Below are 54,686 nucleotides of genomic sequence, written 5' to 3'. Positions count from 1 at the left end.
AATCCCCCTTTTGCAGCCCCTTCCAGTCGCCCTCTGCCCTGCCGCCCCAAACGTGGGAGGTGTGTCGGTGCAGACACCTCCCCCGCGGCTGCGTGTGGAACTGCAGCAGCTCTGCGGGACGGACAGAGGCTGGGAGGCTGCCCAGGACAGGCAGAGGCAGCTGCTTTGGCAGGGCTTGGTGGACTGAGGGCACAGCACACTCACTTGGGCTCTAATACAGTTGGAATAGGTGTGTGTGTGTGTGGGAACGCACTTAGAGGGACCCACTTTCAAATCAAACTTACAGATAGGAGCTCCAGCTTAGATGGTTTGGTTGAGCCTCACAAAAATAGTTGGTAATTTTTCTGAGATAGCCAGGCCTAAACAGCAACAGATGCAGCTGATTGTAGCTGGGGTGTAACACCAGAACAAGACAGGGACATCTGGCACCATACCTCGTGCAGTAGTCAAGGACATGCTTTGCGTTTCCTTTCCCTACCCCTGAGCAGCATGTTTTCCAAGGTAAAGCTGTGTAAGGTGGGTTTTGATGAGGCAGAAGCTGCCTTCCCCAGCTGTTGGATGTCATCTCTGATTTTCAATCCCATCCAGTCAGAATGCAGGTCTTAAATGCTGTGGTAGTCACAACTTGTTTGTCTTTATCAACTCTGTAGGGTAAAATCATCCATTATAAGTTGCAGCAGAACCTTTCTTTTTAATTATTAACAAGCAGCCCGGGGTAAGTGCATTAAGTAGATGTGATGCTGGAGGGGAGAGAAGCTATCCTTTCTCTTGGTTAAAAACAAAATCCTTCCTCCTCAAGCAATAAAGGCTTGAGCTTTAGTTGAAATGAGCACAGTTCATGGTGGGAAACTTGCTGTAGTGCCAAGGAGTGAGAAGCCTCAAACCCTATTCTGGAAGTGGCCAAAACAGAGAAAGGGGAAAAGCTGAGTGTCTGTTACCTGAACACCTGGGAATAAACAGCACCTTTAGTGGCCTTGTCCAAGCCTGCTGCCCTCCCAGCTCTGACTCACAGAGCTGAGCTGTGCAGTTGTGTGCCACACAGCGAAATCAAACACTCAGCTGCAGGGTTTTATCATCCTCCTTCTAAGGGCAGGGCCTCTTGTCATGTACAAACAGGAGCACCCATGGTGCCTTCTGCCAGCGTAGCCACAAGGCTGCCTGGGTCATGCCAAACCCCACAGGGCTGAGGAGGCCCAGCCCTGAGGGCACCTGGGTCACCCCAAACCCCACAGGGCTGAGGAGGCCCAGCCCTGAGGTCACCCCACAGGGCTGAGGAGGCCCAGCCCTGAGGGCACCTGGGTCACCCCAAACCCCACAGGGCTGAGGAGGCCCAGCCCAGAGGGCACCTGGGTCACCCCAAACCCCACAGGACTGAGGAGGCCCAGCCCAGAGGGCACCTAGGTCACCCCAAACCCCACAGAGCTAAGGAGGCCGAGCCCTGAGGTCATCCCACATGGCTGAGGAGGTCCAGTGTTGAGGTTGCCTGGGTCACCCCAAACCCCACATGGCTGAGGAGGCCCAATCTGGAGGGCACCTGGGTCATCCCAAACCCCACAGAACTTAGGAGGCCCAGCCTGGAGGGCACCTGGGTCACCCCAAACCCCACATGGCTGAGGAGGCCCAGCCCTGAGGGCACCTGGGTCACCCCAAACCCCACAGGACTGAGGAGGCCCAGCCTGGAGGGCACCTGGGTCACCCCAAACCCCACAGGGCTGAGGAGGCCCAGCCTGGAGGGCACCTGGGTCACCCCAAACCCCACAGGACTGAGGAGGCCCAGCCTGGAGGGCACCTGGGTCACCCCAAACCCCACATGGCTGAGGAGGCCCAGCCCTGAGGGCACCTGGGTCACCCCAAACCCCACAGGGCTGAGGAGGCCCAGTGTCGAGGCTGCCTGGGTCACCCTGAATCCCATAGGGCTGAGGAGGCGCAGTGCTGAGGCTGCCTCAGTCATCCCAAACCCCACATGGCTGAGGAGGCCCAGCCTGGAGGGCACCTGGGTCACCCCCAACCCCACAGGGCCCAGTGCTGAGGCTGTCTGGGTCACCCCAAGCCCCACATGGCCCAGGGCACCTGGGTTACCCAGCACAGGGCTGAGGAGGCCCAGCACTCCTCCTGCCTTCTGACCCCAGGTTGAAGTGAGAGGTTCCCTCCAGCTTGGGACCCTTCCTGGAGCTGAGCTGCATCTGTTCTGGGGCATCTGGAGACAAAGCAGAGGCTGATGTTGGCAGCACCTTCAGCTCCCACACAGGCAGCCAGGACAGAGCCTGCTGCCCACAAATGCCCCCGAGAACTCTGGGCTGTCAAATAAATGAACAGGTTGGATTTGGGAGCAGCTCTGGGTGCAGCTTGCAGCAATCTCCCCGCTTGTTTACTTTGCCCTTGGTGCTCCCTGGGTGCACAGAGCACGCCATGCACCTGCTGGGAGAACACAGAGCTGCAATTCACAGGCAGAGACAGGATTTGTATTGTATTTTTTAATAAATACACTTTACATTAAAGAAAAAGGCCTTCAATTTGCAGTTTCCACACAGAGGGCAAGAGGGAGAAAGAAAGAAAAAAACAACAGAAAAATAAAGGTTTAAAAACTGGAACCACCAAGGGCAGAGGGGAGAAAGGGGGCTCAAACATCCATCCCACAGCCCCTGCCTTCAGGAACAGCAGGCTCTGAGCAGGCCAAGCCAGGATTTCAGCCTCCCACCATAGCTGTGGAGTGAGAATTCTCTGCTTCAACAGCCAGTACTCAGGCAGCAAAGCGCCTGGGGCTCCTGTCCGGAGGCCGGCAGCCTGTGACAGCCCCTGGCACGCTGGCAGCTGCTCACACCTGGGGCTGCTTGGCTTTTAAAAAATAAAATCATATTTAACATAAAAAATATTCTCACTCGCCCATCTCAGCAGCCATGATCCTCTGCCTGAGCACACGCAGCCACACACCTCTTCATCTGAAACGAGTGTTTTCTCCCCTGACCCTACCCCCTGGTAACAAGGTACTACAGGAATACAGAGTTCATCCCCTCTGGGCTACACCACCTGCCTCTCTCTTCTTCTGGGTGTGGGGGTTTTTTTTTTTGTTGGCTTTTTAAAAAATTTTTATATAAAACTATTTCTGTTCTTTAGGAAAGAACTTTATACAAAGAAAATATATTGTGAAATATCTGCAGGAGTTTCCTGGGAGAGGAGAGGCATCTCAGCCTAACAGAAAACATTAAAAAAAACCAAAACCAGAACCAAAGCAAAGGCAGAGAGAGGAGAGGCCGAAGCCCAGGGCTCTTCGCTGCAGAGCCTCAGACGCAGCCCCGAGCCTCCAGCTCACACAGGGCAGCGGATGGGCTGCGGTTCCTCCCGGCTTCCCGGCAGGAGAAGGGCTGGGGCGCTCAGAAGCGGTTTCCAATTTGGTCTCCGGCCTTCTGCTGGGAAGGGAGCGCCTCCTCCTGCCCACAGCCCGCCCGGCAGCCACTCCTCACTCGTTCAGAGACAGGATGATGTCGTCCTCCAAGTCCGAGTTATCCGAGCTGTCGGCTGGAAAGGAGAGGCGGGTTAAGGCGGGGCTGCGGGAGGCACAGCCGTCAGGGCAGCGCTCAGAGATGCACAGATGCTCCCCAGCACGGACAGAGGCAGCTGGAACCATTAGTGCAGCTCAAAACAAATCACAAGCGGTGAGCAAACCCACACCAGAGCCTGCTTTCCCCGTTGAAAACAGAGAATCAGGAGGTGGGCAGCTTTAGCAAGTGTAGTATGTTTTAGCCAGTGGGTTTTTTTCCCCCATTACGTGATGAAGAGAAGGGCATCAGCTGTAAGTTAGCTGTGCCCAGGTAAGGGCATCAGCTCTCCATGCTGGAGGCTGGACAGACCTGGCAGTCATTCCTCACAGTTGCTATCTGAAAGCAAAGCTCCATGTGCCTCTGGACCAGGGGCAGTGAGCAGCCCCAGACTCGCTCAGCTGTCACTGCCCTCTGCACTGAGGGGAAGCAATCACAGAATCATTAGGGTTGGAAAAGACCTTTAAGATCCAGTCCAACCACTAACCTCACACTGCCAGGCCCATCACTACACCAAACTATGTCCCTCAGAACCTCATCTCTGCCTCTTGAGTTATCTCCAGGCATGGTGACTCCACCATCACCCTGGGCAGCCCCTTCCAAAGCTTAACAACCCTCTTGGTGACAATTTAAACCTCCTCTGGTGCAGCTTGAGCCCATTTCTTTGTGTCCTGTCATTCACTACTAGGGAGAAGAGACTGACTTTCACCTCGCTTACAACCCCGCTTCAGGCAGTTGCAGAGTGCTCATGTCTACTCTCAGTCTCCTCCAGACTACAACATCCCCATTCCCTCAGCACTTCCCCATCACACTTGTGCTCCAGCCCCTTCCCCAGCTCCACTGGCTGGCTCTGATCATGCTCCAGCCCCTCAGTGTCCCTCTAGCAGTCCCACACATTCTCCACTACAACCTTCCTTCAGCAACCCAAAGGTTTCTGTAATGAGTTTAACCACATGGTGCTCGTTAAAGGTGACCTAAAACTGGAGCTCTTCCTGGTGTTCTTCATTGTGGTACAGAATGAAGCCATGAAGGAACTTACCAGAAGCAGTCTCACAAACACACACACACACGCTTGGCTTTTTATCTGAAAACATAAGATCTCCCTCAGTTGTGCAAGAGGGAAGAGATAGCAGCTCTGGCAGTGAGGAGTCTCCTGCCTTACCTTAGAGGTGATGATGGTTCTTTTCCTTACAGGAATTCATTGGATGCTGCAGTTAACTAGATGTTAAAAAGTTTGTGGTTTTTTTTTAACAAGAAAAAGATACCAGGACTTCCTCTCAGCCATCTCAGTTACCCAGGGTCTCTAAAATGCCTGTCAAGGTGAAAAAGGCCTTCTGGAAGGTTCACCCCTTCTCAGATGCTTTCCTTAGGGAAAAAAACAAAATCACAAGAGGCAGAGGGCACAAATCCTTTCCCCCAGCCTTCCTCCCTGAAGATCAGCCAGCTGCCCTGTGCCTGTGGGCAGCCAGGGATGCTCCAGGCTCTCCATTCACCACACTGTGCCTTAGCTGAGGCATCATCAGTGCTCCCAAACAGCTACAGGAACACAGGGGCAGTTGGGAAACACCAGCAGCAGTGACATATGGGCAGCAAGAGGGAAAGAGGCACAAGCCAAATAACAATCCAGAAACTCTGGAGAAGAAGAGAGGCTGAAAGAGTTTATGGTTTGGTTTTGTTCTTTTTTAAAACACCAGAAAGGAGCTTTGAAATCTCCTAACTCGTTATTCTCCAGTCTACCAGACAACCTTCCAGTTTTGGGCTCCATAACTGCAGTCAGGCTGACTTACAGGCAACTGCTTGGCAGCAGCTTGTAGACCTGCCTGGAAACTGCCATTATTGATTACAGAAGAGGAAACAAGAGTCAGCCACGCTGCTGCTGAGAGTTCTGTCTGTTTCTTCCATCCTATGTCACGTGTGCATTTCATAAAGGACATCTCACTGGCCCAGGAACAAGCTCTAGAAAGATCTGCAAGAGGCATAAGCTGTTTTGGACAAGATACACAGATCTACACTCCCCAAGGTGGTGACAAAGGAGGGGAAAGACAAATTTATACTTAAAAGGTCCTCTGTAAGTTAATTCCTGAACAAGAAATAAAACCTCTTCTAAAGCACAAGGACCCAAAGCCACTCACTCCCCCATTTCAACTATTGCTTGTTTTGTTTTGAAGCACACCCACTGCACATTATGTAGGTTCATCCAGTACTCAGCAAGTCTCTACAGGAGGAAGCACTCCAAATACATCACCACAGCTCACACATGTACTTTGCAGCAGCATGAGTGACTTTACAACTTTTAGCTCTGGAAAACAGCATAAGCCAAGGAGAGGGAAATTTAATTGCACTCACTGAGTGAGAAACCAAAGCAAGTCAGATGAAGCTGAAGTCACAGAGCAGCCGTCACACAGCCCTCACCACTCTGAGCCTGTGCAAGGACCAGGCACACAGCAGCTCAGCAGAGCGGATCTCCTGCCTTGAAGCTCTCAAAGATGCTGCCAAGCAACCCAACAGCTACAGGACAGGCTGGCTGCAGCTCCACAGCCTCACCAAGGCTGCGATGAAGTGGCTCTGTCCACAAACAGTGTGGAGATGTGGCCATCTCCTAGCACAGTGCCTGCAGAGCACACTTGAAATAGCCAAGTGTCAGGAAGCACCTGGTTTTGTTACAGGTACAGTTACTGAAATGGCCTGAACTTCCCCTCCATTCTGCTCTTGGACAATTCAAGAGCACTCTGGGTCAACTCAGTAGCTTCTGGCCTTGCACTCTCTGAGGAAGAGAAGTAGAGTTGTGTCAAGAAGATCCTGCCAGGCACTGGGACAGGCAGAAGTTACCCACAGCCCCAAAATGTTGAGCTGCAGTGTGCTACTGATGAATCTGAGCTATGCAAATGACCTGCATGGCCCTGCATTGTGTACCTGCTACCTTCAAGAGAACAGCAGACTGACCCACAGAATGGCAACCTGATGTGATCCTTAAAAAGGACTGAGCTCCATTCTAACAGAAAAAAGGGGCTTGAATGAATCTGCAAGCCACATTGGTACCAAACACAGGCCTGGCACCCCTAATCCTCCAGTGCATTGGCAGACAAGATTGAATCCCTCCTTCAGCTCTGACATTGATCTCTTATCACTCTAGGACTTCAAACATCTTGCACACTGGAATTACTCATCCTTAACAACCTTTCACCTTAAGGTAACTACATTATCTGCATTTTATGGCTTGGAAATTAAGAAGAACTAGGTGGCTTGGCCACATACACTCCAGAGTTGTACTGCAAAAAAGGGGACAGAATCTGTGGCCATAAATCCCAAGTCTGATGCTATCCCTACTCACTTTCTTGTGAGGCCTTTTCCCATATTGAATTGCTACATAAGAAATTCAGATCTTTCTTTCTTGTACACACACAGAGTAAACTTTTCAAATCTCTGTATCTGTGGAATGCCTGAAAAAGAGAACAACTTAAAATTTATCCCAAATGTTCTGTTAGCTTCAGAACAGTCTAAAAAAAGGCAGTGAAGTCAGAAATGCTGTGTTGGTTTGGCACTTTAAGCAATCACAAGAGAGAAAGAATAGCACCAAGGACCAAAAATGCTTGTCTGTCCTTAAAATGAAAGCAGAGAAGGCAAGTGAGGTAACAGCTGAACCAGCATCCCCTTGAAGGACAGGACAGGCAAGCAACCAGCCAAGGCTTCTCCCCAAGTTCTCACACACACACACCTGGGAGCACTTGAAGGAAGGAGATACCTTCCTTTCCAGAACTGTCAGTTCTCTCAGATGAGTGCTGCTTTTACCAACAGATTACTTTCAGAGGCTGCAGCTGAACAAGCCATGAAGATTTGTGCTTTTCACACCAGCAAGGGGGGAAAGTCAGCTCAGTCATTCCAAGGAAGACTTAGGTGCTGCGTATTTGTCAGGACATTAAACAGAGGACAAGATCACCTGTGGTTACCAAGCTGGGCACACACTTACTGTCTCCAAGAATCAGTTCGACTTCTTCATCAGCATCAGAATCTTCATCTTCACCCTCATCTCCCTCTTCCAGGAGGTTGGCAAGCTCCTCATCATCAGAGGGAGAAAAGTCATTTTCTCCATCCTCACCAGCATTCTCATTGTTCTCATCTTCCTCCAGCTCAGCCTCCAGAAGCTGGTCTGTATCGAGCTCATCAAGGTCATCTGTATCATCGTCATCTTCATCATCATCTTCTTCCTCTTGCTCTTCTTCCTCCTAGAAACACAGCAAAACCAGTTCATTGCAGACATTAAAAAGAATATAAAATAGAGTAAGACTAGATGAAGAAACCAAACCTATAGCTTTCACTTCTCCTCATATCCACACATCACACGTTACAAACACTTTCTCATCACCCATATAAACACTTTCTCTTCACAACTTCAGACCATGACACATGCCAGATCATTTGCAGGCCTGTCCAGTCTTGTCTGCAAAAGGCTGGTGCAACACAGGTACCTCAGCTCAAGCTCCTCTGTGCCATGGCTGTCACCACGTGTCCTCACAATGCACCCCAGAAGGATGTTCAACAAGTCCCATTAATCCAGAGCTTTGTTGCTAGTCTTGTACAAAGTGCTTTAGTTTCAGCTGGGCCACCAAACAGCATGTATGTTCAGTCTCCCAGTCAGCCTCCCTTCAGCGGAGATGTAAAATGCAGGGAAGGATCCTCTCAACCCAATCCCTGAATCATGCAGGCTCAGATCATAGAACTGTCTAAAGCAGTTCAGAGCCTCACCTTTGGCATCTACCTGGGGATCAAGATCTTCCTTTACCAAACCATAAGAATTTGCATTCAATAAAGCAACAGAATTCCACATTGTACAGCTCAAATCCAGCAATCTGTGTCTAGTGGATAAAACTGAGTGGGAATAATCTGTGACAGCCCTGTTGTCCTTCCAGGCAAGTGAGTGGGGCAAGAAGTGCCACAGTGAGTCAAGCTGCAGGAGGCTTTCCACACTCACAGAGGGAGTTACACTGCACCTGCACGTGTCCTTTTTCTCTAAGAGAAGGCTCTCCTGTGGCAGGAAGGCAGCTCTCAGGTTTAATTCAGTTTTAATTGCCCCTTTGTTTCAAGAGGGAACACATTTTGCAAAATTACAAAGCAGTTTAGATGGATATTTAACAACCCACTGCAAGCACTTGCTTGCTCCACACACTCCCATTGTGCTGTTCAGACTGCTGCCCTTTCACATCTAAAAGGACTGAGGAAAAAGATCTTGCTGTCCTCTCTCCAACCTACTTTTTCCTCAGTCAGTGCTATAAAGAAAATCCACCACACTGACACAAATCCAACATGTGTCATAGGCAAAAGAAACAAGGAAAGCCAAAAAGCTTGGCAAATTTTGATTTCACTTGTAAAAGGCAGCCAAGTCTCCTCTGCTGACCAGAAGTGCTGTGTTCTCTAAATGGAGATCACAAAATAAAAGCATTGGGTTGCTGCATACGGTTTTCTTTCTGGAAGAGCTTACACCAAGTATAAAATGAAACCAGCCTGTAACTAAAGGCTATGCTCTTTTGAGGCAATTACAAACCTTTGAATCAATGAGTCCTCAAATAAATGGACAATGTTTTGTGAATGACATGAACACTGGGAGGGGTGTTCTCACTTGCAGTTCGGTTTTAAACTTCAGTGCCACATTGCATATCATTTTCCAGAAAATATATTGAGTAGAAAGCCTTTTGCCTTAGTGCATGGAACAGGAGCAAAAGTTAACTGCAGAGACCAATGTCTTAAAGTTTATTTTCTACTCAGAATTGAGAAAAAAAAATATTAAAACCTGAAAAAGCAGGAGGGTTTATTGTCCCTTTCAGTCTCTAATCAGTCTCTGAAGCTGGAAAGGAGGAGACCAATTTATTTAAAGAGCTTGGTAAACAATAAGCCAAGTTTTTCAGTGTCTAGAGAGAGAGAGACCAAACCACAGACATTAGGAAAAAAAATGTGTTGTTCACAACATTCTTTTAGAGTCTCTGCAGTTGAAACCCCAAGGATTCTGAAATGAGTCAGGTACCCTCTTTGCTTCCACATCTGTGGAATCTCTGAAAGCATTGTTTTCCTAAATATCTACAATGACTTAATCAAATTCAGTAGTTTTGACATTTCCTTTACATTTATTTAATGGACTTGTTGGAAATTGCCTTATCGGCATTTTCATTCAAGCTTAAGGTAAGGCATATATAGCAACATCACCCTTCAAACATAGGATGAAACGAAATATAGCTGTATAAAGCTAAACCCATCTTCTGGGTGACAAGAATAAGAGCTAAATGACACTGAAAAGGGTACAGATTTAGCTGCAAATTAACTTCAAGTAATTATACCAACCTGTGAGGAAAAAGAAAATCCTTTGTGAAAACACAAACAGCAACAGAAGAATAGAGAACTGAAGGACACACTCACTTAAAACCCACCTAAGAACAGTAAGATGAGATCTAGATGAAACCTCTCCTTGGTGAGCCAGAAAACAATGTGAAAACCACACTACAAGAAGTCACATGTGCATGTGACAGAGAGCATGATGTGCACAGTGCACGTCGTTAGCCAGCTGAATGAGTGACACAGAACACAGCTCAGAGTGATCTTAATTAGTGAGAAACCTTTACCTCATCATGTTTTAAAGAACACAAACTCAGAAATCGTGATGCTTCTGCTAAGTAACAGGCAAATCAGTTCTGCATTAGCTTCTGAAGCAGCTCCAAGCTGCTTCAGAAAAACCTCAGTAGGAGCATGGCAATGCCCCAGGCTGGAAGCACGAGGCTTGCACATTGGTGAGATCCCTCTCAAGAAAGCACACAGAGCTTCTGCACCCAAACCCCATCTCTGGGCCATACAGCTGAGAGACTCCACCTGCTATTACCTAACACCATCCTATGTGAGTGAAATCCAGTCTGTTAATGGATATCTAGGTTGTATCCTCATCACCTAACACTGTCCTCATGTAAGGGATCCATATACAGACAGAAAGTGGTGTGCCTTCCCCCATGACTTGTACAAACACCCTGAGTAAGAGCAGTGAAAAAAATCCCTGTGCAATGTAATAAGGGAAGACAGACAGAACAGTTATCCAAACCATATCTGGGTTGTAAAGGAAAAACCAGCAAAAGCAAGCTCCTACTTACTCCTCCCAAGAGCTTTGGGCAACGACACAGCTGCTGCTAGAAAACAGAACCAGCATGCAAACCTATGCAAAACAGTACACACCTGTGCTTATCTTCCTCAGTGGAGCAAACTGATCCACAGAACTCACACCTCAGCATGCTCTATGGGACTTAAACAGCATCAAAGAATTGTTTTAGACATCACCAACTCCTTTAGATATCTAAAATATTCTTCTATTTGGTTTGTCCTCTGCAAAAGCTGCTTAGATCACAAGTTGAAATGTTCTTGGAGTCCTCACATTCCTTCTTTTCTTCCCTCTCCAACAAGAAGCCACTTCACAGCTGCCAGTTATCTTTGCAGAAGGCACAAGGGTGGTATTATAGAATCACAAACTGACCATCTCAAACCCTTCCCTCTGCAAAACGTTTCGCCTGCCAGTCAGCACCTTGACTCACTGCCTGCTATTGCCATGTGCCTGCTCTGCAGCCAGCTGCACCAGCAGTACAATACAGCCAGACCAAAACCCTGTCTTCTCACCTAATTCACGTAAGATTACAAACAGAACAATCTCAACCTCAGGCTATGATGGAGGCAAAGAGAAAAAGACATAAATAGAGGAGGCAACACGGAGGGACACAGAGTCATAGATGTAAGCATTGTAGTTGTACTGTGATTCAGGTACACTAATTGCTTGTAGATCCCCAAATTTAGGATTATCTTAAGGGATATTTGCCTTGGCAGATGCCAAGAGTGGAACAATTCAGAGTACCCATTGGTGACTAATGAGACTCAAATTAGCAATAATACATAAATAAATTATTTTTATTGTGTAAATTGCCATGGATACAAACAGGAGCTGGCTTCCATGTTCTCTTCACAGAGCTGCACCACTGTTACTCTTCATCTTCAGCAGTGTAACTACTTGGCAGCTGCAATGCAGAGGCCATTATAGCATCAACACACCTGGATACCAACTCTCTCTGCACTTCAAAAAAAAAAAAAAATCCACAGTATTGCAACTATAACCAAGGAATTTCAACCCAGGAAACACCCACCCTGTTTCATACACAGAATGGCTTCCTGGCCACACTTCTCTGCATAAATACTTGTAGTGCTGATACACCCCAGTTAAAGCAAAAAGGATGCAAAAATAACGCAGGGAATAGCAACTTTCATGTGGAATGGCTATCCACAGACCTGAGTGGGATGGCCACAGAGGGACAGGCCCCATTTTAACTCAGAAATTGTTTGACTCCATTAAAAGAGTTAATTTGAGTCCACCAATAAAGACTGGAAAAGACCATCTAAACATAGGGTTTGTATCAATTTAACTCAAAAGTCTTAAGAAGGTAAGTCAGTAATGTAGAGTATCCTCAGTCACACATTTTAGACAGCTATAAAGGACCTTCTAGAGTAAGACTGCAAAATGGCAGCATTATTTTAAGAGAAATCTCTCCACAGTCACTAACTCACCAAAACTCACTAATTCACTTACATTGTAAGACATAAATAGCTCCAACACCCTGGAACTACTTTGATTAAGAGGGGAAAAGCAATTCATGTCAGCTTTTTAATGTGCCTGCATACAGGCAGATTTAGAAAGATATGGCAGTACAAAAGAAGTTGGGACATGAGCTTACAGAATTAGAGAAGTTGATTACACAGCAAAGGATTATCTCATGATCACCTCAAAGCAAATCACTGGTCACTTCACCCTACCGCCAATTAGTGATCTTGTGTAAAGATTCAGAAAGCTGAGTATCTAGCAACAGGACAGGGGTGATGGGGTGAAGCTGGAACACAAAAAGTTCCACTTAAATATAAGGAAAAACTGTTTCAGTGTTTCAGTGAGGGAGCCCTGGCACAGGCTGCCCAGGGAGGGTGTGGAGGCTCCTTCCTTGGAGGTCTTCAAGACCCACCTGGACACGTTCCTGTGTGACCTGATCTAGGTGGGACCTGCTTTTGCAGGGGGGTTGGACTGGATGATCTCTAAAGGTCCCTTCCAACTCCTCCTGTTCTGTGATTCTATGATTTGGTTTAATTAATCATGTATAGCTACAGAGGAGAAAACTAAACCCCATCCCTTAAAGGAATGGCATATATAGGAGTGGCAGCACTGCAGCAAAGAAAACCGCTTGACCTAATTCTTCCTGCTGCCAGTATTTACAGCCCGTTCCGAGGCACTTAACGACCTTTTGCTCTTGCTCAAGCATTACGTGTTTTCTCTCATACTGCTCTTTGACACACATTTGTACACACTTCATAGGCCATGATCATCATCCCAGACTTTCTCACTGTTCCCCTTCACCCATGGATTTTGTACACACAGATTTCACCAAGTGTGTGTTTTTGGGTAGTCCAGGTTATCAGTCCTTAACACCAACCTGTGTTCATCAAACATTCCCAGGCTCAGGAAAACCTCAGTCTTTCACTTGTTCAAACTCTGATGCAAAACATCTGTTAGCTAGGCAGAACTTTGATTTTGTGAACATATTTATGCACTGTGTTTCGACACTAGATCAGTCTATGTACCAAGTGCTTACAGGAGGTACATCTGACAGCACTGCAGATCTGCAGCATATAAAAGTACCAGCTTGCTTAATAAGCACTCTGAAGACTTTTTGTAGAGTTCTCTTACATTTCTCCAATCCAAGTTTTTTTTTTTTATGACCAGATGAAGAGAATTTGAGACTCCTCAACTGCAGATTACATAATCTCTCAAACTTACACTAGGCTGGCTGATCCTCACCAAGAGAGGATCCTACAGGTCCTTTTAGATTGTCCATATTAGGTTTGGAAACCTTAACTCAGTTGTAAGGTTTACAGGTCACTGTTTTTTTTGCTTATTTGACATGGTTTCTTCTGCTACAGAAAGCTTCACCTTTTCATCTAACACCTCATTCAGTTTGTCTTCCTCTTCTAGGAATCAAGCCACAGTCCAAACCAAGTATTTACATCAATAGTCTCTGCACAACTTCCCCTGTTACTGCTTTGTGAACTGTTCAGCTGTCATCATCTCACAGCTGCTCCTTCCCCAGCCCCATGCTCACCTCCTGTCATTACTCCCAAGTCAACACCTCTCACCTTGCAGACTCTTTCCAGCAACAGTCCCTTCCTCTGAAAACAATCTCTGTTGCACTTCTCGCTTTTGGATCATGATGTATGGTATTACTGTAGTCTAACTATTCTTAATTTCACCTATGAGACTGCCTTTTCTCTACCTGCAAAACAGTTAATGAAATGTCAGTGAATCTTTTCCTACTTCTTCAAATCTTTCAGCTCATATTCACCTCTGCCTATTTGTAGCCAAGTTTAACCATCTGCTGGTAAGCATCTGTTTCTATAAGCTGTTTATTTTCTCCAGTGTTTTGGTTTCTTTTTTGGCTCCCAGAATCTCATTATTTTGGTCAGTTTATTTGTTACCCAGTAACATGTAAAGGAATCTGAATGTTTGGCAGGTAAATGAACTCTCCCTCTATGGATAAGAATTTGTTCCTTTATTTTCTCAAGCTTCTGACTGACATTTCTCAGCTGAGGCAGCTCTTATTTTCTTGGATCCCAACTATTCTGGGAATTCTGAAAAGATGTGTTAGGTGAGAGGAAGTCAACCTTTGATTTCTGTCACTGAACAGGCAGGATATGCTCTTCTCTCTGTTGAAGCTGTTTTACTCCACAACACTATGTCTAGCCTCCTGAAAACTCCAATTCCTTGTCCCTTTCTAAGAATTTCCTCTGTTTGCACTAAATGTCAGACAGGGAAGCTAGATTCTGAAGAGATGTGTCTGTTACATGAGCAAGCCTTGAAACCACTCTTTATTCAGCCTCCCTGGCTGCAAGTTCAAAGAATCCTATTAAGGTGTACAATAAACACTTGTATACTGTTATCAGCTGAGACATCTGTCTGAAAATTCTTGTTCCCACCTGCTATCCTGTAAACAATTTTCTCTCAAGCATGATTTCAAGGCAAAACATATCTTCAAATGTTACAGGAACAGCTCCTGAAAAACTAAGGGTCCTTGATGACATAAATCACTCCAGGCAGCTTGTAGTGACAAAGCATCATCACAGGCTGACATTCCCAAATACATGTGCCAACATGCATTAAGGTTTGTGGGGTTTTTCTCTCAGCAAATAAGCATCCACATGAAAACAAACCTATATCTAACCAACAGCAATCCATGTAGAGTGGAATTGCTGTTGCATGCATGGGAGGAGAGTCCTAAAACAAAAGCAGAGATTGGGAATTACATAACACACCTAGAAAGCTGAGGGGAAAAACATTCTCCATCACGACAAAACCACACATCATAATAGTCATTGTCTTTCAAAGTCTTATGGCCTTATCTCCAAAGCTTGTGTTTCACAACACCTAGAATTTTCTAAACCAATGCAAAAGGACAAACCACACACCTACAATCCCCACTCGATAGCCCAGAAGCACTGCAGGATAATTAACAATTCTTCAGTTCTGGCAAAAAAAGTGGAAGAGGCTTTATAAGACAGGGACAGCCAGGTGAAGCAACCTGCTGCTGGAGCCATAAATCTCTCAGGACATGATAGTAACTGAGAATACTACCTGAGCCTCACAGATGCCACATCATCCACATGTACCACAAAGACAAAAAGAGGCTTTAAAGAACCAATAAGGAAAGAAAAACTAAAATAAAGAGGTAAAAAGGCACAGACTGAAAACCCTGTAACCTACTCAGGAGATCACATCATCCAGACTTAAGTTTCACAGTTTTGAGTCTATTCTGTGGTCAGGCTATTCCCTTTGTTTAGCTTTTCTGATCACTTCCTATTTCTGAAGTCTCCTTTTGTAGCCTGTACCAACTGCCATGCACCACTTCTAGGCCAGATCAGTACATTCACTTCTCTTTGCACTCTTTCCTCTGAAATTCCTGGTCTGCCCCACTACAAAAGGCAGTGACTTATGAGTTAAATAGTGCATAATAATCATCCAAGAAAGGGAAATAAGTATGAATTAAACAAGCTACCAACCAAAAAATGGTCCAGTACCTGTACCAGTAGCTCAGAGATCCATCTCATTTTTGTTACTCTGAAGGAGTGTACCAAAACAGTGGCCAATACAGGAGAAAGAGGAGGATCCTGCTGCAGGACTGAAGTATAGGAAACTGCCTTTTCCCCCACAGACTGAACATAGTTTTGCAAATACTTGGGAGTGAGAATGTCAGTCAATGATGGACCTGTTTAGATACTCACCCAGAAGTGAAATAACACACCAAAGTCATGAGAGTTCAAGGCAGAAAGACTAGTATCTTTGGAGTAAAGCATTCAACAAAAAAAGCTCACAGTCTGTCTCTTGCTAAGCGTGTTACATCTTCACTTCCCTCAGTTGTTGTCATAAGTACAGACCAACAAACATCAACATCAATTTAGCATTTGTTCTGTTTAACAGAGCTTGACAACTCTGGACTGTTGGGAAAAGGCATCTTTGCAGACATCTCATGGGAAAGGTTAGTGTTAACAGCCAAGGAAGAACCCAGCTACAGTGGTGCTGTTCTTGAGTACTTCAAACAAAACCACAACATTTACTGCAGCAGCACCACACACAAGCCAGCAAGTCAGCCCCAGCACTTACTGTGAGGGTAATGTATGTGGCAAATCATCTGATTTTACAATGTCTGGTTTGAGAAAGGGGCAGTAACACAGTTGGGTTTGTTTCTTTGCTTAAATGAGGGAAGGAATTGAAAGAAATACCCCTGGCTAGGTTCATTTTATGGACTCTCAGTCTGTGGCTTTTCAAAAATCTGTTCCAGAGCTACCAGTCAGCACTGATCAAGAACGACAAGATGAGGCATCAAAACTCAAAGTAAGAAACATCTGGCAGATATTTTTCTCCAAAGTTCTTATCTCAAGCTCAATTTTCCAAGCAGTTTTATTCTGCATCACATGATTTCCAAGCAAAGCTTTCCCATCACACATGCTTCTATTTCAGTACTTACTGCTTTCTGTACAGGCCAAAAACTGTACTCATGGACTCATGTGGATCATATACATATATATGTGCATAAAGTCAAGATGTGAAGATACAAGAGCCAAAGAGACTAATACCTGCTCTAAAAATCTTGACCAATGACACACCAGATTGATGTTGATTCACATGGATTCCCCCTCTACATCACTTTAATGAAAAAGGTCAGAAACTAACTAGGCAAGCAGTGAACACTTACATATGTGTAAACATCTACACACACAGAAAACACTTGTTCATCAGGAAACAAATGACTCTTGGTGTAACTGACAAGTGTGCCAGAGAGATTCTGTCTTTATTCTGGAAAATCTCTTATTGATTCTAGCTCAGTGCTGGATGCCTCTATGGACACAAAAGCTCTGTTTCATAAGCCTAAGACTAGAACAAACCTGGAGGAACAACAGTGAAAAACTACAGGACAGAAAGCAAGGGGCTTAGTTTGTTTTGCTAAATATGTACAGATTAAATTTGAGTTCATAAGTGCTGCTTATATTAAAGCCATGTCTCTCACTAAAGAAACTTGATTGCAACCATGCCTAAAAGTTGCTGTCTTGGAAACATCTATGCACCCTAAAAAACAGCCATCATGCAGTATCAATTAGTCAACCTCAGCTACAAACCCATCTTGAAGCAGCTTTGTTTGAACACTCCATAAGCTTCACAGAAAAGCTTTCAGCGTATTTCAACTCTGCCTGAGGCCACCTCCACTTGGGAGACAGGAAGCCTCCCCAGTCACATTTGACAGATGACAGATACCTTATCTGTGCTTGGTACTTAGTGTTACAGCCTGGAACCCACAGCATTCTGACTGCGTGCTCTTATACAAATACACATCTCCACTTAAGTCAACACTGCCCAGCAATATTGCAGAACAGTGGCTTGATAGCAGCTGGTTAATCATTGTACAATGCATAAATCTATTTCTGCTACAATCTGTTTTTCAACTTCATAAAGAAAATGTGAATAAGCTTAGTAAAATATCCTGAGTGTGAACAAAACCAGAGCAGACACAAACCCACAAACTATTGTTCAAGGCAAGCACTGGATACCTAGAAAGCAGAAACACTTTGGAAGCACCAGTAATTTCCCCCTCCCTTCATTGCTTCCCAAGGAATTGTATTATTCACCTATCCTAAGTTTCTAAACAGAATCCATCCATAGACAGAGTGAGCAATGATTCCATAAGAATGCCAAGACTGCAACCCTGCAGCATATTGAGAAGACAGGTCACCAAACTGTACACCAACCAGAACTACTGCTTTATCCTCAGAATCACAGTGAAATTGAAGTAACAACAACTAGCTGCAAAGAAAACAACTCTTTCTTGGGATCTACTATCCAGTTTCCTAAATTTAGTAAAAGTTCTAACCTAGCAACAGGAAGATTCAGAGACAGAGTATCAGAAATCCAGCTTTCCACACAGTCTGGAAAAAAAACCACCAAAATATTACCTTCTGGCATTCTTTGGAAAAAGGTGAAGTCAGCTTTTCTCACAGCAGATACAAATATATGATTTACTAGAATGCAGACACCAAAGAGTAGAGAATAATGTATTTAAATCTTTAGGGAATTGAAGCATAAGGTCTTTGCCTGTTTAAAAAAAAACAAAAAGAAAAACAAAACCCCACAAAAACCACACCTGACACCCAAAACAAGCTACAAATTTGTCTTGAATTCACATTGTACTGTAGTAAGTATACTGTGCTAATGTGTACTCTACCAACTGCACCCTGAGGAGCACTTATTGCAGTTCTTAGCTCTTCTGTTAAGCTGACAAAGATCAAGTGGTTGATTTGAGAAGGAAAAAACACATCCTAATGCAAAGCTACACCTTTCTTTAAAATTCTTAAACCATTTTTCTATGTAGAAGTAACTGGGCAGTTTCACTGCATCAGTCACAAGCTGTGCTTCATTCAGAAGCTGCTGACAAGCTATGCCTAAATAGAAGACTTGGAACTGAAAAGAGGGAAACCTTAAACACTACTGTCTCTACTGGGTGTCAAAGTAGTTTAAAAAACCCAAACAGAACAAACAGCAAACTTTCTAATCAAAATGGAAGCATTTAGAAAAATTAAGAAATCAACTAGAAATCAGCTTGTCTGTTTACAGTGCACAAAGCCACTGCTAGTCAGGTTCTGCACAGATAGTCTTAGTTTACACTGACAGTAAAGTCATCTACCTCACATCAGGTTAGACCAAAGGAGATATCTGTACTTTATGGGTAACAAATGAAGACTTGTGGCCTCTGACATGTAGACAGCTAACAGCTACTCTTGAGCAAACAGGTTAATGCTATACTACTCACCTGATCTTCTTCTTCATCCTCTTCATCTTCTGCCAAACGCTGCCTGCCCACTTCGTAGAGCCTGCAAACTGTATCCATGTTCATGGCATCCATGCTCCCTTGATTCTGAAAAGGAGATGCCCACACAGCAGTTAGCCTCAGCAATAAAGCTCAGCATTCATATTCAATGCTGTATCTAATATCCATCAGAGAAACATTACCAAAATCCATCCCTCCCATTTACCAACAGCAGAACAATTAGCACTAAACCCAAGGCTTTTTTTGGTTTCAAGGGCTAGCCCAGGAGTGATGTAAACAGCTACTTTCTGCTTCTGTCATCTACAAGTTACACTCTTTCTAACAGACTTAAAAAAACCTTTACTGGATCCTTAGTGTGCTCTGGGTTAGTTCTCACCCAGTCACACACCATTTCTGTTCCAGTTTGCCTCCCTATCATATCACTGAACCACCTGCCTTGAGAGAATGCTAAAAGCTGACATATGGCAAAAGTTCCAGAAGACAGCAGCCTGACACCTCAGCAACCACTGTTGCCACATACCCTGAAGTAACATTTCCAATGACTCTTAGAAAAGAAAATGTTCATATCTTGGCCTCACAACCCTGACAACTTTACTTTCAGTAGCTAAACATGAAGCCTGCCCTGCTACAGATTCTTGACTTGTTTTAATTCTATGTAAGGATCAGGGGTTCACACAGTATTAAGCCAATGGGATTTTAAATTAGATTCAAGAAATGGGGTACTGACACCATATTATTGGGCAGAGAACTGGAGCCATTACTGTAATTTTACTTCCCCTGTAATGAACCAGAATTTTCACTCAGTAATATTTGCTCCAAATTTTCAGGTTCTGGGATTTTGCTAGGAAGTGAAAAAGGAACAAGAGTGAAGAGTGCTTTCACAGAAAGCTCCACAGGAAGCCCCACGAAGATGGCATTTCCCAGTTATTCATTACAGTGCAAATTCTAATAGGAAATTATTGTTATAAATGGGAAAAAATGAATTTCTCTCTATGGGTATGAGAAGGAAAATCTTTGCACATTTTAAAGTAGGAAATGTTTGAAGAAGAAGCAAATGTATTTAGAAGTTTAAGGAACTGGAAGCAGAAAAACAATACTGCTGTGGGTGGACAGCAAAAATCTAACAGCACCTTTACCACCAACAAAACACCACCACTGCTTAGGACAAGATTTTAATAGGAGGAACTCCAGAATCATCGCTTCTGAAAGTTTCCAAATGAAACAAAAAGCATTGCACTCAAACCACAGCTACAGAGACCAGAGTTTATTCTAGCTCCTTTACCTCAATGACAGCCAGATAGCAGTCCTTGCTGTCCGTGCACAAGTCAAAGATATTCCTCTTTACATCTATGGTAGCTGGAAAACATCACAAAAACCCTGTGGTTAACAGCATGTTACTAAATGCTCACCAAAAGAAAAGACCTAACAATATATGTTTAAAAGCAGATAACACAAGAAACAACAGTTGAAATAAAATCACAATGAACATTTTTAACTAATTCAACCCACAATATGGAAATGTTGGAGACTGACAGAAAAAAATAGATAATTTATTAACCTGTTCTGCACAGTGCCTCCTCCCTTGATCATACATTTATTGGCTTCTCTAAACTAGTAAACAACACTTCTTCCAGGACAGGTGACAACCAAGGGACTGAGTTGTGACCATGTCTCCTACTAATAGCAAAAGCCATATTTGTTTATGTCCATAGCAGCAATTAGCTCCAGGAGCTCAGGTCAAAGTGACAGCACTTTCAAATATCAGCATGGGGAAATGATATTGGGAAGAGAAGAAAGAAGAAAAGAGAAAAACAAAGAATAAAAAAGGACCCTCCTGAAATGAGACCAATGACATTTTGGCCAAATGACCTAGTATGTCAGATTATACCCTACTTGGAAAGAGGAAAGGAAAATAAAGCCAGAACTGCTGAATGGTAACAAGTAAGGCAATTGCACACTGAACAGGATATGATACTTGGACCTATTTCAGTCTTGAAACTCAACTCTTGTACTTCAATGAGAATAGGTTGTAGCAGAATTTGGTCATACATAGAAAGGAGAGGGGGAAGTGACTATTACAAAGCAGAACTTTCAATAAACCTTCAAACCTTCAAAATAGATCAAGCTATTTGCTCTTTTCTTATTCTTACCTATAGGTTTATAATCAGTTGCATTAAATGTTCTGAAAGAAGAGCCAAAGGGACTTCTCATTCTCTCCTCCAGAAGATCATCTTCATCATCTGCCTGCAACATAGCTGATACAGGGAAAGATTATTCCATAAATGCACTGTCCATTTGTCACTATCATTAATCAAATTGAGATCAAAACAAGACTCTGAAATGAATTTTCCTTCTATTTAATATCTACTCATCCAGAGCTGCCTTTATTAATACAGCAGACCACCAAAACTTAATACAGAGAACAAAATTATTTTCTCAAGTATCACCAGATCTGCCATTATACACATTTTCTTGATAGGTTGATTTTTAATCCCCAAATGGGTTGTGATATTGCTGATGTTAGAGAAAACCGTTGTTGTCAGCAATACACATAGTATAAACATCCTGAAAAACTTATAGTTCACACATGCCAGCATGGCCTGGAGGCAGACAGACTCTCTCAAGCATCTAGTTTCACTGAACAAGCATCTATTTATCTCAAACCAGAGATAACCAGGAAGAGTAATATAAGACTGAGAAGTCTTACCTCCATACATAACTGTGCCGGTGTAGTTGAAGACCACACGACACTGATCCAGTGCAGGTACTGTGTGTAACAAATGGAAAGTTCGGAGGTCCCACTGAAAACATACAGGCTAAGGAGCAACAAACAACTGAAAGTTTCAATTTCCTTTCCAACTCAATGGCAAAAGCTGATTAATTGCATTCAAAAGAGCTTATTGCCACCCTCTTGCAAACATGACAGAACCAGAGTGGGATTTCAGCACCACAATCCCTCCATGTGTTGAAAGTGAAAGAGCACTTACTGGCAATGACCTCTCAGGTCATGAGAGGTTACTGCAGGAGCTTCAAGGTTGATGTTGGTAAGGGAGCAGAGGTACCACAGACTACAGTAGAAAAGAAAATCTCTCTTGCTTTCTCTATGTGTGAAGTATTTCCTCTAGGCCATATCAGAGCAGAGTCTAGATTTAAATTGTCTGTCTGACAGTCTCTGCTTACTGGATTCACAGATGGAAACTTGTTACCATACATAACCTGTAACACAGTTGACCATTGATACAACCTCTACAAAACCAATACAAACTCTTTAGATCCCAGCACATCAGTTACCACAGTGGCCAAAGGATACAATTTCTGTGTTGACTATGACTTCTAGCCCATTGGGATGGAAAACACCACTGATGGTCATATTGAATTTGTCAAACTTGTGGATGGCTTGTGCCGATCTAACATCCCAGAGGACACCATCATTTAGAACAAGGTCATCAGTGGGGTTAAAGGTGGCACAGTTCTTCTTGTAGTTGTTGGCAAGATCTGGGTTAAACAGAGTCAACAGCTTGTTGCCAGTCTGAATATCGTAGATCTTTCAGATTAAAAAGAAAAAGAAAGATTAGCCACAATTTGTAAGACACCTGTGCCTGAGATCACCCCATGTTCCCCCTTCTAGATTGTTTCCCATTTCCCATTTTGCTTTTCCATTTCAAGTGAGAGCATTCCAATGATAACCCTTCCTACCAGTCCCTTCATAGTTTTTCACAGCTGGAACAGGTCTCACAACATGTTTTGGCCAGCCCTTAGCTTCCTGCAGGTTCTACCAATGCATTTCAATAAGAGCAGGATTAGCTCCAAAGAAACTAACCCCGTTATGGAAAGTGGGCTGTCAAACTGCAGGCACAAGGTACCACTCAGTCAGAAACTGTTTCAGAAATGGAGCTGCTTTCAGAGCAGATGATATTTATAAAGACAAGAAAAACCCAAGGCACACAGTGAGGGGGGGAAAAAAATCCTAGAAACTAGAGAAAACGAGTTACAAGTCCTGGCATTTACACAGAAAGGCAACTTTCTGAGCTTTGCCCTAACAGACTGTTGGACAATAAAAAGATTAAAAGTGCTTTAACTAGTCTGAAGGGTTTATTGACCATCTTCTGAGATAAATGTGTAACATCCCTCAGATTCTAGCTCTTGTTCCAACTTAAGAGAGGAAAAAAGTCTCTAGAACTGGAAAACAAATGTGTTTACCAGATAAACGCAGTCCAAATTCATCTGATTTCCATATAAATCCAAACAAAAAACTGGGCAGAAACAGATAGTTTGCTTAAACAAATCAGAGCAATAATTCAAACTATTTATGATTTTACCAAGTTGTGTTTCATGACCATTTTTTATGCAAATACTCTTTCAGTACCTATAATGAATGCAAATTAGCACTGAAAAGGAGCAGCACTCTGAAGGCTGTGTCTGTCAGATCTGCAGGGGCTCATCCAAAACACCGCAACAGCCTTCTCAGAAAATATTCTGGTACAATTAAATTACCCAGAAAACAAGCTGCAAATTTAGGAGATCAAAATAAGGACACTTTCAATAGGCCACTTCCCACAACTGTTGGCTGAGATACAGTGACACAAAAGGCAAAGGAAGCAACTCAAGGTGAGAGAAAAAGTCCTGGACAATCTCTCTCAAATGAGCCAAATACAGCAGATTCTATGATTGCCCAGTATACTAACCAGAGAGGCAACACCTTGCACCTTGAATGTGCTACAGTTGGTTTGGAATGGTCAAGTTTATATCCTTAGACACAGAGAGAAATTAATTGAAACTTTAAAAGCTTTCCTCTAAAGTCTCTTAGCTCATGAGTTACACAGAGCATCACAGCAACCAGATTTGTTAATACATGTCATGGCCCCACAGCCATGATCTTCACTGGTACTTACATGGGCAATGTCTCCTTTTGTGCCAATGACCCTATCCTGAGAGTGCTTGCTGAACTCCACATAGTGGTCATCAGGGAAGGAATGCCTGTAGACAGAGTCAGTAAAGAAGTCAAGGAACTGCAGATTCAAATGTTCTGTGTGAAGCAAACACCACCCCAACACTGCAGAGCAGGCTTCAACAATGCAGCAAACTAAAAATGTACAGAAGACTTGCCATTGACCATGGCACACTACAATGCTAAAATGCTCCTCTAGTATTTGCAAGAAAATACCTACTGAAGACCCAGCCATTAGACCAGTGGAAAGCAAACACACATCACAAACTCACAAGCTTATCATCAACAGGGTCTGCTGTAAACATGACACTATTTAGAGGAGTGAGCAACAAATGGCCTCGTGGATCTTCACACACACATGCAGGCCTGAGGCATGTTAAGACAGGTTATCAAGATCATTTACAAACATCAGAATAAAAATATAAACCTATTTCTTTGTCTTAAGGGACAACTAGGAAATTACTGATTTATCCTGCATTAAACAGGATCGTAAGTAGTTAGAATTTAGCAAAGCTATCTGCACCAAATAAAATAGGGAAGATACTAAACATAAGAAAAGGAGCATATTTTATTTGTTCACAAGAGGCACTGTGGGAGCTGTGCTGTACTGTTCTCTTATAGAGTTTGTTCCTAGGGTTTCTGCCTATACTGAAAGCTTCTTCTGACTGCAAGCTACCCCCAACTGGATCAGAGTATACCTACTTCATATCAAAGACAGACTTCATTCCCCACAACGCAGACAGAGGCTGGCTCCACGTAGCAGATGTCAACAATAAAGATCCATCCTAAATTTCAAGATGGGAGTGGAGGGGGGAGGAAGGGAAAAGAGCACCAGGAAAAACAGAGGTTATCATTTTACCTGCACAATTTGCATTACAATTACAAGATGAATTTAACAACTATAGCTGATTTTGTGTTTACTAAACTACTCCTATGGGGATAAAGTCTAGGTATCTAGTGCTATGTATAATATCAAGAGCTCTTGCAGAGAAAGAAGGTTCCAAATAACAATGAGAATGATCTATGATGTTAACTGCAGATACAACCAGTATAATCCATGCTTGAATTTGATGTCCCGTGAGTGAAGTTTATTCTCCATATAAACCTTTTATTTATTCCTAGAACCATTCCCTGAAATATTTCTTTCTCCAATAAAGGGAGGTTACATAAACTCTGGTATCTTATCTCACTTTTATTTTACACGTTCAGTTTAAGCATTTTTCCACTTCCAGACGTATATATTCATTGCTTATGAAGACACATGGCCACTGTGCATCTTCTCTGTTATCATGGGAAGCAAAAAATAACTGGAGAACTCACAGAGGGAGTGTGTAACTATTACAAGTACTTTAATGGCAGCCATTGTACACCAGCTGCATTTTAGATCTACAGACCCAGATGGGCCCAAAACATACCAGGGCTTAGGCTGTAAGAACTACTAAAACTCAAAACAGGTCTTTGATTACTTACCCTGGATGGCTCAAGGTGCGTGATGGCAGAGTTATGACAGTTGTAACTGGCCTCTTCTTGTCCACTGAACACGTTATAGAGTTTCAACTGCCCCGTGCAAGTACCCAGCATTAAGAATCGTTCTCTTGCAGAAAATGCACAGCAGGTGAAGCCACTCTCATCCTCATTTGCTTCCCTGAACACAGAAATGGGACGGAACCTAGAGAAGGCAGAAATACAAGGATCACGCAAAAGAGGGAAAAGCAAAACTGAAACACTGTGATTATATTAAATCCAGTCCTTAAAAATCATGTAGGTTCAAGTTATAGCTCTCTACAGGACAAGCTCAGTGTCAATTTTAAGACAGGTGCTCAAGTGTGTAAGTTCAACAGCGTTTGCTATGTTTCAGCATTTGTTTTGTGCTATTAAGTACTTCTGCTAAAGTACATTATTAAGTTGAAGCACTTGGAGTCTGTCTCCAAAGCTGGATTGATGGGAAACCTGTAATGTCAACACCTGGATAAGTACAGAGAGGTAGCAAAACATTTTCTAACAGTTCTGAAACACTCAACACAAGAAGGCATGGCACATCAGCCAAATAACCTCTTGTCATCAAAATTCCCCAAGGTGACAGCGCTCTCACTGCGAAGATGCTTTAATCTGTGTCATCTTTATTTTTATAAACTTTGCATCATATTCCAACTTAACCTCAACAAAGAGAGGCCACGTAAAAAGGCTGACAACTTGCAGTGCTGTGGATTCAGCTGCAAGAGCAACAGAGATTCTTCTGTCCTGCCTCAGTCAGCCCTCTATCCTCAAGGCTATGCTATGCTTTCTTGTAAAGCTGGTGTTACATACTTAACCTTCCAAAGGACAACAATGGGCTATGAGCTTCATTAGTCAATGCTGCTAATGAATTAACACAATGTTGAAAATCAAGGGTGGTTTATGTACTAAGGGTCAGTACTAAGGAAAAGAGAAACAGAACAACTTAGAAAAATGCCTTTTGAGCCTTTCCCACTTGTCACTGTTGAATTAAAACTGTTTTAATTCTTCAAGGATACTCCACTGTGGGGCCGTGCAGCCTGAATGCAGGTAAGGCTTTTTGGCACAGGGTACATCCTGAGAGGGATCAAGAAACCTTTTTCTTCCTTACCTGCTAAATATAAGGTGTCTATCAAAGCAGCCACCATCCACACCTCCGTACTTGGGGAAGGCCGCCCTGCGGGTCAGCCGTGAGGTAAAGTTAGTTGGCGCTTGGCGCCTCTGTTTTGGCTCAGGACACTGGTGGGGAGTAAAGAGAGAGAAAGGGGGACAGGTGGCAACAGGGTTCTTGCAGCGGGCATGCTGCTCCCTAAGGTACTCTGTGATTATACTGTCCAGCGTGGGTGGGGAAGGAAGATGTCTGTCCAACTGCTTTTTGATAGCTGGGCTCTGGCTGTAGGCGCCATGGTCCGATTTTTGTCGCAACACTCTGATTTTTCTGCCGTTGCAGGGAGATGGCCTCTCCCTGACAAAGCTAATCCTGCCAATCAGAGGAGAGTTGCTGGCGTAAGAAGGGCCCGGAAGGGCAAGCGGACCTTGGGACGCCGATGGCCTTGCCTGAGCGTGGACAGAAGCGGCAGTGGAACCTACAGAGGTGTGGCTACTCAAACGGGCCGAGATGCCGTTAGCTATGCGAGGAGTGCGAGGCAGGGTCACGGGAGAGGCCGCGGCTGCAACGGGGGTGAAGGCAGATGAATGAGACGCTGCAGTCATGGGTAGGTCGGCCTCTTTAGTAAGGACAGATGCAGTTTCTCCTAGGCCCTTAGAGATGAGATGGTTCCGAATCAGGAGCAGGAGCTCCTTCTCGGGAAACGTGATCCTTGACTGGGCCACCACATCTGCCTTCTGCAGCCGAGCCAGGGACACATCGGTGCCGATCAGCAACGGCTTCCCCGAGACGCGCTCGATCAGCTCGGCAGCGTATTTGCAGAACTTGACGTGCTCGCTGCGCTTGTCCTGCAGCACAGGCTCCTTCATCAGCTGCTGGATCTGGCAGCTGCTGAAGAGGGGCAGCTTGCTGATGATCTGCCGGACAGTGCTGCTGCGTGACAGCCCCACCAAGGCCTTGCAGGCCAACGCTCGGATCTGATCCGCATCTGTGATCGGCATCTTTATGGACAGCAGGGACAGCAGCACTTTGATGCCGTTGTTGGACTGTACCACGTTCCACATCTTAGCTAAGGTGTGCTCACTGCTCTTGAGGGCCTGAGGGAGTTTTCGCCGAGGAGTTCCAGAGATGAATTTACCAATACTGGAGATCCGATTATCTGGGCCACAGACACAGTTGATGATGATCTGAAGGGCTGATTTCTGAATCTCGGCATCGTGAATGAAAAACTCACCCTCAGCAACTCCAAGGATGATACTAATACCTAGTGAGGGAAAGAAATACTTTATTACTCTAAGATGTATTTTACACAGTTCATGAGACAAATACGTGAGTCTGTGACAAATCTGAGGAAAACAGGCAGTTCTTTTCATTCTGGGAATTTCTGAGGTACTGCCAACTAGTCTGAGATGGATTCTTCTACCTCCCTGGGAAAACGTTTTCCTATGCTTATGCTCCTCCAGTTCATCATCAGTAGGTAAGGAGTCAAACAATCCTTCAGAGGTAGTGATCAGGCATGGCTTGGGAATGCAAAATCTGAGATACCTGGCACAGAGCAAGATGCACAGGTATGTCTCTGATTTTTACTGCAGAAAGCAACTGTCTTGTATAAATAGTAACAAGTTAGAAAGGAGAGGAAGGAACAGAACTGTGTTATGGAGGGAAAAAAAAACCCAAGCCCTATCTCAGCTTCCAAAAGAAGTCAGGTGGAAATGATACTTCAGGTTTGGGTTTTTCCTCCCCTAGACAGAATTCCTGCGAGTCCATTTCAGAAGATCAAAGCCCTCACTTTCTGATCAAGAAGGAACTACCATTCCATCTAGACAAAGGTTTTGTGCAAAAGAAATTGTCTTTTGCCTATATCTAGTACTCTGTCCACCTTTATTTTCCTTTTCTTAAAAGAGTCAGGCCCCAGTTAATGCATGTGCCTGGATCAGACCTAAGGCTTACCTCATTCACATGCAGGTAGCCAGTTAGAGCACAAGTCCAACAGCAATAATTGTTCTTCTCTCATTCTCAAATGCCATATCCTCAGGAGACCCAAATTTCTGGGAAATTGAGGGAACCTAATAGTCCCACTACAAAATTAGTTTTGCCTCTATCTGTATTTAATGAGCTCTTAAAAACAAGTGTAAGCCAAAGACCACAACTTCAACTTTGTAATTCAACACAGTGCTAATCATGACACAATTTTAACCAGAGTCTACTCTCACATTTATTTGCATCCTGGACAGTAATTATTTTAACCCTTGTCTCACTGTAGGTGAGAAACAGTCAGCTAAAAACCACCTAGCTGAAGACAGTTGCAAGTGTTTAAGTCATCAGGACAATATTCAGCTTACCCACAGTGGAAACAGTAGATCCAGCTTCATCTAACACATCCACAGGTTCTGCCAGCTGCAATTGGATTTTAGGAACCACAGTCAGGATGGCTAGTACATCCAAAGCATATCGTACTGTGTCATTCCTAGAAGACAACAACAGAAGAACTGCTCAGAGATGTACATGCAGAGTTGTTTCAACTACATAAATCAGTATTCAGTCTATTTTACTCCAACAAGTCAGAGTACATCAGTCCCATCTGATGTATTTGATGATGCCTTTTGATTTTAGAAAGTTCCACTATTAAAGGGCAGGTCTCCACAGAAGGCAGTGCTCTCGTGCAGTCTGTCATTTGTCTCACACTGCCCACAGGCTCCTAAAAGCACTGTGATTTTTTATTTATACAAATAAGAATGTCAAGACATCCAGAAGAGCATTCTAAATCACCCTTCTTTATCTAACCTAACTCTACATCTTAGTTGGGAAACACTGCTGTCTGAAAAAAACTCTTGTCACCAGTCAACTAAGAAGGAAGTTTTTCAGAAGTGAAGGGAAACTGTTCAGCAATACAACAGACAACTTTGACAGGGAAAATGGCATCAACTTAGGCACCAGATTAAGAGAGACACTGATGGGTGGAAGATGAAAGGGGCTGGTAAGCAAGAGGTGGAATACTAGAACAATACAAGAGAAGGGGGGAAGGTTTGTAAGCCTGTATGGAGAAGTAGGAGTTAACCCAGGTAGACTGCAGAGAGTAAGAAACAGGAGAAGCTGCCCAGGAGAGTGTAACCTGAGAGAGAGAGAGAGAGAGAAAGACGGGGGACTGCAAATGCAAAACAGATTTCAAAGGCTTTCAAGTTAAGTTAGGCAAGGAGCTCCTGCAGGGAGCAGAAATAAGGAGGAGGGAGTCCTGGTGACAAGAATAGCATCGATGACAACTAGTTATAGCAGACAGTGAGCATGTCTCTGCAGAGGACTGGGGACAAGAGACTTCACTCTGGGGAGAAGATGGCCATCAGGATCAACAGATGCTGGAAATTTGCACCCATCCTCCTTTTAAGCCAGGGACAGGATCCTAATGGCATTCTATCAGACCCTGGTGGTAGTTACCCTTTTTTTGCAACAGTAAGGATACTGCAGATTTTTGGGGGTTTGGGAGGTGGAGGGAAGAGGTACCAGAGAAAAATAAGAGAATATCATGGTGGCCTCACAGCTGGTAGTGGATCATTGAGGTACATGAACCTGAGCCATGAACAGTAACAATCATCAACTTCCCCCTCCCCCCTCCCCAAATGCTGCCTTGCTGCATATTGACAGAACTCCTTTGAAAAGTTGTATCTGTTCAATGAACTTCAAATACCAACAAATCAAAGTGGTACCGTGTCCTCTTTTGAGTCAGCTAAACTTACTACACTCAAACAGACACTTCACCTCTTTCTTGGATTAAGATATGTCTTGAATTCATCCTCTACTCAGAGGAAGGCTAGAAAACCTTCAAACAAAAAGATAAACAGGTTTTGAGACACAAAAAGTAGCACAGAATTCTGACTGAGCTCTACTATGAAGCTGATTTCTCAGAAATCAAAGGCCCAAGGCATTTTGGCTCTTCAGAAATCTCATGGCAACTCTCTCTCTACCTTAAAATTTCAGTCCTGCTTTCCATGTTGTTAACTTTCATAAGCAGTGTATGGCCACACCCTAGACCCTAACAGTACTAACCAGTATGTGCCTGGTTTTAAATGCTAACAGAGATAGAAAATCTAGAAATACAATGTCCTGTCCATGAGTTACAGCTTACTGCACTAAGACATGGCACCAGAGCAAACAGCTCACCTTGCGTAGTATGTCTTCCAGTTGCAGGCTATTGAAATGAGCTGGAGCATGAGTTGGACACAAGACAATTTGAGAAAAACCTCTGCTGGCTCCCAGTAGAGCTGAGCTGGACCATACTCAATCAGGAACTCCATCATCTCTACAATCTGCTCATGAGTGTACGAACAGGCCTGCAGGGAAGCCAGTTGGAAGCATTAGAAAGATATCACAAGGGTTATCAACTTGAACATCAAGTCCCTCACTGCTAAGATTTAACTGGAAACTGCACCCTCAAAGAGCAGACTACCACTGCCTCTTGCAGATTCAGTATTTGCTTTCTGGTTTATTCCCCAGTTATATAAAACACAGCAACTGTCACTATAATATACATTAATAAGCTTGTGATTTATATCCTGTAAGTTTCTTTGAAGTCCTAGAAGGTTTAAGGCAATTTAGGGAGAAGAAAGGTTACATCAAGTTAAAATGCTTCTCTGCCTTTAAGCTACCAGTCTAGTAGTCACTGGATCATCATTTTTTATTAAAATATCAAAATAGTGCAACAAACATTTAGTTACAGTTTCTGACTACAAACCATACTAAAGAAAACCAAGAAATCCCTAATAAGCTTGCCTTCCAATGTCTTTTAAAAGTTACACAAGAAGGCAACAGCTTACATACATTTCTTTAGTTACTGAAAATAAAGTGATTTTTGCAGAAGAAAAAACCCTACATTCTCTTATTTCAGCCCTACTAGAAAAACATTATGAATGAAAGCAGAAACCACAGGTGAATGTGCACCCCTGAAACAAGCAGAGGTAAAATTCAGTTTAAAAAAAAAAAGAATTTAAAAACTACTTTGCAGGGAGAAAGTAGGGAAAAAAATCATGGCCAACACAGGAATCTCCCAGGTCATTCCTAAAAATTCTTGTCTAGAAGATACATTTCAGTTGTCATTATCACATCAAACCTATTTCCAATTTCTTTGGCACTATGCATTTTTCTGTACATGCAGATTATGTACTTTCAGAGATTAAAAGCATGGAAAAAACTATGAGCATCAAAAACAACCTGCCTTTAATTTTTTGAGAGATGGAAAAGGAAACACAGTAGATGAGCAGAAACCTTAATCAAATGTACTTCAGATGAACCTCACAGGGTCTGCTGTATTTTTCCAATGAGGTATCACAGAGCCACAGAATTTTAAGGGTTAGAAGGGATCTTGAAAGCTCATTCAGTGCAACCCCCCTGCCAGAGCAGGACCACCTGGAGTAGGTCACACAGGAACTTGTCCAGGTGAGTTTGAATGTCTCCAGAGAAGGAGGCTCCACATCCCATCTGGGCAGCCCCTGCCAGTGTTCCCTTACCCTCACACTGAAGAAGTTTTCCCTTGTGTTTCTTTGGAACCTCCTCTGTTTCAGCTTGTACCCGTTGCCCCTTGTCCTATCACTGGCCATCACTGAGAACAGCCTGGCTCCAGCCTCCTGACACCCTCCCTTTATGTATTTGTAAACATGAATGAGGTCACCCCTCAGTCTCCTCTTCTCCAAGCTAAAGAGCCCCAGCTCCCTCAGCCTTTCATCACAAGGGAGATGCTCCACTCCATCATCTTTGTGGCCCTGCTCTGAACTCTCTCCAGCAGCAATCTGTCCTCCTGGAACCAAGGTACCCAGAAATGGACACAATATTCCAGATGCAGTCTCAGGACAGCAGAGTAGAGGGGGAGCAGAACCTCTCTGCACCTACTGCCCACAGTCCTTCTAGAAAAAGAGTACAAGTTAAAAAATCCCCATCCCTACCCCTACAACTTGCACACTGCCTAGTTATCCCACAGCTTAGTTTCTCCTGAAAGATGGATCAACCATGTTAACAACTTGCAACGTGCCACTCACCTTGTAGGGAGGCTGTGGATGGACCAGAATGCCGCCTTCGGTGCGCTGCAGTGACTGCTTCACCTGCTCAAGTTTGATAGCAAGGTGAGCCTCAAAGTATCTGCGCAAGGCCATGCAGGTGTGCTTCCCAGTCTGGCGACTGGCAAAGATCTCATCGTCACTCAAGAGGGCTCCTTGGTCTTCCAGGTTTAAGATCTCTAGAGTGCTTATCTTCAGGAAGAGGTTGAGGGATGGGGGTAATGAAAAAAGGTTCATCAGTTGACTTTTTTGGCAAAAAAGCACCTACAATTCTCAGCTGCATTTGTACCAAAGCCAAACTCACTCACTTTGCTACACAAGACATGCAAGCATGCTCTCTGAGAGCTCTCTGAACAGTAAAAGCCAACTGCACGGATGAATAATAACCCCAAAAAGAACAATTTCCCCCCCCCCCACCATCTACAACAAAATCCAGAAGTGACATCAGTGTAGGTCTGGAGGCAGTGTTGTACCTAATGCTATTAGGCATTATATTACACAACACAAAGTGTGCTTACATCCTGCATTGCTCATGACCCCGAGTTAGACACAACCCAAGCTATCAGGAGTACACACCATGTAGATATCCATTTTTTTTTACAGATAGAGTATAATTTATGCCTATAAGGTACTGTGGATACTACAGAACAAACACAGTTGTACCTCTTCTGGAACAAGGCTGGATTTATCTGTGTCCAAAAGGATGCATTACAATACTTCACATGTCTTTGGAATGGTGAGACACATTTGAACTACCACTAAGCCACCACTGTTTGAGTAAGTACTGCTTAACCCTGAAGCTGCACTAAAAAGCTCTCAAAAGACAACAAGTCTCTGGACAATCATCATCATCAAAATAATAACAATAAAGGGATTCATGTGTATGTTGCCTAGAAACCTCACCCCATCTCTCCATCTCTCGGGAACTGAGGAGGAAAAGAAATGAAGCAAAACCAAAAAGAAGAACAGAACTCTCCACATTTACACTGTAAAGGGTACAAAACCTGACACTAAAAACCCTGTTCACCACCTGAAACTACAAGCCTTACCAGGTTAACCAGACGTCGAAGGCCATCGTGCCTGTCAAACAGCTCCAGGACAGCACGGAATGAGAAGCAAATGGAGAAGAACATGGTAGCATGGCAGCAGCCTGAGGCATGGGAGCACTCCATTAGCCATAAGGTGTAGTTTACTACGTCTGAAAGCACATTATGAGGGTGCATGCACACCTAGAAAGCAAAAGAACATTCTTAAGAAGGAAAGAAGAGAGTTTGTCTCAGGTGAATGAGGGTTCTTTGAGGGGCAAACAGAAAAAACCAGTTACTCCCAGCTTGACTTGGGACATCCAAGACATGAAATGAAAAGTCCCATTTCCAGACCAATAAAAGAAAGCCCCTGTGACACTACTAGAGGTTATGATGTGGCAATGTAGGACTAGCAATTGGTCTATTCCCACATCTAAACAAATCCAGCAGTCTTAGTGAAACACAACTCCAGGCAGCCTTTCTCTATAGCACTTCAAACTATCCAAAGAATGTTTCATTAGAGACAGAGAAGTTTCTACTGAAGAAAGATAAATCCTTCTCAGTGGAACAGTATCACACACTATGTTGAAGTTCTAGCAAACTCTGCTAGCATTGAAGTCTAGGAGAACTGCAAGGATCATCAAATGCAAACCTAAAGCCTCACTTTCGCTGGAAACAGACAACTGAGCTGGTCTTTGTTTTCGCAGACCCTGATTCTGAGACATGCAGTCCACATGCTCAAAACTGCACTTCTACACAGTTGTTAGCTTCTACCAACTCAATCCTTGCCAGAGTCAGCATCAAGAGAAACAGCAGAGAGCTGAAGCACTGGCACCAGCTGCTATATGCCAAGTTAGCAGAATTTTTGGTCTCTGATGGTGTTGGACATACTCAGAGAATACAGTGCTAACAGCTCCAGCCTTGCTTCCCCCCCAAGACCTGAGGCTTGGCATGGACTCAGTGACAAGAGACTGCTCCTTGAAACTGGCTTCCTCTGAAAGACAGGAGAGACAAATGAGAGGAGTTTTTCCTTTCTTTTTTTGAGGGAAAGAGAATAATAGGATAAAAAAAGATGATGAAAGTATTGAGACAATGCCAACAAGACAGAGATCTTCAGTTAATTCCCTAGAAACTCACATCCACAGTATTGAGACAAAATACTCAAACACACCATTATTTACACACTTCCTATTGCCTCTGCACATACCTAAGTCTTCTATATAAATTTGCTTTTTAGTTTAGGAATGTTTATTCACTGTTCGAACACAGGTAGAAACTCTCGGAAATGATGGGAAACACTGCAGTTACAGTGAAGGAATACTTCTTACCCTCTCCATGGCATCTTGATTGTAAGACAAATAATATAAGCACATGGAGACCCCTGTTGCTGCCATGGAAGGACGAGGAATCTCCAGCAACTTTTGCACTCCTCCATGAGCAACAAACTCCGTTGCAAACTTGTTGTGCAGCAGCAACGATGCCAAATGCTGAGGAAGGATAAAAGCAGATTAGTCTGGAATTCTTCAGATTGTCATCAATTAATTCCATCCCCTGCCCCAAAGAAAAAGAGACAGCAGGAAAAAAAAGCATGCTGTGCTTTGTCCACCTTATTTCCTCCTCCCATTATGTCTAACTGCACAATGGAGTGTTTATCCCAATGACAAAAACAAGAGGCCCTATCATTTTGTTTCAAACATCTCACAGAAGAAATACAAAAAAATTACAACAGCTCAGAAATTATCCAACAGGCCACTTTGTGTTCCTCTTCTTTTCATATTAACTCACCATTATAAGTAAGAAGTATCTAAATTTGCATGCACACTTTGTATACGCCATATTGCCAGCAAGAAGAATTTTACAACATGAAGTTTAAAGGCTTTTGTCAAAACAGAAGTCTGCAGCTGTGCTGAAGTTTGTTACAGATTACTTTTCTATATTACAAGCACCTTAAGAGGAAACAGTAAGAACCACTGTAAACCCCACATCACTCCCAACTCAGGTAACCTCCACCTTTTGTAGAAACAGTGTTCTTTGTAAATAAAGTTCTTGGACAAATCACAATGAAACAGAGAGAAAGATGACACTAGAGGATCTGAGGCAGAGAAGTTATTGTGAAGGAGGGAAAGAACTCACAGAAAAATTTAACTGGTGCTGCCAGACTGAAGGTTTGGCTTGAATAAGGTTATTTTGTGTGGTTTTGTACCTTGGGGAGGTAACCGTAAGGACAACTCACACAAAACTACGGCATTTCAAACATTAAGCTCAGAGATGTTGTGCTGGAACTTCTGGGAGTAAGATGCTTATGCTTCTTACCCCATACAGGTAGTGAAACAACTCTAAGGGCAGCAGAAACACATGTATTTGACAGAAAAGGAATTTTTATCATCTTCAAATAGGCAGATGGCAGGTGAAATTAGTGGCACTTCCTGAAAAATTCAGATCCTTTTATTCCCTCCCTCTGTTTTTTTATTTTAAAACCTTGAGTTATAAACCCAGAAGTGCAATGCATTCAAGTTGAGGGAAAGCCAGTCCCATGGAACCCTGCAAGACACACAGGCCTAAAGAAGGTGAGCATTTGCCTTCAACACATGCAGCAGTGATACTGAATGTTTTTACAAGGTTTATGATGTGTTTTATGCATCATGAACAGAATTTACCTTAAGGGCTTCAAAAGTGAGCAGCACATCATTGGTTCGCTTCAAATCGATGTAGTACATCATTAGGTCCCTTGATCCCAGTTGCATAAAGATGGGTAGTAGCTGAGAAAAACAAAAGTGAGAGACTAGCTGAATGCTTCTTGAGAAATACAAGGTCTCTTTTGGTTTTTACTACCTCAAACCCCCAGTTTTCCCCTATTTGCAGATACCTGTTATGAGAGGTCAGTGGTAACCAGCTCCATCCATAGGAAGCAATAAAGGTTAACAGACCTCTTGTAATACATCTGCTGACTGCAGCAAGGTGTATGACAGCTGCCACACGAAAATGTTAAGACTCTCCTTCAAGTGCAGCTGTGGCAAGTCCACACATACACCCTGGTGATAGGTTCCACTTCCCATCTGTGCAAAGACAACTACCCAACAACTGAAAAAAACAGGAGAGCAGGGCAACAAACCAAAAGCCTTCGCATAGTTATTTGCATAACAGCTTTACAGTATTAATTCCTACTTGTATATCCTGTTATTGCTGGGATATGAAGTGATGCAGTCAGCATGCAGGGTATTAGGGGGATAATAGTTTCTTTGGCTCTCACAGAAACAAGGCACACACGTGCACACACACGTAATATGTCACAAGGCAAAACTGTGTTGCTTTGTTCTGTTCCAAATTAAACTGCCTAAAAAGAAACTAGACAGAGATAAAGGTGGCCTGCAGACCTATGCTAACTTGAGTTATATACAAATAGGAAACACTGGTAAATCTGCCCAACTACTTTGTCCATGTAAGTAACAACAGCTCTCAAAAGCATCTGTGTAATATGGGCACTGCCATTTCTCATCAAAACTACTGCAGAGGTTACCATTTCATTTAGCATTTCAAGTTCATTAGTTCTTCAGACTTTCAATTGCAGGAGTCTATCAGAAGAAATAGGGAAAAATGCCTCTATTTCAAACAAAGTGACTTGCCCTGTGTCATGCAAACAATCACCCAATCTAACAGAAACCAGGAATAAAATTCCTAGTGCCATGCTCCAGCTACTAGACCACACACTTGCTATGTTCAGGTTTGAGTACTACCTACCAAGTAACACTCAAACTTCATGAATTTGAAGCCATCAACAACTCAGGAAAAGTTACTGATCTTTAATCATATCAGGAAACATCACAGCATGATACAACAGTTCAGTAAATACTTCCCTACAATACCACTCATCGTTTTCTCTGGAGAATTCAAGCACAGAGTGCTTCCTCCCATCTTCATATACTCACCTCTTGGTACTCCCCTAAGGGAGTCAGGTACTGAAGAATTAGCCTCTGCTCTATGGCAGGAGTCAAAGGGTAAAGTGTATAGTTAGTGCCAATGACCCATGGAGACATTTCTGACCAGCTGCTGTTGGACAGTTCAACAAACATCCGCTCTGGCTCTGCAGCAGAGAAGCCCAGCTTTTGCTTGGCCTTCCGGAAGCCGTCTCTTTCATGCTGTTTCCCTGACTTGCTTTTCCTCAGTCCCCCATCATCTAGCTTCGTAGCAGAATTTACTCTGCTACTGGTCTTGTGACTCGAATCAAGATGAAAGGAGATCTCCATATCACCAGAAACTTCCTCTTGTTCTCCATCTACTGCCATCTCCCCATAATCCATATCCACAGCCTCCTCATCCAGAGGCAGCAGAGAATCTGAGGGCACTTTCCGAGGGCTGGGGCGCTTGTTTTCCTGCTTTGTCGTCATTTCGGTGACCTGTAGCTCCCGTAGCCGTCTGAGCACCAAAGCCACCTGTTTCAGGAAAGAAGCAACCATGAGAACACACTTCTTGCTTTGATCATGCAACTCACATCAGCTGGTTTTTTTGTTCTTATCACACAAGCAACTTCACAGCATAAAGTGTCGAGCATGCTGTGGTGTACGTTTGCTCAGAAAGAATGGCTTCAAAGTGAAGAAGAAAACTCTAATTCTGTTTGCTGCAGCTACTTTAATTTGAAGATATCAGCACCTAGTCTCCTGAATGAGAAAAAAGTGGCTTCAAAGCCATTAAGAGCAGATGAGATGTACTAGTGCTAACAGAGCCACTTACCAGCTTGCAACCATCCTTCCATCACCTCTGCCCTGCCCAGAATAAAGGCAACGTTCCCTTTTGAAGCAGCAGCTTTGATAAATTGCAATTCCACTAAACTTAAGATCACGCTTTTACTTTTTCAAGGCCTTATCTGTGCAAGGATAAGAATTCACCAATGTTTCAATACAGTGTACACTTGTCCTCGGAGACAAATTTGCCTACCCTACCTTCTTCCGACAGTCATCTCTATTATTAACATCATACAGAATCCACACTGAACTGGTGAAAGATTTAGAATAGAAGTGAAGGCAATTTCATATTAAGTTGTCCCCATGTTGTCTCCTTTCATTTTAGAATCTCTCCTCAGTACATAATGATGTCATGGGATTATTAGAGGTGGAAAACTTCTGGAAAACTTTCTTTAAAGAAGCTATGAATATACGAGTCCCACTAAAAAGCAGAGTATTTGCCTGCTTATGTTTTCATTGGCATTTTTAACACAACTGCTGTAACAGAATAATCAGGCCACATGCCCCAGCCTCAGCTAATGCACAGACAAGAAGGAACGGAAACCAAGAGCTACTGACTCCCACGGATGCTGTAACCACCACTGTAAAACTACACATTAACTCACGAATATAAGCTCACTACAAATTAACAAAAATGAAGCAAGTTTTTTCTCCTCTACAAAAGTGCTTGAGAGATCATTACCAGCTGTGAGTTCTCATCCCTGTAATTTGCAGCGATATCTTGGTTTTCCATAGCTCCTCCCAGTAGCCCCGTTGCGTACGTCCTTAGCGGCTGATCAGCCTCTCGTGCCCACTTAAAGAGATTTTCAACTATGCCTTCCTAGAATGAAGAAAATAAGAAAAGCAATACAATAGTTGTATTTCATTTTTAACTTCTCAGTCCCAGTTGGTAACAATTCTCTCTGTCTATCTCTCTATCTACTATCTTTAGTAAAGGCCAGGGCAGATTTTCTACCAATCGTGTGATGAATAAAATGTCAGGAACAACACCAAAGAAATAAACCTAAGATTTTAAGCTGCATAAAACTATTTTCAGAATCAGATATTTGGAATCAGGATTTCCACACCTACAAAAATCTTCTGAAGTGACCAGTCAATTTACTGCCCAGGAAGTAGCAAAACACTAAGGGTATAAATTCATTAGCTGAAACAAACTCACTCAAAGTTCCTGCCACTTTCATTAAAATAAATCTCTGGCAATTCAGCAGATTACAAAGAAGCTGTGTTGAACTTACACCAAGTAGAATGGAAATTGTGCTAAATTTTTTGCTTTTCACTGAAAGCTTACTAGGGCTAAACTGAAAAGTCACTTAAATAACCAAGCTACCCAATGCCAGAGGAACTCTTCACATATTGACTACTCATCAACCAAAATAGTAAAATCAACACAGACAGAAATTCATCATATTTGAGAAGAAAGAATTGCATGCAATCCACACATAGGAAAATATTAATGCTAATTATGGTTAATCATAGATAATATGATTAATATTTTTAATAGTACCAAAACCAGCAATGTTTGAACACACCCTGCCAGGCAACCTTTCTTAAAAAGGCTGAGTAACTCTTATCTAAAAATGAAAAGTAAATTAAAAAGACAGCGGTTTAGAATGAAGGATTTAATCTTGTCCTCTTAACCACTACTGGATTTTGAAACTTCATTATCATGAGAGGAATCTTGCACATCATTGGAATCACATATATAATACAATAAAAGATCAGTTAAAAGAAATAACAAACAGACATTTCAATGAGAACTCTCAGCTTATGGGCTTTTAAAGAGTTGCCTGTTACATGTTTAAAGAAAACTGCATTATTATTTGAATGCTCTTATGTAATTAAAAAAGAATACAGAGATGAGATGTGAACTCCCTCTGCCACTAGAAGCCCTCTTGATGACCCCAACAGTATCCTCATTTGGGAGTGACCCGTAAGCCTGTGTGTACAGACGCACAAACTGCCACAACAGAACTCTGTAATTCAAGTGCAAAATGTAACTGAAAAAGATTCATTTCAATTCACAGAGAGATTTAGTTTTCAATCAGAGACTATCTCCTCTACAAATAGGAAACGTTTGTCTTGCTTTTACTTTTTGTGGATCAAAGTCTCACGGCTTTAGCCTTTGGACAGATCACAAAGATCTCAACATTTTTCACAAAGGAAGCACATTGTTCTTTCTTTTTCATGCTTTAGAGCTCATCATCATATTTCCAGTAGTAAAGAAATAAATTCAGAACCTTTACACAAATCACTATGTGATTTCCAAACTTCAGAAAAACATTAATTTCTACAGATGAGGAAGCTGTGGCTCAGGAGAGAAATCAACCCTGTCCTCACTGTCAACTCCCTGTACATTGCTTTAGAAAAACACACTTGTCATCATACAACAGTCTGATTCAGCTGTCCATCACAGTCCCAGATAATCCCCACAAAGCATGTGGGTTTTAGACTGCTTAGTTAAAGTATGACTTGCTTATCACTTAGCTCCAACAATGCTATTGCTCTGCTGTAGCTGGAGATTACTGGGCAAGACTCCTACAGCAAGCCTTCATGTTCTATACTGCCTGCTCCCTGCACAGCCCTATAAACAATTCAAATTGTAACATTTGCCAAAACATGAAGTTTCAGCTTCATTGTTTGAATCAGTCCTGTTATACGTTAAAAGCTGCAAAATACCCAAGATTTCATCAGTTGAACAACTGAAGACCAAAAAGCCCCAAACCACATAGAACAGACTGTCTCCCTGAGACATAATTTCAATATGGCTTTTTACTGGTTTCTCTAATGGAATGACTGTTGAAGTACACAATGCACTAAGCTTAAAAACCAAGCCTTAATACAAATAGATGATACCTTTTCCTGAAAGACAACGGCCGTTTCCAGTCCCGGCATGATATCCAGAAGAAGTCGGCAGGCAGCAGTGTTTAATGGAGGTTCTCTGCTTGTCATCACGTAAGCATTCACCAGCTAGAGAAGATCAAGAACAGCACTGGTTTGAAATTCAGCTCTGACCAAAAGCATTGCAGTTAAAGCCTTACAACTCCCACAGCAGCAAAATGATAAAGAAATGTCAGATGTAAGCCCTGGATCTCAAGATGACTGACCTTTAACCTGCTCCCTCCCGTACCCAGAAGTTAAAGGTACATTTCAGAGAAACAGAATTCTCCTCTGGTCTGTTGTTCAGTGACTAAATATCTATCTTGCACTGATTTGGAGAGACAAATGCCTAAAAAGAGTTGCAGTTCAGTAACAATGTGAACATGAAAATGTAATAGCTAAAAAAATTAACATCAGCCCCAGCACATTTGAACAGCGTGTATGTTTGCTAATCACTTGCAGCTTAAGACAGAAAGCCACATGCCATGCAAGCAACCTGTCAGAATCCTTACAGCAGTGTGCACTGATACAGATGCTTGCAGGGACATGAGGGTAACAAAAATTCTCACTATTAACTCCTGTTAGAGTATATCAATGAGAGAAAGAAAGCCAGACTTTTGCCTCCTAATTCTCTGCCTGAACCTTCTAGAGAGTTGACATGCTCCTACAGGCACGTCCAAGTAGTCAGAGACAAGGCATTGGAATTAGTGGTATTAACTCCTATTAAAAGTATAATCACTGTTAGTTTCTATAAAGTTGTTACATGTATTTAAAGAGACTGAAAAGAACTTACTCAGTTGTTACTACACATACTCCAGCACTTCTGAACAGCTCATGAAATGCCCTTTCCTGTAGTCACTTTAACAGTGGCAAACAAATTGCACTTAAATCTACTTTAAAAACCAAAGCTACAGAAGAGATAGTTCTGACATCAGTGAAATAAATATTAAACAAGTACTGAGGTAATGGAGTACAGAGTAAATTAAAACACATAAGAAGGTGTCAGGAAGACAGACACAGTTCTCAGACCAAACCTACCGCATTCATGAAGTCATCATTCTTGAAAAGTATCCTCAGTAAGTGACCAAGCATACACTCTGGATCTGCTCGACCTGTGGGAGAAACAGGAAAAGACTTACCTACCTACCCAAGATGTGAAGATTAATATTGAACTGCTGTCTTCAAATTGACTGGAGAATACCCTAGTTCACAGGATCCTTCTCAGAAGAATTACGGAAGAAACCATAGGAATTATTCATCAACTTAACACTTTTTTCTAGTAGGCATCACCTCCCTGGAACGTGTACTAGTCAAAGCACCATCCAGTTTCGTGGTGTAACAGTACTGAACTATTATTTTGGTAGGCAGTGAAAATGGAGACATCTGGCAAACTATTGCAGTAAAACTTGGAAATATAAGTTACCTCAAAAAAACCTTAATCTAAGGATAATAAGATTAAAAGCCTCAGTGGCTATATGTAACTATACTAAAGCACTGCACTTATCAAGTTCAAGATAATCTGAGACATATCATCTTCTCTGTCCACGTAACACCTACTACCTTCACATTAACTACAACTTGTTACTATAATCATGCCCTTAGGTCACAAAAGAGCCTCTGAAACTCTTCCAAAACTCTACCCAGGACCTCAAAATCTTGCAGCAAACATCAAAACTGCACTATATCAGTACTACAGAACACAATTACCCAGTGCAAAAGCAGTATCAGACCTTGATCAGCAGTGGGCACACTCAGGCTAAGAATTGCTCTTACATATGAATTCCCAGGTATCCATTGTGACAGTGTTGGTGCTGCTAAAAATCACCCAGGACATCTTACCCGGGTGTCGGTCATCAAACGGGTCTGGGTCCCCTTTGCGGTATTCTTCAGTCTCCTTCTCAATCAGCTCGGACATCCTGCAGAAGGAACGACATCAAATGAGCAGAATTCACACTCAGTCTTCTCCCAGTGCACAACTCCTCACAATCTAAGTACTATAAACCATTCCTTTAGCTTTCATTTGAACAGTTATAGTGCCACCAGAGGATTTCAGGCTGTTCTCAATACTGGGTTGAGAAAACAAAACTGACTTGAATATTTCACCTCTCCTCACTGTGCACTAAAACACAATGAACTCACATCAACATCCCAGTGATGCACAAGCATGACACTCTGGAGGGCCCAACACCTTTTATTTAATCAGGTTAGAGTCCAGGCGATGTTCTATGACATATTGCAGAGAACTAGAGTAAATAAGAGGTTTAAGTGGTACTTCTCACCATCACAGAGACCTTCTTTTGCAGTAGAGCACATCCTAAATGGGTGACTTAGTCCTCCTTCCTATTCAGTCTGTGCAGGGGCAGTAGCTCAGACTGCCTGCATGATTTGTTATTTTTGCATATTACATTTTCATAATATCATGTAATAATAAAAGCCTTTAATATTTAATAAAGTGTTGTATAACCTCTACTTAGCTTATCCTTTCAGCTCCATCAAAGCTCAGCTTTTTAGCACGTGTCAGTTAGCACAACGGGTAAGACAAGGAGAAACTCTGCCACTTCCCTATTCATAGACCTTTAAAATACATCACATTTTAAGAACATTTTAAAAATATCAAAGGTTGTCTTGAAGCTAAGTCTTCCCCTAAACTAAGAAACAGCCTCAGCAGTGACAAGAAACTCTATGCTCTAATTCATTTAGAATGAGCAATAAGGAAACAAATTACTGTTTCTGTTGAAGCAAAATCAAGAAGAGGGGAGATTATCTCATGGTTGAGTAATAAACAAGCCCATAGTAATCTACTGTCTTTCTCCATGAAGTGTTACAGTAAAAATATATACAGGTTGAGGTGAAACAGAGCAGTATTAAAAAAGAATAGCAAATTAAATCTTATTTGCTTGGTATAAAACCTCATTCCCTCCCCTCTGCTGAGGTCTAGAGTGGGGTGCAGAATCTATGCACAGCACAGGTTTTAATACCTCAGGGTAGTGATCTAGGCAGAGTTCATTACAGAGGAGGGGAAACTGCTGGAAGACTGCAGTAATCCCTGCAAAAATATTTGTCTTCCCCAGGGGATTTCCCTTACAGCACACCACCGACTTCTACTCTCTCAACACCACTTTCCAGGAAATACCCTGTGTTCCCAGGGACAATTAAGAGGCAAAAACCATACTTACTTCGTGCCTCTGTGAACTACACTGACTTGTCAGTACAACAGAGGACGATGTTATGAAGCCTGCCCAGATTGTAGGAACAACCAGCTCATCAGGTATAAGCAGAGATCTTTCCTGCTTTTCTCTGATCTGCCAATTACCTTTCTGCAAACTGTTTATCCTGTGGGGTTCTAATATTTACCTTTAGTGCACCCAAATATGAAGAGATGCAAACAGTGTCCCTTGCTAACAGGTGGCACAGTTTGCGCTCTCCTGAATTTCTGGCAAAAGCAAGTTACTCAAATACTCCACTGTCAGCTCCTCATTCCCCCCCCACAACTCCCTCCATGAGACTACCAGCTTGAGGGGTGCCTGCTGACAGATAGCTGGGACAAATGGGGAGTTGAGAAGCTGCACCCTGGACAGGTCCTTGTAGGTGATAATCAGCATTTTGATTCTGTGCCAGAAAGGACAGATAAGCAGCATGGAAAGGGAGTGTAACATTCTCATCAGTCCATCCTGTTTAGGTAGGCAGCCAAGCAGTGTGCCAGCTGAAGCTGCAGAGTGGTTTCAGGGACAACAACATTATCACAGTCTAGATTAAACAGGTACATGAATCACCAATTATGGGGGGGCTGAGACAATTAGTGACAATTGTCTGACTGAAGTAAAAAAGCACTGCCTCTTTAAAAGTGACTTACCAAAAAGGGAAAAAAAAGTCAAGCTTGCTCACAATACCCTTCTTTTAACTGACACATACAAAGGTGTTTTGTGAAGCCACCTGGATGAACCTATCTAGATCAACAGCTTTGTCAGTTCTCAGGTGAAGAGACAGGAGAGTCAAATAACTAACAAACCTCATTTCTACCTCATACCGTAGGCATGTGGTACACAGGGCTTTAACAAGACTCAATTCACAAAACCACTGAACTGTTATTCAGATTTCAGGATTTCCTTTGTTCCCCTGGCATTATATTGGTTCTCTAGCCACTTCAGAGTGTGCAGACAAGATCTAGGTTTTACTTGAGGGTTCTTTCCCTTCCTTTCTGGTCTGCAATCATCTTTGGAAAGTTAGTCAGGTCCTCATTTTCACTTGTCACAAACTGAGCTCACCTTGTAGGTGGGGAAGGATAAGGCAGTGGTACACCCACAAGTGTGTCAGTTTTGAAAGATGCTCCAGTTATTCAAATTGCATGATATAAGCCATCTTAATATTGCTCTATGCCATCATTTGGCATTAATGATCAATCTGAGCCTCTACAACACATTGCAACAGCATAATTTGCTCTACGACCCCATACTACAACATACTTGATTTGTGAAGTATGATATTAAGCTGCTGATTTACTCCCTTAACAAAAGAGGCCGTTGAGCTACAGTAAAGGATTCGACTCTCAGGATTTGCCAGAATGGCTAGACATGACTTGCATCCAGACTATGAACTAATGCTCTGGTAGAATCACAATATTTTTGATTGAAACTCACATAGATTAAATACCTGTTGTTTGCTGACCTGTTTTCCAAGCAATTGCTTCAATTCATACCTTCTGACACCTCAGAATTATAAATCCAGAGAACCACTTTATTTGCAAGTGACAATTCAGCTGTGGCCTATAAGCCACACTGTTGCTCTTCTTGTCCCAGTACCATTGAAACACTCACTACTGCACTCTCATATATGTTGCCTTGGCCCTTAAGTAAGGGACCCCCATCCACACAGGGAAGTTTCCCTCCATGTAACTCAGAAGGCAGAAGGAAGCAGAAAACCACCACTCATCCACATGCATGACCACAGCTTCCTCTTGCCTGAAGTGTAAAACAATATTCAAGGGCACTACTCTGCCTGAGGACACCAGTTCCACTTGGTGAGGATTCCTAGCATTTATCCCAGCAAATTCTTTTGAACCTCTGCTGTATTTAAACCCCTCTGCTTCCACCAGACATATGGTTTTTATTGATATCTGAAGCACTCTAAATCCAGCTTCTGACACAGCCAGTAGACTCCCTTGCTATCTACTTTAAATCTGTATTATCTCCCATATTAAATCTATATTAAAGCCAAAATACCCAAGCTTTCACCATCCACGCACAGAAGCCTTGGAGAACCAAAAGGGAGGTACCAGACTTGTCTGGGCATAAATAATGTAGAGAATTCAAGGAGCTAAGGGGGAGCAAGAAGTGCCAGACTGCTATAAGCACAAGAAAAGACATGTTTAAATCAAATGCCTTTAAATTTCTTACAATGTAGTAAATTTCTGCTGTTTATGCCTGCAAGAAAAAGCCTTGCAATAGAACATATGTTTCTTTGAAGGCACAAATCAGACAATAAAGTTACACCAAAACATGTCTCGTTATTTTCAAGAGACCTACTCATTTTAAAGTGTTTAGGATTAGCTTTCTGCTGCTCATCTCCCTCTTCTGTGCTGTTCTTTTTGAAACATAGGAAGAACAGCAAAAAAGTTGTGCCCACTAGGTGAGGCATGGCATACATCTGTGCCAAGAAGCTCTGCCAGATTCCTGTTACTTCCCCCCAGTGCCAGCTCAGAACCAGTGCACTGACTTGTCTGATCCAGCAACATGGAGCAGTGCAGTACAGAAACCTGACTTGCTCTGAGTGGACAAGTGCAGTAAGTCTCTCTGCACAGACAAGGCAGGCCAGGGTCAGCCAGCAGAGGTGTGGGGAGGAATTGGGTGGAATGTCTGTGAATCCCCAGTTAAATAACGTCAGTTTACTCAAAAGAGGCCTGGCTTGGGAGACCACAACTGCAATTGATAATTCAAATGTTTCTTTTGAAATAGAAGAAGCGTTACTGTTAATGGCATTGCTAGTACCTACACATCTCCTAAAAATGATGTATTGGTGCAGGGAGTATTTTCCTTACCCATATAATACAATGCCAGTCAATCAATATCCAGTTTCAAAAAAGGGCTTTTAAAATTTCACACTTTAGATGTGCCCTGTGAGCTTCACCAAACCCATGTCCATATAATCCACTTGATTCATCCAAGGAGGAACTCTTACCCTCTTGCTTGATCTGACCAATGTTACTACAATCACAACCCCCCGACACCATTCTGATGGAACAACATTCCCATTCAATCTTGATCAATGTTTTACAAGCTTTAGGTGAAGAGAACAAAAGTTATTTCACCTATTTAATGACTCTCCTTATTTCTGCTATTTCAGAAAACTAAATTCGTGTTTTAGAGACAGTCTAACATCTTTGCAACATAAATTTCTTAACAAAAACTGTGTGTATTTAAACATCCCAACAATTCTCAGTTCAACTTCCAGACCATCAGGTAACCGGGTACAAAAAAACCCTTGAGCAAACACATGATAAAAGTAACTGCAGATATTCAGATATAGGAATTCATGTAATAAATCTTACCTGGTTAGAATAGGGACCATGTCTTGCCCACTGCCATGTTCTTTCTCCCATTGCTCAAGCAAAGCAGTGAGCTCAGCCTTGGAGTCCACATGCCCAGATCCTGAAGTCATGGCTTAGCCTAAGGCAGATGGAACAAGCCAAAGAAGAAAAAAGGTAGAAAAATGAGGAAGAAGTCACACACAGCTTCACTATATTTGTGGAAATAATCTAAAACAAAGACTGCAGTCCATTTGGAAGAGGCAATGAATACTGAGCAACAAGGAGTAAGAAAGAGATTGACAGAACACTGGCCCAACTTAACTTTCAGAGTTGGAAGTTTCTTTTCGGTCCTTTGCCTGAAGAATAAAGAACATGCACACACTTGGAACACAAGTCTTAACAGGTGTGTGACAGCCTTGACCACGATGGGAAGTACGCACACCTAACCACAAACCTGTTTGGTATGGAAGCTTTACTAAACTCTACCTCAATTCCACCAGCAGACCTGACTTAGTCCTTTGCTGTTGCTCAGGGGAAACAAAGCTAGGGCAGCAAGATTATTATCAGTGTCATTATTCCAGTTTAACACCCACCAGACAGCAGTGAAAGTGCCAAGAACAATATCAGCTTCCTGCTGCCAAGGAGGCAGAAGGCAGCAGCACCAAACAGCTGTGGGCAGGGGAAGGAGCACCAAAAGAGTAGCAGCAGGAAACTGGAGCAGTGCATTGCATTGCTACCTGTTGGAGCAATGTTCCAAGAACAGCCAGTGGCTCTAGTAAGAAGGAAGAATGATCACAGGAGGGAGCACGGGAGCAATTACTTCAGGTTTATCAGCCTTTACTTGTAAGATAGCAGTTGACAGATGATTTATCTTCCCATCCTCAAAAACGAGACTCCCCCTACACTACTGAGTGACTTGGTAAGGTACCATTTAATGAACCACGACTCTACACTCTGTTTAAGCCTCTAAATTTCCAGCTGTCAACTTTCATCAGTCTGACAAAAACCTAACAGAAATATTAACATACCAAACTAGAACAAAATCTGTCTCAAAACACCACCATGCCTTTATCAATCTGCTTGATTGATTGCTGTGGAGAGTTGCAACTTCTGGAGGAAGGAACAACCAACCCCAATTTATAAATTGACCCTGTATTGGAGATGGGGGGAGAAATCAAAGCAAAAGAAATTCCTTCACAGCCAAAAATGCATGAAAGCTTACAGCATTTTATTAGCCATAACATGGTCAATATCCACCTGCCAGCAGATTATCCATTTGTCACAATGAACCCAGAAAATATTCCAAAGTGATGTTAAATTCAGATACATAAGACAGTGACATACACATCAACTCCTGAAATACACAGTCATGAATTAATCAAATGACAGACTATAAAGGGAGCCACAGGTCAACAAAGATTACAAGAGCCTTTACATCTCAAGATCATTCTGAGTAACATTATTAATGTTTAACTGAGTATGGGATACCTCTAATCAATTTAAAACCTTTTCTCACTCAAGGAATGGATGAACAACCCTGCAGCTCTAGCTTCTCTCTCACAAGTGCTTCTGAATTTAATGCACTGCGACTGGGAAGGTAAATGGGAAGGAGGAAGTGAAGATCACCTGGCTGAAGATGAAACTGGCAGGGAATTGGACAAAAAAAAAAAACCTCACCACCCAAGGACTACAGAAAAATAAACCTGTCACTGCAAGACACCCAGTCTGAAGAACACCATTTTGATAAGTACCATATGAAGTGAGCATATGCCTACAAAAAACCCACCTAAGCATAAAGATAGATGATGTTTTCTAAATGATAAGTAATTATGATTTTATCTAGAGCATTCATTATTCATTCATCACAGAACCAGACCGGCAAATGCGATGCAAATGCACATCACTTTGGAAATGATGCTACCTAAACGTAGGCAAAGAAACATAATGAGGCTGTACACACACCCCCCGAAACACCTTTGAAAAGGAAAACTGTTCCAAGCTCATAAAGCTCCATTCCTGTTTTCATTAACTGAACAATGCTTGCCAGCAGCACTTCTGAGCTTTTGAATATCACAGATAAACATCCAGAGAAAACTACTCTGAGTCTCAGAGGGCAGGTGCTGTAACGGTATCTGCATTCAACCATTTCAGACGTCTCCATCTTCATTCTAAACCCAAGGGATGTACAGAAAAAAGTGTCTTGTGACCCCAGAGCTTGTATAAAAGGCCTGTACAGGCTCTCCTGCAACCCGAAAAATAGTTCAGTTCCCCTAAGAACCCTTAATTATTCCAGCTAGAAAATAAGAAAGCTCCAGCAATACCTGCAACAGGTCAAAGCTCCAGTCAGGAATACCCCAGGAAATGTTCATGTTGTTCCCTGAGACACTCAGTGCTGTAGCATAACCAACTGAAAACAGAAAAATCCCAGCTATCCCTAAAACCTGGAGTATTACCTCATTTAAAGCACATTATGGGTCTAAATAACTGGTGCTGACACACAACTATTCTCCTGATATAGAGTTAAAACATAAAAACGACATCTTTTTTATAGGTACACAGCAACGAAAGTAAATGTCTCGCCAAGGATCTCATCTGTTCTGAAGGCTTATCCCTCTCAACCTACTCAAATCAATCTGACTATTCCAGACAGCACCACTAAGAGCAGCAACAACAACAACTACCTCAGAAGCATCTGCTTCCACACTTCTCTTATTTATGCATGTTAGCACTAAAATATATACAGACAGGATATTATGGCAAGTGAATGACTTTTTAAATACGAGAACCAAAGCAATTCCTACTGTGCTCTCTATTCTTCAACAATTCCATCTTAAATCACAGTGAAGGACTCTGCAGAAAGGCCAGTCTTTCCCACTTCAATCAGTGGGAAATATACTCTGTCTGTTGGAGAGGAAGACCTGTGAGAGCAACTCCGACTTTCACAACTTCCCTTGGACAAGCCAGTGAACAAATTCAAATTAAATTGCTCTCTAGGAGCTAGCAGAACAGGGAGCAGCTTCCTCATAATCATGGTCTATTAGACTTTTCAATGGGAATATCTACTAAGCTAAGGAATGGAAGGTTTGGGGTTTTTTGCCAACTGCCACTACTGTCAAAATATCACATTTAGAGTCAACAGAACTGATATTAACAAACCAGAAAGGGCTTACTCAAAGAACTTGCCCCTGAAAGACAAATATTTACAACCTTAACTGTCACTCAATGTGAACACTCCCACTGAAAATCCACATGCCAGTGTTTCAGCACTCAGTGGTGCACACAGTATTGCTTTAGCATTAAACATTACTTGGTATCCCAGTATCACATCAAAGGTTTTATGAGCATTTTACTCTTCTGAGCTTAGATGTAAATATTTGACAGAAAAGGGAAACCCAGAGAAGCATTCAGACACAGATGCCTAGAAGTACTTACAGGTTTTTGAAATCTCAGACACCTTAATGCTTGACTCACCTTAGTCAGACACCTCTGAGCAACGCAGACAGACAAGTCCCACTGACCTCTAACTGCAAACCTGGCTGAGTGCTCGGTACAGTTCAAGCAGTTGAGCTTCACCCTTTCATTCCCCAACACATTTGAGCAACGCGCCGAGTGCAACACTACTACGGGTCATTCACTTATTGGTTCTGTGCTCATGCACAGGATGATGAGATGCCAAACACACTGACTTCAACAAAGGCATGTATTTTAAAGTATAAAAAAAAGTGAAAAATGAACCTCTTCACAAAATCTGAATACCAGCAACTTGGTTACTTGGGAAACAAGTGCAAAACCTGTCCCTTAGCAATTTAAATGGAAAATGAAAGAGATACATTAAAAGTCACACCTTAGGGAAAAAAAAAATCCATTTTAATAAACTTTTTAGAAAGAATGCACATTTAAACTCATATATGGCCAAAAAATACGAGAGGATTTCTACATCCACACCTGGACAGCCAACTCAAATTCTAGCACCTACACTTTGACTCTGCCTGAGTAATCAAGTTTCACATTGTTCCTAAATATGATTCTAAGTATAGCTAAAGATACAAAGTAGATGAGAAGTCTAACGTAACAATATAACTACATAAGGGGAAAATGAAGAACTGGTGAGCTGGAATCAAGGTAAATACACAGCAAGCTGAGCAGAATATCAGTATGTGCTTCCATATTTACGTTTTAACATCAAGAATTCCTTAAAAAGAACAGCCCTCTCATCACAATTATTCTTCAAATGAATGAGACACCATGACAGCTATTTGCCCAAACCTGTTGAGTCTGAAATAACCATGCCAATGTTATCACCAAAGCACTGCTGCCACTGAAGTTCACTTGTGAAAGGAAGCGTACCACAAACTAACAAAACCTTCACAAGCTATGAAGAATAAAATCACGTTTTGGTACCATACAAGAGTGAAGCTCTGAGAGGAGTGCCCGTTTTTTCAGCTTCTCACTTTAACTCCTAACAGAACTCTCATTTGGCTGTTACCACAGAACATATTCCTAATGTTGTTTTAAATACTTGTTTTAAAATTCGGGTTTGTTTTTTCACAGTTAGAATATTTTTGAGGCTGGGGAAAACCACAACGTTATTTCATTTCCTGGGATTTCTGCTTTTACAAAACAAACCTGGAACTATGGGCACAAAACCAAGAAAAAAACAGGAACAAACTTCTGCTGTCTACAAAGGAAAGTGAAAAAACAACACTCCGTTTCAACAGCAATTCCTCTTTACACGGCTGCAAAGGGAGACACGAGGGCCGCGTCCGCCTCGAGGAGCGCCCAGGCTCGGCCTGGCCAGGGGAGCCTGCGGCTGGTGACAGCTTGTACGACGTCCGCTCCGCAGCACGTCCCCGCCGTGCCGCCGTGCGGGAGCGGGCTATTCACCGGCGCCCAACGGGGAGAACCGCCGCGGCTGCCCCTTGGAACCAACGGTGTAAAGGTCAACAAAGGGGCCGGGGGAAACCCCCAAGCCGGAGAGCTCCGCTTCCCGCGCTGGCCCCGCGGCGCCCCGCACCTCGGCAGGCCCCGCCGCAGGAGGAAGAGCCCCGGCGGAGCGGGGGCAGGGCGGTCGGGCCGGCGGAGGCCCGGGGCGGGCGGAGCCGGCGCGGCGCGGGCCCGCCCCCCCCCCCCCGGGAGGCTGACAGGCCGCGGGGAGGCCGGGCCGGGCCGGGCCGGGGCGCAGCGCCCGCCGGGCCCCGCCGTCCCTCGCAGGGCGCCCCCTAGCGCGGGGGCGGGGCGCGCAGGCCAAGCGCCCTCTCCCACGGCGGCGCTCTCGGGGCCTGAGCCGACCCTCCCCCCACTTTCCCTCTGCCCGGCGCAGAGGCCGCGGCCCGCCAGCTGGCACGGCCGGGCCAGGCCCGGCCCGCGGGAAGCGCGGCGGCGGCACGGCGCAGCCCGCCCCTGGCCCGGCGCCCCGTACCTGCCCGATGCCGCGCTGGGTCGCCGCCGCTGCCCTCGGCCCCGCACACCCGCGGCGGCCGCGATTGCTATGGAGGGCACACACTTTGCGCGTCACCACGGCAGCGGGCGCGTCACGGCGCGCGAGGCGGTGTTACCAACAGCGGCGGGGGCGGGGCATGCGCCGGCGGGGGCCTCGCGCTCGGCCTCCCGGGAAACGGAGTTCGCGCGGCGGCGGCCCCCTGCGCATGCGCGGCGCCCGGCGGGGGATGCCGGGAGCTGTAGTGTCCGCGGCGCAGCCGCCATTGTGCTGCCTCGGAGCGGCCCTGGGCACGGCGGCGGTTAGGGGACGAAGGGGTGTGCTGCCGGGAGAGAGGCGAGGCTGTTCACTCTGCCAGGCTGGCACCGGAGAGACACCGAGCGGCAGCTGCCGGCCGCGATACCCGGGTGTCTGTCCCGATAGCGGGGTAGTGCCGGGCGCGCTGCCATCCCCTCCTCCAGCCCAGCAGGCACGGCAGGAGCCGCGCCACCGCTGCCGCCTTTTCCTCCTTTCGCACCTCAAGGCCGAGCGTTCGCTTGTGCGTTGTTCACATGTTAATGTTGCTTCCAGGTAGACAGCGGGATGCATTAGTGACAGGGTGGCTGGAAGGTGAGCTCACAGGGCAGGTGTGCCCACCTTCGCTCCCTTGCCAGAGTGGTTTCTCTCCTTACCTACAAGACAGGCACATCCACTTACTTCTTCCCAGTGAAACGGGGACCGGTTTTGGCAGTGGAAGCCGAAGCCCACCGCACTGCCAAACACCCACCTCAACCTTTGCTCTGGGCCATGCCCAACCATGGGAAGCAGAGACTGCACTGAAGCACTTCTCAGGCTCTCCTGGCCTTTAGGTCAAGCTTCTCTTCCCACATCCTCACCCCATGGCAGTGACAGTTCTTCCCCCTCCCCAGTCCTTCCCTCTGATACCCCCCCAGGAGAAACTAAGCACATGCAAGCAATGAGAAAGGAGCTGCATGCAGAGAAGCCTTTCAGCATTGCCTAGTACTAGCCTCCATGTGCAAAGTGTTCCATTCCTCTGGGATTTGTTTTCCTTATCTACTGGCTTTACCACGGGAGTAGCCCAGCTCTTTGGGCAGCATTTATTACAGTGGTAATAAGTCATTAGTCTGCACTGTCCCTTGTCCGTGGCATATTAAGTTACCCATAGAGAAGGTTACAATTTTTAAGAGGGAGAAAGACCTGGAAGGGTACACTTCTCACTTATGCCCTCATGGCTGGTTGGAAGATCAAAGGTATTAGACCTGCCTCCAGCTCCTGCATTTCCAGGCTTTGGGAGTTATTTGGGAAGGACTCAGTCTAACACTCTTGCTCCCCACAGGGCAGATGAGAGTGCTACTTAGTTGTCAGGGCCAAGAGCTCTCCTTTAATTTGGCTTCTCTTTAAAGGCACTGAAACCCCAGCTTGCACTGCAGTTGTCTGGTAATGGCCCAGCAGAAGCTCTTACCTTAAAAGAATAAATAAGAGTAAAAAAAGAAAAGTAAGTAAGAGGAAATAGGGTCCTCCTTCTCAGGGAGAGGC

The 54,686-nt window shown here is 43.6% G+C and overlaps 1 protein-coding gene across 6 annotated transcripts; it reads right to left on the bottom strand.

The window, feature by feature from the left end:
* Nucleotides 1-2,459: 2,459 nt before the first annotated feature.
* On the bottom strand, nucleotides 2,460-53,260 carry DCAF1 (DDB1 and CUL4 associated factor 1). 6 transcript variants are annotated; one of them, XR_009819775.1, is made up of 25 exons: nucleotides 53,133-53,260; nucleotides 47,735-47,852; nucleotides 43,030-43,106; nucleotides 42,229-42,302; nucleotides 41,167-41,280; nucleotides 38,996-39,133; nucleotides 37,501-38,004; nucleotides 36,232-36,333; nucleotides 34,903-35,061; nucleotides 33,599-33,778; nucleotides 32,532-32,741; nucleotides 30,664-30,833; nucleotides 28,851-28,975; nucleotides 26,512-27,772; nucleotides 25,377-25,575; nucleotides 24,609-24,691; nucleotides 23,851-23,935; nucleotides 22,269-22,502; nucleotides 21,666-21,759; nucleotides 21,109-21,213; nucleotides 20,241-20,314; nucleotides 18,941-19,045; nucleotides 7,504-7,759; nucleotides 4,699-5,502; nucleotides 2,460-3,516 (listed from the first exon to the last, which is right to left on the bottom strand). XR_009819775.1 is itself a non-coding variant. In XM_062008028.1 (25 exons), exons 3-25 carry the CDS (start codon nucleotides 47,842-47,844, stop codon nucleotides 5,270-5,272), a joined length of 4,692 nt encoding a protein of 1,563 aa, XP_061864012.1. In that variant the 5' UTR covers nucleotides 47,845-47,852; nucleotides 52,340-52,631; nucleotides 53,133-53,260; the 3' UTR covers nucleotides 2,460-5,269. The 6 variants fall into 6 exon arrangements, 4 of the variants coding, with proteins under 4 accessions (XP_061864012.1, XP_061864011.1, XP_061864014.1 ...); XM_062008028.1 differs by adding an exon at nucleotides 52,340-52,631 and having other exon boundaries at nucleotides 2,460-5,502; XM_062008027.1 differs by having other exon boundaries at nucleotides 2,460-5,502.
* Between the last annotated feature and the right edge of the window lie 1,426 nt (nucleotides 53,261-54,686).

This window comes from Colius striatus, chromosome 15, assembly GCF_028858725.1.
Source record: "Colius striatus isolate bColStr4 chromosome 15, bColStr4.1.hap1, whole genome shotgun sequence".
NCBI lineage: Eukaryota > Metazoa > Chordata > Aves > Coliiformes > Coliidae > Colius > Colius striatus.
Note: the sequence above shows the minus strand (reverse complement) of the source record. Positions and strands in the feature narration are given on the sequence as shown.

Bases quoted from the DNA above. Each gene is read 5' to 3' on its own strand.
- DCAF1 (XM_062008028.1), bottom strand. From the start codon at position 47,844: ATGACTTCAGGATCTGGGCATGTGGACTCCAAGGCTGAGCTCACTGCT. The intron at 19,046-20,240 runs GTAAAGGAGCTA...TCTCCTTTTCAG, and splicing joins GCTATCTGGCTGTCATTGAG to AATCAAGGGAGCATGGATGC. The intron at 5,503-7,503 runs GTAAGTGTGTGC...TGCCTCTTGCAG, and splicing joins CGAACTGATTCTTGGAGACA to ATCTTTCTAGAGCTTGTTCC.